At 39.5% G+C, this 72089-nt stretch overlaps 4 protein-coding genes across 4 annotated transcripts; 2 read left to right on the top strand and 2 right to left on the bottom strand.

Annotated features, from left to right (window-relative positions):
* The first annotated feature begins 3508 nt into the window (after nucleotides 1–3508).
* Nucleotides 3509–4450, top strand: LOC110727945 (LEAF RUST 10 DISEASE-RESISTANCE LOCUS RECEPTOR-LIKE PROTEIN KINASE-like 1.2). Its single transcript, XM_021907573.1, has 2 exons — nucleotides 3509–4252; nucleotides 4424–4450. The coding sequence occupies exons 1-2, from the start codon at nucleotides 3509–3511 to the stop codon at nucleotides 4448–4450; spliced, it is 771 nt and encodes a 256-aa protein (XP_021763265.1).
* Nucleotides 4451–5554: 1104 nt separating this feature from the next.
* On the top strand, nucleotides 5555–11181 carry LOC110718711 (LEAF RUST 10 DISEASE-RESISTANCE LOCUS RECEPTOR-LIKE PROTEIN KINASE-like 2.1). Its single transcript, XM_021897606.1, has 3 exons — nucleotides 5555–6017; nucleotides 9444–9476; nucleotides 9954–11181. The coding sequence occupies exons 1-3, from the start codon at nucleotides 5570–5572 to the stop codon at nucleotides 11084–11086; spliced, it is 1614 nt and encodes a 537-aa protein (XP_021753298.1). The 5' UTR covers nucleotides 5555–5569; the 3' UTR covers nucleotides 11087–11181.
* Nucleotides 11182–41757: 30576 nt separating this feature from the next.
* LOC110728034 lies at nucleotides 41758–42087 on the bottom strand. The gene has a single exon (XM_021907677.1). The coding sequence runs from the start codon at nucleotides 42085–42087 to the stop codon at nucleotides 41758–41760; it is 330 nt and encodes a 109-aa protein (XP_021763369.1).
* Nucleotides 42088–44832: 2745 nt separating this feature from the next.
* On the bottom strand, nucleotides 44833–45717 carry LOC110728205. Its single transcript, XM_021907903.1, has 2 exons — nucleotides 45352–45717; nucleotides 44833–45279 (listed from the first exon to the last, which is right to left on the bottom strand). Exons 1-2 carry the CDS (start codon nucleotides 45715–45717, stop codon nucleotides 44833–44835), a joined length of 813 nt encoding a protein of 270 aa, XP_021763595.1.
* Between the last annotated feature and the right edge of the window lie 26372 nt (nucleotides 45718–72089).

Below are 72089 nucleotides of genomic sequence, written 5' to 3' on the forward strand. Positions count from 1 at the left end.
TGAATTTATTGGACCTGAACTAAACTGAACTGAAAATTAGCTGAAGGGAACAAATCCTTAGTCCTATTGCAATGGGGCTACATTTTATTTAGGTAACTATGACATTCCCTTCCTCCTTATAGTTTCCGGACCTCTTAAAATATTAACTGATACGTAGAAATAAATAATCAGCTGCCAAAGTGTATATTTCATAACTGTTTTTAAGCTAATTTAAAAACGTTGGCTAAAGTGTGTATTTTCTAAGCAACTACTCTTGATGAATGTATCTCAGGTGGTGGATGCTCTATGAAACTTTTCACCTCAAAAATTTTCTTAGAACGAAATGTATAATTAAATTGAAGTATCAAAAGACATAATTTATACAGTTATTGCTAACATTCATGTCAAACAAATTAACCCAGAACAATATAAAACATGAGTTAAGATTGTCAAAACACTGTTGTTAAAACAATGTCAAAATAATTTAACATAGAAAAAGTCATATTGACTTGATACATGGTGATTATCCCTTCGTTATCTTCAACAAGTGTTAGATGTCAAATATCTAGCTAATACATAATACAAAGGAGAGAGAAAATACTAGGAGAGAGAGTTAGGTGTTTTGACAATTTGACTTATGTCAGAAGAAGAGTAAAGAGCAATAAACACTACCTAGCTAACGGCCGTCATATGGCGTTAGATCCTACGGGGCAATTGGTAAACTAACGTGGAAGCTTAGTCATTGTAGATTGCCAATTCATCACAAGGAAGTTACCATTACATCCTCATAATAAATGGTTGAAATACCGTAAATGCCCCTAGATTGAAATTTTTTTAATCATGAAGATCAATAGGGATTTCCCCTACTAAAAGATGTTTCTGAGTAGCTGGGGTTGTTTCAATTCGCTTCATAATCTATCGATACAGAACAATTTGATCAAGTTCTCGACGAGGCATGATTATGTATATGCATGTGTTTCCTGATTGTTCAGAGAAGATTTTGAAAGTATATAGGGATAAAAGATTGAAATGTAGGAGTTTGGCATTATATAAGAATAAGGAAATTTTGACATTTGCTACCACTAAAAATACCATGTTTCACATTTGTTATCGGTTTAATTTTTTTTTTTTTTTTTTACTTTACTACCAACTAAATCAGAGTTTGCTAAAAATCACTACCACTTAACGGAATCCGTTAGAGTTCCGTTAAGTTTATTCAAAAAAAAAAAATTAAATAAATTTTCTTTAAAAAATAAGGAAAAAAAAACCAGCCACCCTCAATGGCCAGGAATGATGTAGTCTTCCTTGAATCTAAAGTTATATCTTGGGTATATATGTGCGGTAATTATGCTATATTTGTCAATTTTTGATATTCTGTTTGTAGTCATTGTTTTTGGTGTTAATATTTCTTAGAAAGGTTACGAACTTACAACTTGTGAGAATACTTTGTGCAAAAGGAACAAAAACATAGAAAGTTACATTTTTATCCTTGTTTTATTAGTAAAAAAGACAAATTTAACCCTATGAAATACATTTCATGTTTATCAAGAAGAGAAACTTGGAATTAACCAATGTTTTTATTGCCTAGTTATCTCTAGATTTCTTGGTATAGTCTAATGAAGTTTCATCGTCCATTAAATATGGGGGTTACTAAATGCCACAATAGAATTACTTAGGGCGCGGTATTAAATGACTCATTTACCCTTATAAGTTCCATGTTTGACATCATTCAATTTTTCTCACCAACCATACTCCTTCCACCACCAACACCCTAAACACCATCACCACCACCACCCTAAGGTTGCCGGAATCACCATCACATTAAACACCATCACCACCACCACCCTAAGGTCGCCGGAATCATCCAATTTTCTCACTATCTATCACACCAAATCAACCACTTATCATACCATAGTCACGTGCTATATGCGACTCCACCATGGCATAGTCGCATATAGCATGCAATTACACCATGGTGGAGTCGCATATAGCGTGCGACTACGCCGCGGTACAGTCGCATATAGCGTGCGACTCTACCACGGTGTAGTCGCATGTTACATGCGACTATACCATGGCATAGTCGCATACTATATGCGATGGTGTAGTCGCATACTATATGCGATGGTGTAGTCGCATACTATATGCGACTATACCACGGTATAGTCGCATATAGCATGCGACTACACCGTGGTATAGTCGCATATAATAACATGCGACCGGGTACAACGAAAATTGAAAAAAAAAAAGTCCGACATATACTTGACTCAACGGTTCGTCGTCCCCACCAAGTGCCTCCGATATGAACGCCGACCATCGTCGACTCATTTTATATGTCGTGGGTAGTGGATCATTCAAGGTGGAGCCGTGGTGTATGATGGTCAAGGTGGAGTTGTGGTGGACCAGTCAAGGTGGAAGTCGTGGTGGACCGGTCAAGGTGGAGTCGTGGTGGTGGACCAGTCAAAGGTGAGTGGTGGTATGGGTGGTGGAGCTAATGGTCAAGTTGGAGCTAAGACAAATTTAGTAGTTAATAATGGTTGGATTGTTATGTAATTTTCAAAATTATAAGGGGCATTAAAGTCTTTTAATACTATAGCTTGAGTAATTTCATTGTGGCAAATAGCAATTCACTTAAATATGCTTAAAAACAAGCTTGTAACTCTTAATGGCAACCAACCCAATTGAATGAATTTCTTGAGCATATTGGTCAATTATAGGGATTTCGGTGGGGTGGGTCAAGTAGGAGACTCGCCCCATTCCCGCCCTATTAAGACGGGAATGGGTCCCGATTTATTTGGCAGGTAGTGGAGCGGGGATAGGGATAAAAAGTTAAAAATCATACCCGACATGGGTGATGGGGCGAGGATGGATTTAATTTTAGTATGTACCCGACCCATCCCCGACCACTTCGTACCCGCCTCAAACACACCCCATATCCACATCTATATATTTTAAAAAATGTTTTATAAACTTTTATACTATATTATAAAAAAAAAAATTAAGGAAAATAATATATTACTATATAATAGACTTTATTATACAAAAAAATAAAATAAAATTGTGTAATAGTAACAATGATTTATTTTTTATATATATAACATTATAGTATATTGTATTTGGGAGGCAAGTCTTAGGTGGGGATTAGGTGGATATCCAAGTGAGGCCGTGAGGGACCTGAGGGTGGGCAGGGATGGTTTTTAAATTGTACATGTTGGAATGGGGAAATAAAAGAATTTGTGATCCACCTTGAGCATGAGGATAAAAATGTTAGGTGGGAATAAGGATGAGAAAGCCAACATCCGCCCCGTCTCACCCCACCCCATTGACATTTTTAGTCAATTAGTTTTACTTTCTCAGTGCATATGAATTGACTTAGTCCAACTCCAATAATCAAGTCGACTACTATTAATGACTTCATAAAGTATTAATCCATCCTTGTTGACATTTCAATGGTGTTGAATACAAGAGATAACATAATGAAGAAAATACTAGTAATAGATCTAATCATGTCACTCGGATTTACTATCCAAAAATGAATCGATTCTACAAGCTGAGTAGCCTATTCATCTCAATCCTCTCCTTTCTAACATATCGTTCTTTGGCTTTAGATCATTATTATAAAGACTGTACGCCTAGAGTATGTGGAAGCATTTCCATCTCTTACCCTTTCTACATTTCAGGCCTACAGAAACCCATCTGTGGCCAACAGGGTTTCGAAGTCACTTGTAATAGCAAAACTCATCTAATCATTAATCTCTCCAATGATACATATGCTATTCAAGGAATTTTTTATGAATTTCAATCCATGCATATTCTGAACACTGCCTTCATCGATGCTACTTTCAATTGCACTCTCGGTCTTCATAGCTTCACCTTGGATGAGAATAGATTCAAGTTTGCTTGTACACATAGTGAGGTATTCTTGCTGCAAGATTGCAACAATAAAGTTAAAAACAGCATAGGAGAATATAAGGAGGAGTCATGCATCTTTAATAATAAAAGTAGGGGCAATCTTATTGGCATATATGCACAAGGTAGAAATTTGAGTCAATTTGCTGGCAAATGCAAAAAAGTAGTTTCAGTGCCATATGAAGGAAAGAATGTAACTGATATTGACGGTGCTTTAAGGATGGGGGTTCAGCTGAAATGGAATGCTACTAATTGTAGAGAGTGTGCTAAAAGCGGAGGTAGATGTGGATATCATAATGAAACTAGTTTACAGATGCAGTGTTTCTGTCCTTATGGTGTTCATTCTCTGATTCTCATAGATGTCCGAGTAAGTTTCTATCTTTATGTCTCTTACTATCTCCAAGTTTTCTCTACAGGAATATATTTCTATGGTCTATGGGTTGAATTTTAGCCTCGTTGCAGATATTTTAAATTGATACAAACATATGGTGTTGGTTGTCCTTGCTTTTATAAATTCATTTCTTAAAATTGTTTACAGTTTACTGAAGATATTGGTCACCCATAATTTAATGCTTGATTTGTGTTTCCTGCCTTTTTGTGTTTATTCTTGATGCTTGATTTGTATTTCCTGCCTTTTTGTGTTTATTCTTGATGCTTGATTTGTGTTTCCTGCCTTTTTGTGTTTATTCTTGATGCTTGATTTGTGTTTCCTGCCTTTTTGTGTTTATTCTTGATGCTTGATTTGTATTTCCTGCCTTTTTGTGTTTATTCTTGATGCTTGATTTGTGTTTCCTGCCTTTTTTTTTCTCATAACCTATACTATGACTACTCATTCTGAAATACATGGGCATTAGGATTAGATTGTATCAGTTTCTATAACTTTATGGAAATTTCTTGACGAAACAAAACTAACAATGCAGCTTCCTTACATTATACTAACTCTTGTTTCGTTACTCCATCTATGATATTCAATTGTTATATACAACTCATCTAGAATACGGAGTAGTAGAAAAGTAAAACTTGTGACATTGGTATTCATTTCATTTCATTTCACTTCAGCTCCTAATTTCCCCCTCTCATAAAATATTCATTTCAGCTCATTTCAGCTCCAATCAGTTAAGTTCAGTTCAGCTCAGTAAATATGAACATGCCCTAAGAGTTTAAGACAAACTTATAATGTTGGTTATCCTTGCACTTATTTATTCATTTCTTAAAATTGTTTACCCATCATTTTAGATTCTAGATGCTTGATTTATGTCTCCTGCCTTTCTTCTCACAACCTATAGTATGACTACTCATTCTGAAATAGTGAAACACATGGGCATTAGGATTCTTAAGATATGCGGTCTCTTGATACAAAGAGACCCAATATTTAATTAAGTGGTCTCTTATTCTATTTAAAAGAAAATAAGAAAATCATACTTTCTAGCGTTCTTTTTTTTATTGCACTATAAGAGGTTTCACGCTTGCCAATGCACTACTTTGACAATTAATATTTTTAATTATACTTTTGTAAAAATTATAAAAAAATTAATATTTGAAAAGTAGAGTCCAAGACGAATCTAACTAGATCTCACATGGTTATGTTCTTCCTAATAGATAAATCGCAAAAGATGGTCAAAGTAAATTAGGTGAAAAGTGTAAAAGTCGTTATGGTGCAATAAAAGAAAAACAGAGGAAGTATATGATTTGTGGTCAAAGTAGTCAGGGTTGTTTCCATCCTCTTCATAATCTGTCGATACAGAATGATCTGATGAAGTTCTCGACGAATCATGATTATGTATATGTGTTTCCTGATTGTCCTGAGAAGGTTTTGAAAGAATACAGGGAGAAAATAGTGGAATGTGGGAAGTTGGCAGTCTACAAAAATGACTCAAAATTGCAGGATTTGAAGAAAAAGTGTAATGGAGTTGTTATTGAAGTGCCTTACTATGATGAGGGTCAGACTAAAGGCAAAGTTATGGATATGCTTGAAAGGGGAGTGTTGTTGAACTGGAAAGCCTATAATTGTACTGCCTGCTTAGAAACTGGAGGGCATTGCGTGTTTGATGAGCCTAATAATCAATTCAATTGTTTCTGTCCTGATCGAACTCATTCTCTTTTTTGTACTTCATCGCAGCCTCCTATTCAAGGTAAGAGCCTATTTAGTTCACCATATTTTGCTTATATAATTTAGGAAAAATTCATTTTATAAATCCCAACTTTGGGCGTTTTACTTTTAAAAATCCCAATTACGCGTTTTTCCTAATAAATCCCAACTTTTAGGGGTATTTTCTTTCATAAGACCCAAATGACCTGTTACCTGAAGAAAAGGTTAACTTTTTAATTTTTTTTAAAAATTGTCAATGTGTCACACAGTTAGTGGCTCAAAAAATAAAAATTAGTAATTGTTTTTAAAAAATCTGATTTATTTTTTTTTAAAAAAAAAAAAAACCAACTACCCAGCCCCCTACCCAAACCAGCAGCCTCCATCTCGGTAAACAACCAAGACCCGACACCCGACCGGTAATTCGTCCCCCACCCCTGTAAACACCTCCCGTCACTCCGGAATTCGGCGCCCAGCCCTCCCCTGCCTCAAAACCCACCCCTATTCCTTCCCCCACCCTCGAAACCCTCCCCCCTCCCCATAAAACCACCCCTCCCCAAACTTCCACCCTCGAAAAACGCCCCCTCCCTCCCCGTGGGTCGATTTCAGGGGTGAGGGAAGGGAGGTGGGGCATTTTTGAGTGTGGGGGATTAGGGGAGAGTGGTTTTACGGGATAGATTTAGGGAGGGGGAGGGTTTTGCGACGGTGGGGGTTATTTTCCGGCAACTAAAAGAGGCGGAGGGTCGGGGAAGGTAGTATCGGGATGGGGGAATTCTGGCAGGGGACGGAGGGATTCTTCCCGGGGGAGGGGGGCTGGTGGTTTTGAGGGTGGGGGTTGCTGGTTGTTTATTTTATTTTATTTTATATTACATTTTTTCTGATTTTTTTTTAATTTTCAGATTTTTTTTTTAATTTCTGATTTTTTTTTATGTTGAATTTTCTGATTTTTTTTTAAAAAAAATTATGATTTTTTTAATTTTCTGATTTATTTTAATTTTCCGAATTTTTTAGACCAATTAAAGTGTGACACGTGGCCTAGAAACCTAAAGTAGTAGGTTTGGTGACCTGCTGGGTCCTCTAAAAGAAAATGGGTATGAAAGTTGGGATTTTTCCAAGATAACACATAGTTGGGATTTTTTTAAGTCAACCGCCCAAAGTTGGGATTTATAAAATGAATTTTTCCTATAATTTAATATAGACTAGTATTTTATAATCTGATCTAATCTAACCTATTTTTTCATATTTGATTTGATTTATTTGACTAAACTTTAACCTTAAATGTACATTAATTTTTTAGAAAAAAATATAGGAAAATTTGTAAATATTAATCCCAACTTTGTTCCATTTTCTTTTAATAATCCCAACTTTTGGGAGTTGTTTATTTTCTTCAATCCCAAACCGGTCAACAAAAGTCAATGACCTGCTATCACAAGTTACGTGACACAAGTCACATTGTGATTGGTCCAAAAAAGAAAAAAAATTAAAAAAAAAAGAAAAAAAAAATTAAAAATGAAATCCCCACCCATCCCCTCCACCACCGCCTACCGGTTTCCCAAACCCCAGCCGCCCCTATCCACCTTAACCCACCGGAAAACTTACCTAACCCCATTTACCCCACCGGCAAACCCAACCCAACCTTCCCGTCGGCCAGCCGCCACCACCTGCCATTCCGTTCACCCCCTCTCTCTCCTCGAAACAACTAATAAAAACCTCCCTTGCGGCTTCAAATAGTTCAAAAGCCCACGAAACCCTTTCCCCACCCACGAAACACCTGTCTCAAGAGATTCGAGGGTTGGGGGAGGGGTTTCGTGGGCTTTTGGAGCGGCGGGGGAGGTTTTAAATGCTTGCATCGAGGAGAGATAGGTGGTTTTCGGGGATGTGATTCAAGGGGAAGGAAGGGGAGGGGACGACGGGACAGGAGGAGTGGTGGCAAGGCGGCAGCGGGAGGAGGGGTACGGTGAGGTTTTCTGACGCGGGAAGGGATTGGGGCTGCTAGGGTTCCGGTGGGCGGTGGGGGCTGGGATTTTTATTTTTTTTTTAAATTTTTTTGCTTTATTTTGTTTTATTTTTTTGGCTAATTGGATCTCAACACGTGGCAATATAAAGAAAATAACCTTTTCAACCGGTAACCGGTAAAAGGGATTGAAGAAAATAAAAAACCCCCAAAGTTGGGATTATTCTAGAATAATTCAAAGTTGGGATTATTAAAAGAAAATGGAGCAAAGTTGGGATTAATATTTACAAATTTTCCAAAAATATATATATCAAATGAAATCTTGTTAAATTCGTTACAATTTGCCTTTCATAGCATTAAAGATATTTAAAACCGGATATAGAATAATTGTATGTCAAAACTTATTATTATTATTACTACTACTTCCATATAGATGATAAGGTATGTCAAAACTTATTTTTAAATAAGTCGGTACAATTATATGAATTATAGGCAACTCTAAACTTATTTTATAAGCTTATAATTATATGATCACATTGCACTGAAAAGCTTATAATTACATCAAAATGGAAAAAAATGATAATTCAAAGGGTACGTCTAAACTTATTTTTTCTGATATGATTTGTAATAAGTTTTTTTTTTTTTTTTTTTTTTTTTGGAGAATTGTAATAAGTAAAATCAGGTGAAGTAAACATAGTCTTTTGCATAGGAGTGTCTATGTACGCATGTGTGTGGAAGTGTGATGTGCTATGATGATTATGTAGCAAAGTAAATGTGGTTGGAAACGAGTTTAGAGAGTAATGCGAGTGAGGAATGATGTAGTCTGTTGGTTATGCTATCTTTGTTTTTTTGTCAAAGATGTGTCTATGTAGGCATGTGTGTGGAAGTGTAATGTGCTATGACGATTTTTATCCATTTTAATTGGTGCCAATGATTTCTTTATTAACTTAATTAGTTTGGAGGATTACATTTTGTAAGCTCGAGAAATAGTTATTCTTAATATCCCTAATGTTAGTAAATTTGGACTGCTTGATCAATTAGCATAACTGAAAAAAGCAGCTTATCGATGCAAATATGTACGTGCTGAGAGCTAATTAAGCATCAGAGTTGCTCTTTCTATATCACCATAAATTTCAATTTATTCAGACTGAAACAATCGTACAGCATTCATAGTGACCGTGACTTGTTATGATTACGCCATCATGAAATCCCATGATGATCAATCACTATATGTCATACCAATCTGCCTGACTGCTTTCTTGATTGTGTTATTAAAACATTCTCTTTATATTTCTAATTGCTAATGTATCATTTGCGTTTATAATGGAGAAGCCATGCCTTTATTTAACCAAGACTAGTAAAATATACCTTGATTAATTTTTCATTAACTGAGTGTCTGAGTTAAGTAATAAAACTATAGAATGCTGTAATAAGTTTGTGTTTAGTTGAGGCCGTTACAATACTCATATGTCATTTGAGCTGCATGATGGAGAAGCCATGCCTTTATTTTTCTTGCAGAACCTTGGATTGCAAGAGTCAGTTCACTCTCAGGTAATGAATTCTCGTTTGTTTTTACAGTACATATCCTTTACTAAGGTGACTTCTATGCTCTGCAAAACACTTGATACAAGTCATACAACAACAGCTTTTACTATGAAATACTTATCAGAGGGTGCCCCAGTTTCTCACGATAAGAAACAGATTTTGTTTCTCACATTACATTTTCGTAAATAAATCAACAACTTTATTCAACTGTGGAGCCCACAATAATGAAAGAGTTATTGATTTATTCACGAAATTGCCCCCATGAGAAACAAATTTCGTTTCTCACCAAAGAAACAGGGAATTTCTCATACTTATCATGAATTCCATCTTCCTTAGTAAAAATATATTATTTGTATAGTGTGCACTGGTGCAGTCATGCAGATGCTAACTGCAGGGTTGAAAGATAGAAAATGCTCTCTTTTATTGTGGATTTTAGATCTTGTATTATTGCTTACCAGAATTATAACTTGTTTTTCTCCATAGTTGTATTAGGTTCATCACTTGGGGCTGTGGTTTTGGTCACTTTAATCGTCATCATTATTTGTGGAAAACGAAGACAACGAACAAAAAGATTTACAGCTCTGTGGAATAAAGGGACTGCAATGAACCAAAATGTGGAAGCTTTTCTAAAAAGCTATGGATCTTTAGCCCCAAAAAGATACACCTATAGAGAGATAAGGAAAATGACCAGTAATTTCAAACACAAACTTGGTGAAGGAGGCTACGGTGCTGTTTACAAAGGAAACCAACATGACAGTCGTTTGGTGGCCGTAAAGAAGTTAAAGAAGTTGGAAGGTGATGGAGATGATTTTATCAACGAGGTTGTAAGCATGGGTAGAACTAATCATGTCAACATTGTGACCCTCTTAGGCTTTTGTTTTGAAGGAAACAAACGAGCTCTTGTCTTTGAGTTCTTGCCCAACGGATCTCTTGAAAAGTTTATATATAGTTCAGCAAGTGGTCAGTCGTTGCCATCAAATACATTATACAGCATTGCGGTTGGAATTGCCAAGGGACTTGACTACTTGCATAGAGGTTGTAATACGCGAATTTTACACTTTGACATTAAGCCTCATAATATACTTCTTGATGAAGAGCTCCGTCCAAAGATTTCAGACTTTGGTTTGGCTAGACTGTGTTGTCCAAAGGAAAGTTTGATATCAATGTCAGAAGCAAGAGGGACAATTGGTTACATTGCCCCAGAAGTTTTCTGCAGAAATTTTGGTGGCGTTTCTCATAAATCAGATGTTTATAGCTACGGAATGATGCTCCTAGACATGGTATGTGGTCGGAACAATGTAGTTGCTGAAGCACAGCGTACTAGTGATATGTATTTCCCTGATTGGATATACCGTCGATTGGAGCTCAGAGATGAAATTGAGAACGATGGGATAATAGAAGATGATGAAGCGAAGCAATTACAAAGAAAGATGATTTTGGTGGGCTTATGGTGTATACAATCATATCCTTCAAATCGACCACCAATGAACAGAGTTCTAGAAATGCTAGAAGGTCAACTTGAGTCACTACAAGTGCCACCAAAGCCACATCTATCATCTCCTTCGAATCCCATTTTCAATTCTTCCGAAAATTCTTTGTTAAGTATGGGAAACTAGATTCTACAAGGGTTGCAACCTTGAACTAAAACTTAATTTTACCAGCTGGGTGGTGTTGCTAAACTAGAAGCCAAGATTATCATGAATGCATTTTAAAGTTTGCTATATATCCTTTATGCTAAAATTTGAACTTTCTAATTTAATGAAAAGAGGTCTGCTAGACTCTGAAGAAAGAGTCAATGCTGAGACAAAGTACAATGTGAGCTCATTAACTTCCCTTTATATTTATTCTATTCTTTGCGTTTTTTGCATTTAGCGTGGGAAAATAGAGTACCCTAAAAAAGAACCAAATCTAAATTCAAGGGATAAAACAATACTGCAGGGTGTTAAACCATTTCCTCTTTTGAAATGATGCTTGGCTTAACTAAACCATCAGTTACCATTTGAGATAACCTAAACAACTAAACTAATATTGACAAATCAAAAACAATTGTGCCAAATCCGGAATTCTCCTTCCTCCTAATGGCAACATCCTATGCAAATCTAAACCAAAAGGATAGCAGAAAAATGGCACACAAAATCCAATTATTAAGAGCTTATGAACATATTCCATATCAAATCATTCTATGATATAGCTTCAAGAAATATTCAGAGAATAAAACATAAATAACATTACTCTGGTCAGACTAGGAAAATGTCAATAATGGTATCTAAATTGCAGTACCTTTCATTTATCTTGAACCGAAACAAGGCTGCCAATTAATAATTCCATTCCCCTTCTATTGCCTCCCTTTGGCAGCTCATGTGTCGCGATTCTTTTAACATCTTTGGACTCCAATCGTACCAACAATAATCCCCTTCATATAACTCTAACAAAATTCTTCTATCATCTTTCATGTAAACAAAAGGTCTAATCAAATTATAAGAATTCAGACTCCTAATCTCCGGCTCGCAAATACTAACCAACATAACCCAAGACTCTTTGTTTCCGTACTCCTTCATTACCCACAAATCAACCTTTCCAATTACCAAACCATCAAATCCACAAAATTTGAACGCACATAAACCTAAACACCCAGGTAACTCTGTCAATTTCACAGTAACAAACTTGGAACCATAATTCGGGTAATCGATATGATGCGAGAAGCTCTCAGTTTGAATATCAAAGATAACAATGAACTCCATAACCTGATAATGCAAAGCACCATTAACAAGAACACCATGACTACCACGATAACAATATTATGGAATCCCTTCAATACATCTCCATGAATTATCCTTCAAACTATACACTTGACCTTTAGTGTTATACTTATACAGTGCGAATTTGTGAGAGGATTGTATAGAAAGACATCGTTGTTGGAGAGTTGTGGTAAAATTTTGAAAAAAAACAACTCTTAAATCTATTATAACTTTACGTGATTAAAATTGTTATTATATTTGTTTTAAAATATTAGATAAAATTCATAATTTTTACAGATAATATTTTGTATTTAACTAATTTAAATTTTAAAATTTCATTCGCCAATTTTGCTTACGTGGTATTTGAATTCTTTAATTGTAAAAGAAATTAATAATCTTTTATTTAATTGGTCACCACTTAAATTTATAATCCTACATGACGCGCTAAGAAAATTTAATCCTACGTGGCTCTCTAAAAACTCGGGAAAAACCCCTTTATATATACTAGTTTTGTGCCCCGTGCGATGCTCGGGTTGTTTATGTAGTCAATTTAAATCTATACAACGTGGCGCGACACTCAAATTTTATTTTATTGAAAATAAAACTCTAAATTAACTATTTTATCCTAAAATTCTATCCAAATTTGATTCATAATAGAATTCTAAACTAATTTTTTTATCTTATGAAATGTATTTAAATCTATCCAACGTGGCGCTACACTTGGCATTGACACTTGGCGAAAAGTTAGAATGTCAAGTGTCGCTGCCTCGTGACCTGGCTAAAAGTTTAACGCTAGTTTTGTGCCCGTGCGATGCCCGGATTGTTTATTGAATTTTAAGATATATTTTTAATCTATATGTCAAATTTTAAAACGTATTATTGATACAAAATTAGTTAGCAATTGGTGTTTTTTTTGACGATTTAAACTTGTAGACATGTAATGACTAATAATGATAATATTGGTGAAAAATATTTCTTGACCCGTAACCTAAAATAATGACCCTACCTAAAATGACTGGTAACCCGACCTAATATACAAGTCTACACACAATAATAAAATTTTATTAGACTGTGAAGTATATTATTTTAATTGATTAGAATATATTATAAACAATAGATGTGCTACATTTTGAAATAATTCCTTCGCTCCATAAAAATATTATGATACAAAAAATAAATTTATATGATAATTTATGAGAGTTATAATCTAATTATTTTTTCAATAAAGATATAATTCAATGTGTACTTTCAATAAAGATATAATTCAATGTGTACTTTATTAAAAAATAAAATTCTATGATAAAAATATTGGTACTTTATAAAAATAAAACTCTAAATTAACAATTTTATCCTAAAATTCTATCCAAATTTGATTAAAATAAAATTCTAAACTAACTTTTTTATCCTACAAATTGAATTCCATAAAACTCTATCCTACGTGGCACGACACTTGGCGAAAAGTTGGAACGCCAAGTGTCGCTGCATCGTCGCCTAGATAAAAGTTTAGCTTTATATATTAGTTATATGATATGATATGATATATTAGATTGCAGAGTCACTTCACGATTTTTTTTTTTAATTTATTTTTTTAAGAACCAATAAATACCCAATACCCATCCCATTATATTATTTATTTTTTAACTTAAAAAAATCAATATGGATAATAACTACCCATCTCACTTTTTTTTTTCTTTTTTTTCTTCAAGGAATTGTCATTTTTTTTAAAAAAAAAAAAATTACTAGCATTTCACTTTATCTTATTTTCTTTCGCGTATAATACATATCGTGCATTAGCACGGATACACAATTCTTTTATCAACAATTACCATAGCACTCTAAATCCCCAACCCTTCAATTATATGCATATGTTTTGGGGATTGTCCTACAAACAATTTCCACTTCCCTAATCATCAAAATAAAAATAAAAAATACAAAATGTACAACACGTTACTTGCGCGACTGGCCTCACCGAATAGCTAATTAGCTCTGTTGTTATGAGTATTAATAATCGTATTAATAATGTGATTACACCTGCTGTGCTATGCTGAAATATGATATTATATGCTTTAATTGCTTAGAAGCTTAAAAAACAGGGTCTTACTCTTTTATGTCGGTGGTCACGCAATGCTATTATGAAGTTTACTTTTTCAAAGTTATAGAGGTTACCCGTTCAGTGTTATAGGGGTTACTCGTGTTACTCGGTTAGTGTCATATGAGTTACTATCTTGCTCTAGGAATTACATACTTCATTATGTTGCAAGTAGTTATTCGCTGAGGCCAGTTCCACAAAAACGTGTTGTACATTTTTTTTTCTTTTGATTATTAAAGAAGTGGAAAATGTTTGGAGGGTAGTCCCTAAAACAAAGCATATAATTGAAGGGTTGGGATTTACAGTACTATGGTGAATTGTTGATAACGAAACTGTATACTCGTGGTAATGCATGACATATATTATATTATGTACCAAAAAAATACTCGTAAAACAAAGAGAAATTTTAGTACGTAGTGTTTAAAAAAAAAGAGAAATGTTGGGGATTTTTGAGTGCTACAGTGAATTGTTGATAAAGGAACTGTATACTCGTGCTAATGCATGTCATATGCTATACTATGTACCAAAAAAACACAAAGTGAAATGTTAGTAGTAGTCCCTTGAAAAAAAACAAAAACAAAAACAAAAAGGAAATAGTGAATGAGTAGTTATGATTTATTTTTTTAAAATGATAAAAAAAAAAATTAAAAATAAAGTAGTGGGATTGGTAGTTAATTTTTTCTAAAAAAAAAAAAAAAAAATCTAATTGCATGAGAGTTGAGCATTGGGGATTTGGGGTTTTGGAGGCTTCTCATTAAAACGTCTCTTAAATTATATATAGGATTTTATTTTATATTTTTGTTGGGCCTAAGTCACCTAACTTATTGGGCCTCATGCACTTCTATAATAATAATAATAATAATAATAATAATAATTAATATTAATGTAGCAACCGCTGATATTATACTATTTTAAAATAAGACACATGTCATGTTGTCATTAAATATTTTCCCTCCAAAACAATAAATAATGTCATTATTTTGTATTTTTATTTTATTTTATTAAAAATTCTGGTCAATATCAAATTTTGAAAATTGGTCAATTCTATTTAATAATAATAATTTAATTTGTCTTCCTCAGATACTATTTCATCATTCATTTTTTCTATGAGCTTTATTTTTCTTTTTAATATTGGAAAAATTGACATAAATAATCTCAACTTTGCTCGATTCGCCTAAAATAATCCCAACTTTTGATTATTTTTTAATAATCTAAACTTTAATATGAATTTGCTTAAAATGGTCCCAACCGGTTATAAAACTTGTTATAAAAAGTCACTGACACGTGTCATAACGTGATTAGTCAAAAATATATATTAAAAAAATAATTAAAAATATAAACTAAAAAAAAATTAAAAAATAATTAATTAAGAAAATAAATTAATTTTTATAAAAAAAAACCTCCACTAGCCCAACATGGTAGTCGACAGCACCGCCGCCACTAGCACTGCCACCCCTAGCTGGCGGATACCGTTGGCGCGTTTCCCCAGTCAACGCTGCTAAAGACCACCTTACCAAACCTATCCCCTTCCCACGAACAACCCCTCCCCATGCAAATTGCCCTATCCCGATCCGCCATTGTCCTCACATTTCCTCCACCACGATCCACCATCCTCCCAAGTTCCCCCACCCTGACACACCACGATCCTCCCCACATTCCCCCACCCCGACGCACCACCATCCTCCCCAAATCCAGCTAAAATGTACGAAGTAAAAATTAACAAAAGTGATAAACCCAAAAAATCAAATAGGAAGTTAGGAAGAGAAGATGGGTAGGGACGGATTCGCTGGCGGGGGAGGGGTAAATGAATCGGCGGGACGGAAAGCAGCCAGCAAGGGAGTGGGCCAGCTAGGCGCTAGCGACAGTCGGGGGTAAGGTTTTGGCTAGCTGACGGCCTAGCGCCTGGCGGTGGCAGTGGTTGGGTTGGTGGTTTCATTTTTTTTTTGTTTTTTTTGTAATAATATTTTTAAGTTAATTAATAACATAATTAAACCAATAGTATAAATATAAATTAATTTGTAGCCAATCGCATTATGATACTTGTATATTAATTTTTTTTTTTAAAAAAATTATCTTTTCAACGGGTTATCGGTCACCCGAGACCATTGGAAGCAAAACCATATTAAAGTTGGGATTATTAAAAAATAATCGAAAGTATTGTTTTGGGCGAATCGAGCAAAGTTAGGATTATTCCTGTCAATTTTTCCTTTAATATATTATGTTTGATGTTTAAATAATAATTTTGTTTTTAATTTGGGTATGAAAAGATAATTAAATTTAGAAAATTTTATTTGATCAAATCATGCATCACACAAGACTAATCTAGTTATATTAATATGATAATTTCTATTTCAGACCTACAGTGTATGAATTTTTTTTAGGCATCTTTTTTAAAAAAAAAAAAAAAAACCTCATGCTAATTGGAGTGCGCACGTGGACTCCACGTGGCACGATTAAACTCTAATGACTAACGGAGTTGATGTCCGTTAATCATTCGTGCATTTGGAAAATTGCCGTTCAACTCGGAGGAATGTGGTAAATTTAAAAAGTTTCATGGGTATATGGTAGAAAATAAACGAATTACTCACGGGTATTTGGTGAAAAAAAAGGAAAATAATGTGTTCCAAGGGTTTAGCAAGGAAGCTGAAAAATGAAAAACCCTCTTTTGATATCAAATTCGTACTTTAATAAAGTTGTGATTGCAGAAAAACACCCAATCATCTTTTTGAAAACTTCACGTTTTTGTTGGGCCTAAGTCACCCAACTTGTTGGGCCTCATGCACTTCACATTAATCGTAAAGATCACAATCAAGCAACTTATAAGGATCTTGTTTTCTCCATTTTATTTTTGCTAAATAGAAATTAATTTAGTGATTAAAACTTATTTGTATAGATTTTTTTTAATCATATTTGTTCTTTAAAGTTATTAATTTTTACTATCTAATGTTTTTTTTTTTTTTAAGGAACTAACTAAAAATTACTTATTTTTACTTAATTGCATTTTTTTTTTGGGTAAAGTTATATGTAAGCGTAAGGGCTATATATATAAGCATTAATACACTCTCGGAAATTGTATAAAATTAAGAATTCATGACAAAAAGACGCGTAAATCAGTGTTTTTTTTTTTACAGACACTACGCAAATACCTAAGATCAACACTAATTAGTGTAATTAGTGTATACTTCATATTTTTATGATTACATTTTACGATTTTTAAGTGTAAATTTAATACTTTTATGTAGCCTTAGAAGCTATCTATAACATTTTTCTTTTTTTTACTGAAAATTTGAATAATAATGACCCTCTCTTTCTTATAAAAGGAAAAAATAAATAAATAATGACCGTCCAAGCTATTTATTGACTACAAAAGCTTACTTTGTTGAAAAAAAAGACTACAAAAGCTTGATTGCAGTTATTGACTAGTTGACTATAGTCCTCCAACCACTAAATTCTTTTCATCCCCTCTATTATCAATTTATCATCCATTTACTCTAACAATAAACAAAAGCTCCTATTTTCAATTTAGCAGTGACAAAATCCTCTGTAGTTTGATACTTGATGTGATGCCATCGACTTACGTTGGCCTGTTTTTCCTTGTTTCTCACCTTATACTACTCACTTGTTCAGCTAAAGAACCAAAGGGGCATTTGTGCCCATCTAGCTTTCAATGTGGAACACTTGGTACCTTCAGCTACCCCTTCACCACCGCCTTCAACCCCGACTGTGGGATATGTGTCATCAACTGTACTGATACGATTCCGACGATTGGTTTATCATCTTCAGGACCTTGGTATAAGATTATGAATAATTTTTCAAGTAAAAGAAGTTTCGTTGTCAGTGATGAAGACTTTCTATACATCACGGCCTCTAACGCATGCAATCACTTTGAAAGGAAAACCATTACACTTCCGAAATCTAGCACTCTCATCTTCACAAACTTATCCAATGAAACATTCTGGAAGTGTCGGAAGGCCTTCAATATTAGTAGAAGTAGAAATTTTCGTCGTATACTTGATTGTCGAGATTATAATATTTATCATAGCAATAACTCAGAAGATGGAATCAGATTTTCTGACTGCATGAGCTTTCTGTATCCCCAAAAGCTGTTGGTAGAATTGTCAAACAAATGTTCACAGTGTATTGGTGAAGGAGGTCGTTGTGAGAAACTCATGAATGGTGAATCCCAGTGCATCAACAAACAACAAGGTAACATCATATAGGAACTTATTAGTCAGTTGCTTATAATTTTATATTTTATTATTTGTTTTTATTAGAATGTATACTCTTTCCGTCCCAAATTACTCGCTAAGGTTTGACTTATTAAACTATTCACATATCTCTCTTTAACCATCTTTTTTAATTATTTTATAAAAACTAATATAATCATGTAAGATATTGTTGGGTCTATTTTAATATATAGTTTTTTAATATAAACTTTTTATAACTTCTATAAATATATAATAAAACTAGTTTTGTGCCCATGCGATGTCCGGGTTGTTTATTGAATTTAAAGATAAAATTTTTAATCTATACGTCAAATTTTAAAATATACCATTGGTACAAAATTATTATTATTATTTTTTTTTTTTTTGAAAACTGGTACAAAATTAGCTTATTGATGTGCTTTGTGACGATTTGCTATCTAGTAGGCATGTAATGACTAATACTAATATTGGTGGAAATGTTCGATTTAGTACATAAAAAATAACAAATAATAAATTAAATAAGATAAATGTTCAAAGCCTGTTGAGTTGACCCGAACCCAAAACTTTGGGTAAGGGTTGAACATTTCTTGAATCGTAACCTAAAGTGACCCAATCCCAGATGACTCATGACTCAACCCTAATTGACGAGTCTATGTAGTAATAAAATTCTATAAGTTGTGAAGTATAGTATTTTAACCGATTAGTATATATTATAAATAGATGTTTTACACTTTAAACTAATTCCTTCGCTCCAAAAAAAATATTATGACATAAAAAAATTAAATTTACATGATAATTTTTAAGGATTATAATCTAATAATCTTTTTGAATAAAATTATAATTCAATTTGTATCTCATAAATATTGGTCTTTTATCGAAAATAAAATTCTAAACTTAAAATTTTATCCTAAAATTCTTTTTTTTTTTAATCTTATGAAGTCTATTTAAATTGCTCCAACGTGACACGACACTTGGCAAAAAGTTGGAACGTCAAGTGTCGCAATGTCGTGATCTGGCTAAAAGTTTAGCATTAAATATTAGTTATATGATATATCAATGATCAAACATATGTGTCGACAAGCGTGTTTATTTAAAATGTGGCAAGTAAATTGGGATAGATGGAATTTTTTTTTTCCTATAAGCAAACGCCAAACGCTTACAAGTCTATGGTTTGTTGCAGAAAAGAGGTCGTCACAACTTATCATGGGATTAGGTAATTGAAAATTAAAAAGCGTACTTCCTTTGTTTTTAATATTGCATCACTCGTTTCAATTGAAAGTTAACTCTATATTTTTTTTACCATTTGGAATGCCTATGTTATTGTGTAAAATTACTTTATTTTTTTTTCTTTTGATAAATTTTATTAATCAAACATTCATAAACAACAAATAAAAAATTGTTAAAGAATGTTGGGGGTTATTTGGTCAGGGGTTACTCATTTGGGGAAGGGTTAGACCCTATTCTTTAGAGCTGCTCTGCTCTACCCGACTCTCTACTTAGTAAATAATAATAATAATAATTAATATTTAATTAAAATAAAAATTTATTAATAATAACTAATATTTATAGATAATAAAAATTAATACTTGTATATAATAGGAAAAGCTGTCAAAAATAATAGTAGGCCTTTTTTTTTTTTAATGATACAACATTTTGATTATTTTTATTATTAAAACCTTTAGAGGGTATCAATTTTTAACCTGACAAAAAAATTATAACTTGCTAAACCGATTTTCTATGACACTTGTCATCATGTAATTGGTGTATATATTAATTTATTTTACAAAAAATAAAATAATTTTAGATTAAAAAAAAAAACCTAGCCCTTAATCCCAACGACTAGGGCTGAGCAAAAATTTAGGGTACCCTGACTTGGAACCGGAACCTGTTCGGAACCGTAGGTTCCAAAACTGAAACCTGTTCTACAGGTTCCGATTCTGGGTAATAAAATTAGGAACCTGTTGCAACCGGTTCCGGGTAGTAAAATTTTGGACCCGGATCCTGTAGGGTACCCTGTTAGTATAGGTTCTCTATAGGGTGCATGAAACCAGACCTTATAATTTAAGCCGAAGTGTAAAAGCCCTATATTAAAATTATATAAGACTTCACCTACCTCTCTCCCCCTTATTCATTTTAAATCTTACTCTTAAAGGTTTAATTAATGGTATTAATATAAGTATTTGTAATTTTATACGGAATATTAAATATTCTAGACAAACAAGTAACTATTAAGCTTACTTTGAAAGACAGGGTACCCTGTTTAGGAACCAGAACCTGCAGGTTCCGGTTCCGATTCCTAATTTTTAAGAAACTGTTGAACAGGTTCCGGTTCCGGGTTTTTAGATTTTTATAGGGTACCCTGCTACGCTCACCCCTACCAACGACCACCACACGCATCCCCTTCTCAAACCTCTTCTCTAGCCAACAACCCTTCCCCCCGTCAACCCCCCATCCCTCGCTAGCCGCCGGTGACCAGCCCACCTCCCTCACCCCGAACCGCCGACCACCCCGACCCTACTATCCTCCACGACCCTAGCTACTCTCTTCTTCGCCAATCACAAATTCCAAAGTATGTAATCGATCAACGGTGGTGTAATCAAAAGTGGAGGGCGAAAGTGTTGAAATTGGTGGCAAATTGATGATGGGGTGTGGATTGGTAGTAATTGGTGGCGTTGGCTGTGATTTGGTGTGCGATTGGGGAATGGTGATGCGGGATTGTTATTGTTGGTGCTAGGAGAGGGAATAGCTGCTAGTGGCCTTAGTTCGTGAGGGAGAAGGGAGTTGTGGTTGGGTGAGGTGGGGAATTCCGGCTCGTTGGTGGAGTGTGTGGGAGTTTTAGGCTGCGGTGGTTGGCTGTGGTAGAATCGAGGCTGGTTCGTGGGTAAGTGGGAATTTCGGCTTGGTGGTAGGGGTTGGAAAGTGGTGGTCGGGAAAGGGTGGAGGCGGTTCTGGTGGTGGGGATGAGACCGAGTGGTGCACTGGTGGTGGAGATGGAGAGAAGGGGTAGAGCAGTGGTGGTGCTTGGGGAAGGAGAGAGTAAAAAAAAATTAAAAAAAAAAACTTATTTAAGCTAATCATATACCGACATGTGGTATTGTTAACTTGAGACTCCTAAAGGTTGTAATATTATAAAAATTAAAAGGTTGTATTTTTTTAAAAAAAAATTAAAATTAAAAAAAAATGGCACAAAGGTTGTATTAATGACAATTTTTCCTATATAATATTAATTGATAATAATAACTAATATTTAATGATGATAATAATATTTTATACTATTTAGCACATTTTCTAACGTTATATAAAGAGTAAAAAATCTTTAAACAATCAATAATAATAATAATAATAATAAAATAATAATAATAAATAATAATAATAATAATAATAATAATAATAATAATAATAATAATAATAATAATAATAATAATAATAATAATAATAATAATAATAATAATAATAATAAGGTGTCTATTCAACGAGTGATGTTCGACACTATGCTTTCCTTGCGTTGCGTCTGCAATCTTCTGGTCATCAGACTACGCTTCTTCGCAATTTTGGTATTGTTGGTTTAGGACCAGCCTTCGATGGTGCTCTTAGTCTTTTTAATAGGATTGTGGAGACTGACCTTATGAGTAACCGTAGTGAAATCGATGCCCCCAAGCTCATGAAGAAATTGGCATATACATTTCACGAAGGTCAATGTATCTGCAGATTCCACTTTCTCCTTATCTCCGTGTCAGGTTACCTTATGGAAGTCCCTAGCAGGGGGATATACTTCGACCTGGTTACGAGCCGTCCCGATATCATGTTTGTGTCAGAGTATGAATGGTAAGACTTACCGTTGTGTTCTTTGCTACCGGTTGGGTGTTCCTTTATTCTCCATTTTGATGTCGTGTTCCGCTTTTTCAAGGGTTTTTGATGGGGATATTTATGGGGATCATGCAGTGTCTTGTGCTCGGATGGTGGGTATTAAACATCGATACAATGTTTTTCGTGACACCCTTGTTGATATTTGATTTCGGTCTGGGATTTCAGCAAGAAAGGAGGTTAACGTTGGATTGAATGGAGAGAACGATGGGGCTCTTTGACCAGCAAATTTGTTGTATTATTCTTGGGATAATGGCCTTGATGTATGTGCTGACTTGACAAGGTCTACACCTTTAACACAATCTGGGTTGTCTGACTTCGTGCTCAACAGATGTGGGACAAGTATGGGGCGCGTTGTAGGGCTATAAGCTATGGTTTTCTTCCCTTCTCCTTTATTTCGTTGGGGGAATTAGAGAAGAATGATATTGCAATGGTGAAGCGGGTTCAAGAGTTTGCTAAAACTCAGGATATTGATGCTCGTGTAGCTGCTCACATCTTCAACAAGATCGAGTTCACTATAGGAAAAGGGGTGGAGGCCCATATTGTATCCCGGCTCCCCACCAATTTGTTGTAAATAAATTGATTTTGTAGATTTTCAACAACAACATCAACGATAATAATACTACTACTAAAATAACAATTTTAATAATATAAATAATAATAATAATAATAATAAAATAAATAATAATAATAATAATAATAATAATAAAATAAATAGTAATAATATAATAATAATAATAATAATAATAATAATAATAAAAATTGGAACGATACAGAGAGATTAGCATGGCCCCTGCGCAAGGATGACACGCACAAATCGAGAAATGGTCCCAAATTTTCAGTCAGGGCTATCTAACTTTATTCCTGGGCGGGTTGTGGCTGATGCTGCTCATCGGAAGCGGGTTAAGCATGAAGCTCGATGTCAGGAGATTGGATATTGTTTCATTCCCTTCTCCTTTTCTTCGCTTGGGGAATTAGAGAAGGAGGCTGTTGCGTGACTGAAGCGGATTAAGAGGTTCTCGACGACGCAAGACATTAGGGCTCATGGTGCAGCTCATATCTTCACTAGGGTAGGATTCGCTATAGCTAGAGGAGTGGGGGCCCATATTGTATCTCGGCTTCCCACTAATTTATTGTAGGTTGTATGACTTTTGTTTTTGAGATATAATAATAATAATAATAATAATAATAATAATAATAATAATAATAATAATAATAATAAAATAATAATGGTTTTCTTCCTTTCTCCTTTTCTTCGTTGGGGGAATTAGAGAAGGATGTTATTGCGTTGCTGAAGCGGGTTCAGGCGTTTTCTAAGACTCGGGGTATTGGTGCTCGTGCAGGTTCTCACATGTTCAACAGGTTCGGGTTCGCTATTGCTAAAGGGGTGTAGGCCTAGATTGTATCTCAGCTCCCCACCAATTTCTTATAAATTGATTGACTTTGTAGGTTTTTTGTTATAATAATAATAATAATAATAATCTCTCTAGGTTAGAGGCGATTAGGGCAGGTTCCACATTCATCTTAAAGCAACTTTCCCGGCGGATTTCGGCAACTTTATCGCTGCTCATACAGTTCCGGCGAAGGCATCTTAGAGGCGGTTCAGTTTGCTATCGGTTTTAGGCGGAATTTTGGGTTAGTTCTCTTGATTTGGGGTGCGTTTTAAGGTGTTAATCAGGCGGTTTCAGGCTACTTTTTGGGCAGCGACTACGTCCAGTTCTCGCCTTCCTTCCGGGCGCAAGTTGTAGGTGTTTCCGGAATTGTGTGGTGGCGGTTACACACTTAATTGGGGTATGTTTTTCTAGCGAAATTCTCAGCCTTTTTTCAAGATTTTTTGGTGCAGTTTTAGTGTAGGTTCGGGTCCATTTTCAGTGTTTTTTTGGTGCTGTTTTCTAGGGTTGCAGAGGTTTTCCGGTGCTGATTACATGCAATTTAAGGGCTGATTTCTTGCAGTTTCCATCATGAGTCTCTTTTGGGTTAATTTTCCTCCATATTTGTGGCAGTTGCTGGGCGTTTTTGCTTTGGTTAAGGTTCGATTTTGATCTGGTTTTTTAGTCATTTTTTGGCTCATTTTTCTGGTATTTTAAGTTCAGTTTTCAGGCAACATTTAAGTGGTTCATGTGGTAGATATAGCGGGTGGTATCGTGTCAGCTTGGGTGCTTTTATCCTGGATCAATTTATTTTGTCTGTTTGGGTTCTTTTTTTAGCAAAAGCTTGTTCCTATTCATGCGGCTTGAGTAGCTATGTCGACTGTAAGGGTGCAGTTTCATTGCCCTTTTGTGGGTCTTAGTGGTTGTCAAGATGGAAGGGGCAATGGCCTTACTAAAAGTTCCCTTATCAAGCATCTTTTTTATAGTCATTTTGTATTACTGCGCGAGATATCACACGACATTCTCTTTCTTCTAATTTAGCTGTTTATAATGAGGCTGAAGTACCTTTTTCGAGTATGGGAATTTGGTTACCTGGGGTTTCCTTTAGAACGCATATGCATTGTACTAAGTGTCGACATAGTGTGATTGAGTTTGTGTCGCCCCCGGATGGAGGATGTGGCATTGTTCGTTTTGTGCTTCATGGTTTATCCAAGCCGCAACCTCCTTCTTCTCCGGCTCAGCTTGATTGCATGGGTGGTTTGGTGCAAGATCAACATTGTGGTTTTGATGTGGCTCTTCTTGATTGTTTGTTCTCCAAGGGGTTTCGTACTGTGAAGTTTATACCTCCCAAGTGTCGCTTGGGGTTTTCTCGGGTTCTGAAAGGTGCCCTTGATAAGGTGATCTCTAGGCCTGAGGATATTTCTAGTTGGGTCTCTTTGTTAGTGTTACCTCTTTGCACCCTTAAAACCTTTCGCCTGCGGAGCAGCTCTAAGTTTAGGTCTTTGGTAAGGCGCCGACATCAAAAAGAGAGTATTTCCCGAGCTATTTGTTCTTGGAGTGCACCAGGTGGTAATTTGCAGGTTGTGAGGGATACTTTGGAAGAGGATTCTCCTACTTAATCTGTGGTTGGTGATGAGGACCTTGATTTGGAGGAGCGCAATATCAAGCAATGTCGTAGGAAGATTTGTGATGGCCATTACACTGCTGCAGTCCGAGTTCTTTCTTCTTCAAGCGTTGCTCCATATAATGACGCCACTCTCGCAGATTTACAGTCTAAACACCCTACTTCTCCAGCTCCATCCTTGCCTGATATACCTGTTGATGGCCTTCATCTCGTTACTACTCCTGTTGTTGTTTTTTATCGGATTAAGAGTTTTCCACGTGACACATCATGTGGTAGGGACGGTTTACTTGCTCAGCACCTTATGGATTGCTTGAGTGGTACTGCTGTGGATGTATCAGATGAGTTAGTTGACTATAATTCTGGGGTGGTTAATCGCTTTTTAGCTGGAAGGTGTCCTATGGAACAAGGAGAGTATATTGCAAGTGCTCCTCTTACACCACTTGTCAAGCCTGGTGGAGGTATTCGTCCTATAGTTATGGGTACTATTTGGCGGCGTCTGGTTTCGAAGGTGGGTGATGTTATGGTTGACCAGTCTTTAGGTAGTTACTTTGATGGTCTTCAATTTGGCGTTGGGGTTTCTTCAGGGGGTGAGGCAATTCTTCATGCTTTGAATCGGTTGATTGAGGATCGTGGTTCTAAGGTTGGTCTTTCTATGTTATTGGTGGATTTTCAAAATGCCTTCAATCTTGTTGATCGTAAGGTCATGTTGCGTGAATTCCGTCGTCGTTGTCCGGGCATTTCACGTTGGGTTGACTTCTGCTATTCAAATCCAGCCAAATTGTATTATGGGGACCAATCCTTATGGTCGTGTCAAGGAGTGTAGTAGGGTGATCCCCTTGGTCCTCTACTTTTTTCTTCAGTTTTACATCCCATGGTTTGTAAAATTAGAGATACTTTTGACTTATGTCTTCAAGCGTGGTATTTAGATGACGGCATTGTTATTGGTGACACTTTGGTGGTGGGGAAGGCTTTGCAGTTGATTATGGAGGAAGGGCCTCGTTTTGGGTTACATCTCAATGTGGAAAAAACTGAAGTTTTTTGGCCTTTAGAGGACCCTCGTAGCAGGCTTATGGGTGTATTTCCGCCTAATATTGCTCGACCTTCTCATGGTGTCAAGTTGCTAGGTGATCCCCCTAGTTCCGATCTCAGTTTTTGAGGTGATTGTTTTGGGTAAAATTACCCCGCCACGTGGTCCAATCAGAGTAGGACACGTGTCCACCCTATATTGGCCTAAATTGCGCCACTTACGAAATGACACATGGAACCCATTGTCATCAAAAGAAATGACGACCTTAAAAGGCCCAATTTCCAAAAAGCCGCCAAAAGTGCAGGCAGCCCACCAAATCTAGGTCAAATGACCTACGTAAGGGCACACTTATCTAGAATGACCCTATAAATAGGGAGATTTCCCCCATTTGTGGGACAGATTGAATTTATTACAATATCACTAACATTCTCTTACATCAGAGAAATCTCCTGATCTTGGAATCCGAGAAGATCTCGCCTTTATCTTTTTCCCCACCCTTTACTCACTCCAACACGTTTTAACTTGATCGTCGGAGGCGGAGCTCCAACCACCCGGAGTCTCCGTTGTTTTGCAGGTACAGGCGCTTCTCAACAAGACTTGGAGTTGTAACTCTCCCGAGGATGGTACAGGCGCCGTTTGTGGGGAGAGTACCTCAAGGATGGTTCAAGACTCTGTACCACCTCCTTACCGCCCGGTTGACCAGCCGGAGGTCTTTACTGACCAAGAGGATGATGATCCTCAAGTCGAAACCTACATAGCTAAAGATGGCTCCCTAATCACCAAATGCATCCGTCCCAGAGACACTCTGGAACGGGGCGAGAGCCAAGCGGGTATAAGCCAACCCCCTGGTCAGCCGAAACGGGAAACCCATACGGCATGCAGATCCGCCCCAGTAACCCCAGACAAACTCATGAAATTTATGACTAGTTTCAAGGTTGAAATCAAGGATCTGATCACCAATAGTAAGGCTGGCCCAAGAAAGGGTCAATCGGCAAAGAAGACTCCCTAAGTGAGGAAAAATTCAGTCAGGGACAAGCAGCCGACTCCGCATCCAAAGGACAAGGCAGTCAGGACCCTCAACTGGTCCAAGATTCTTCTTCCCCAGAAGAACACAAGAAATCCCCGCCGGATTGAATAGCCGGAGGGAAACAAAAAATCAACTCCTGACGCTCGGGAAATCATTACCCGTAGAAGGAGTCAACAGCTGTTTAAGTCAGCCTTTACATCGAGCTTTCTAGACAGCTTCACGAATACATCTGCAGGGATTATTCAATCCTTGCATGAGAGCTATAAAAGCGATATTACCATCCACTCTAGCCCTCAGATGATTAGGAATGCTCCGTATGTACCTTGTGTAGTATACGGCCCGTATTCTCCTCACTTTATGCAGCCGACCCACTTCGGGGGACAGGCGACATTTAAAGTCCAACCTTTGGACTGGAAACTTCGACTGCTCAAGCTTGGTGATTAAACTTCTGCGTTCACCAAGGAGATAACCGAAGTCGCACAACCGGCCAAGGTTAAAAATGTGTTGGTAGGTGCTTATGATGGCACCACCAACCCCGAGGATCACCTCATGACCTACTCTAATCTTCTGCACATGTAGGGGTTGGAGGATGCTATGTTGTGCCAGTGCTTCCCAGCTACATTGAAGGGCATTGCCCAACAATGGTTTGGCAACTTGCCATCTGGTTGCATTGACAGTTTTAGGAAGCTTGCCTTCCTATTTGATTCCAACTTCTCAATGAACATCCCTGCCAAGAAAACCAATCTCGATCTGAGCACCATCTGGCAGGGAGATAAGGAGGGGCTTCGCTCCTACATTAGGTTGTTCAACCTGGTAAGCATCCAAATCCAGGGGCTGTTTGATGAGGTAGCATACACAGAATTCTTTAAGGGTCTGAAGGACGGGTCGACCTTTAAGTTTGACATTGTCTGAAAGAGGGTTTTTACCCTTCAAGAGGCGTTGATAGAGGCGGAAAGCTTTATTCAAGCCACTGACCTCTGCTCGTCCAACCATCAGTCAGACTCCAAGAGGTCCGACAAACAAAAAGAGAGTCGGTCTGCTCAGCCGGCTCTGAAAGATGAAGAGAGCAAAAAGAGAAAAGAAGTCGTCAAAAACTGTCCAACCTATTAGTAGCTCGGATACCGACAATGATCCGGTCTACACCATAGCAAGTGGATTCGCGAGTGGTGGCCTTACCATCCGGGGCAACAAGGATCATCTAAAAAGGATGATCCATTCAGTCGATGATGGATAGGCGTTTTCCAGTGTAACATTCCAAAACGTCCTCATCACTGAAAAGGATTGGGGTAAAGTTTGCCGACCTCATGATGACCCAGTCGTCATCGAATGCAAGGTCGTCAACCATCTAGTTGGCCGAATCCTCATTAACACGAGTAGCTCCTCTGATCTTATTAGCAACAAGTGGCTATCCCAACTTAATTACAAGCGGGATGGCTTGCGCGACGTCTCACATCAAGTAGTTGGCTTTGGGAGCAGGGTCGTGCATCCAGTCGGATAAATTAACATACCCATCCAGTTGGGAGAAAAGGGCCAAGGGCGACACATGGTCGTCAGTTTTTTGGTGGTTAAAGAGTTAACTTCCTACAACATCATTCTTGGCCGACCCACTCTCAACAAGTGCAAGGCCATCGTCATCCAAGGCCTCATGCTTCTCAAGTACGAAAGGGATGATGGCACTGTTGGCTCCCTCAATGGGGACCAAAAGACGGCCAGGGAGTGTTATCTCTCATACGTCAAACCGACTGATGTTGTAGCTGGTCAGCTGAAGGAGCCAATAGACCTTGACGATGTGAAGGATCCAGATTCACACCCTCCAGCAACCGCAAAGGAAAAAAAATGAAAAGCTGGTGGAGATGAATAAGGAGAAGAAATAACAATCACCGACCGAGGAACGGTCAGATAATCTCCATCCCCGGCCGGCTGGAGAGCACGTTGATATTCCTATGGACAATAGCCGTTCAGAGCAAACTGTTAAGGTGGGGATGGATGCTTTTAAAAGGTTAGGTGCAGACTTGCACAACCTGCTGAAAGAATTCAAAGACGTCTTTGCCTTTGAAGTGGAAGAGATGTCAGGCATCAGCCCAGATCTTTCCGTCCACAAACTCTCCGTGGATAAAAAAAAGAAGCGCATTCGGCAAAAGAAAATAAACCACGATGAGGAAAGAAGTCATGCGGCATCTAGGGAAGTTAAAAAGCTGCTAGACGCTGGGTTCATTCGGCAATGTAACTTCCCTGATTGGGTGGCGAATGTTGTGCTTATAAAGAAGCCGAATGGAACCTGGCGTATGTGTGTCGACTACACCAATCTCAATAAGGCATGTCCAAAGGATAGTTATCCGCTCCCAAATATCGACACTCTGGTCGACTCTATAGCCAGTCATGCCCTAATGAGTTTTATGGATGCGTACTCTAGCTTCCATCAGATACCCTAGTGGAAAAAAGATCAAGAGAAGACGACCTTCGTCACTGATGAGGGGCTATTCTGATATACTGTGATGTTGTTTAGGTTGAAAAATACGCTTGCTACTTTCCAGCAAATGATTAATACAGTCTTCATTAATCAAATTGGAAGGAACGTTGAGGCATAAATTGATGATATGATAGTCAAATCTAAACTCCAGACGGATCATCTTGCTGATCTCCGAGAAACATTCACCACACTCAGGCAACATTAGGTGATGTTAAATCCCAAGAAATGTGTCTTTGGTGTTGAGTCTGGGAAGTTTCTCGGATTCCTGATTGATCAAAGGAGGATAGTGGCTAACACTAAAAAGATAAAGGCGGTCATTGACATGAAGTCACCCCGCTACGTCAAGGAAGTTCAGAAGCTCACTGGTTGTCTGGCGGCATTGGGAAGATTTCTCAGCCGGTTAGGTGACAAAGGCTTATACTTCTTCCAAGCAATCAGGAAAAAGACTAGGTTTAAATGAGGGAATGATGCTGAGGCGGCCTTTCAGATATTGAAAGAACATTTACACTCCTTGCTAAGGCTTGTTAGCCCTTTGCCAAAGGAGACACTCTTCATGTAATTAGCCGTCTCAGACCATGCCCTCAGTGTCGTCCTCCTTGCTGAAAGAGACGGCATCCAGCTCCCGGTCTATTTCATAAGACATGTGCTACGAAATGCTGAACTTCGGTACCCCATGGTTGAAAATTTTGGCCTTGCCCTTTACATGGCTGTTAAGAAGTTGAAACCATACTTATTGGCTCATCCGGTGGTGATCTATACAGATTAACCCCTCAAGAGGCCAATGATAACCCTGGACTCATCCGGCCGAATGCTTAAATGGGCTATTGAAATGCAGAGTCTTGAAATCTCCTACGAACCGAGAAAGGCAGTGAAGGGTCAGGCGTTTGCCGACTTCATTGTCGAAATGACAAGTCCGGTTACTCCGGATAACCTTAATCAGGTTTGGAAGGTGCATGTAGATGGGAGCTCTACTATGAACGGCTGTGGTGTAGGCATAATCTGTGAATCCCTAGAAGGGGACTAATACGAGTATGCACTACGTTTCAAGTTCCAGACCTCAAACAATGAGGCGGAATACGAAGCCCTGCTAGCCGGTATCCGCATGTGTAAGGCGGTAGAGGCAAAAAAAATTGACGCCTGTTCAGACTCTCATTTGGTCGTTAGCCAATACCATGGTGAGTTTGAAGCCACCCATCAAGCTATGATCAAGTATATGGTGGAAGTAAAGGTTGAAGCGGGGACACTTGAAGAATTCCATCTAAGCCAAGTGCCCCGGTCCAAAAATAATCAGGCGCATGCTCTGTCAAAGTTTACATCCTCCGCCTCCTATGATACGCCTCGGTCAGTCTTCTGGGAAATAATGGAAAAGCGAAGTGTATCTGATGACGACCCCATTGGAATTTTGGACCGAAGCTTTACTTGGATGGATGGCATCCGGGCATATCTAACAGACTGCACGCTCCCTGATTCACATTAGGAGGCAGCCAAGCTGAAAAGGCGTGCAACAAACTTCGAGATCAGAGAAGGAGAGGAGAACTCTTCAAGGCGGGTTTTTTGAAGCCCTTATTAAAGTGTGTTACCCTAGAAAAAGGGAAAGAGTTTCTCGAAGAGCTGCATACGGGATACTGCGCCTCCCACTCATGCGGTAGATCCCTAGCCGTCAGACCAAGGCGCAGTATCTTTTTTGAAGCCCTTTTTGATGCAATGGAAATGGTAAAAAAATGCGACAAGTGTCAAAAATTTAGCAAGCTAATTCATCGTCTGGGTACTGACTTGACGACAATCCACAGCCCAGTCCCGTTTGCTAAGTGGGGCATGGACATTCTAGGTCCATATACGCCTGCACCAGGCAGAAAACGCTATATCTTGGTGGATGTGGATTATTTCACCAAGTGGGTGGAATAAGAGGCGGTTAAAGGCATCAAGATAAAAGATGTCATCTCCTTCATCTGGAAGAACATTATCACCTGGTTCGGGGTACCTATGTTTATGGTATTTAATAATAGACCTCAATTTGAGACGCCTCAGCTCAAGACTTGGTTGGGAGATCAAGGAATCTCAAATTATTTTGCATCTGTCGGCCGACCCTAAGCAAACGGCCAGGTTGAAGGTTTCAACAAACTCATCTCTGACGGCATTAAAAAGTAAATTGAAAGAGTCGGAGGTTTATGGGCTGAGGAATTGATTCATGTCCTATGGGCCATCCAGACAACTACAAAGGGGCAACAGGTGAAACCCCATTTCTCATGGTTTATGGTGCTGAAGCCGTCTTGCCCATCGAGCATTTTGAGCCGACTCTTCGAGTCATTCTTTACGATGAAAAGGCAAACTGGGAGGCCATGCGCCTAGCATTGGACTCACTCCCAGAACGCAGGGGCAATTCCGCCTTGGGTCATGAGATTTACCGTCTGAGAAACACTCGTGCCTACAACAACAAAGTACACAAGTGCCCTTTGAAAAATTGAGGACTTTGTGTAACGCAAAATGGAGGCAACCAGTAGGGCGAATGAACTGGGGAAGTTGACTCCTAAGAAGGAAGTCCCCTACCGGATCTATGAAGAAGTAAGAAACGACACCTACCGCTTGGAGACCCTAGACGGTAGGCGGCTGCCCAGAACTTGGAATGTAGACAATCTTAAAAAGTAATACTTCTAAGTGTTGTAAATATTTGTAAATGGAAAGCTGTAGGGAATATTTCAAGCGTTAATTCCCTAGCTTGAACCCCACTGTGATCATACACTAAAGTACGGTGGCGTCTAAAAGGGAAGAATATAGAACAAAAGAGCCGCCAACAAGTTTTTTAGGAACTGGTAAATCGTTCATAGGGTGAAGGTTACACCCCTTAACGATCCAAGAGATCGTCAACTCCATAAGGTCTTGAACCAAATAGGGTTCGGGGATGAAGGTACAAATCCAACCTAAAAGAGATTGAACCTTCCCTAATAATAGGCCTCTACTTTATTCTGATCGTATTCATGTGCGCTTTCTGATTAACATACAATCAATAGGATTAACCCTAAACCTGTTTATCTATGTTGGTTAAATTTAATGAACAAATAAAACTATTATTGGAGATCAATTGAATTATAATCATATTAACCCTAAACAAGATTATTAATTATCTTGTTAAGCGTGATTACTAGTACCAATTCCCTTTAAACATGAAATTAAAGGGTGTGATCAAGCAATAACAATATATATCAAGCAACATAATATAATCATCATAACAATTATAATCATAAATCATGTTAAATCATAAAAAATAGCAAGATCCTAGGCATGATACTAACAAGATTAATAACAAACCCTAGCTTGTAACTAAGCAATAAAGATCAAAGCTTTAGCCCTAACATGATACTAACAAACATAAATATTAGGAAGAACATAAAAGGCATCATACTTTTAATCATACTTAGTATTAAAGTTACCCTAGACATGATGCTAGGAAGTATAATAACAACCTAAGCATGAACTCTATATCATAATATCAATAAAAACCATTAAAGTACTTACTTTGACGCTTCGTATCTCTTTCTAATAACAAAATACACACGTTAGTAACTTCAAGGAAAATAATAAACAATTAAATTAAATTAAATAATGGAAAGAGATATTTGGGACCAAACCCTCAGAAATTAAACCTTTCACGTCTAGGGAGAAGGCAACTTCAAATATGGCTAGGTGTATCTAAGTCTTGTGAATGCGAAATTTTGTATTTAAGAGAACCTAGTTTAGAAAAAGAGAGGGAGAGAATTGGTATATTCTGCGATTCTAAATCAATCTTGTAACGCCGATACCTGCAAACTAGCGTTAGTTAAACAGATAAAAGAGTTAAGAAACGCGTATCTTGCACCGTCGAGCACACGTCTCTGAAGGTAACCGATTTTTTGTCGCATTGCTGTTGTTTTATCGACCTCCTGCCAAGAGAATGTCATCCCGCTTGAAAACCGCTATGCTTGTAACTGCTTCCAATATTGAAGATTGCTTCGCTTGAAATAATCCTCTTTCGCTTTGATAATATTCCACGTCCAAGGGAATACTATTAAAGATTACTTCACTTGAAACAATCCTCTTCCGCTTTGATAATATTCCACGTCCAAGAGAATACTATCGAAGATTGCGTCACTTGAAACAATCCTCTTCCTCTTTATGACCATCTTCCACGTCTAAGGGAACATGATCGAAGACAACTTCGCTTGAAATCACCTTCAGTTGTTTGTGACAACTATCAACATTCTAGGGAACACCATCTTACTGTTTTGATGTTCACTTGTCTCTGAACAAAAAGCTTCCTTTTTTTGGATATGTCCACACGTCTCTAAATAATAGAGCTAACTTATTTTTTAATATGAACTTCTGAATGATGTGTCCACTCGTCTCTGAAAAAAGAGCTTGATAATAGGATGCCCACGCGTCTCTGAGCAATAGAGCTTGAAGGAAATGTCCACGCGTCTCTGAACAAAAGAGCTTGAAAGAAGTGTCCACGTGTCTCTGAACAAAAGAGCTTGAAAGAAGTGTCCACACGTCTCTGAACAAAAGAGCTTGAAAGAAATGTCCACGCATCTCTGAACAAAAGAGCTTAAAAATAGGATGCCCACTCGTCTCTGAGCAAAAGAGCTTGAAAGAAATGTCCACGCGTCTCTGAACAAAAGAGCTTGAAAGAAATGTCCACGCGTCTCTGAACAAAAGAGCTTGAAAGAAATGTCCACACGTCTATGAACAAAAGAGCTTAAAAATAGGATGCCCACTCGTCTCTGAGCAAAAGAGCTTGAAAGAAATGTCCACGCGTCTCTGAACAAAAGAGCTTTGATGGAAATGTGCACGCGTCTTTGAACAATATAGCATTTGAATGATATGTCCACGCGTCTCTGAACAAAGGAGCTTGATTAATATGCCCACGCGCCTCTGGAGCAAAGAGCTTCGATGATTGAATGTTTGTTGCAATAATATTCCGAAGAAAAAATTTCCGAAGACCAACGCTTGCGGATCTCTAAAACTTGCTTGAACTTTGCTTCCGCTATGCCAGTACGTTGGTGTCTCCGTGATGAGGCAATTCTTAGGCACTTTAAGCTAAGTGAGACGATCTTTCATCAGGTCGATCACTTATTGTAATTGTAATCAAATCGACTACTTAATCATGTCAAATTGCTCATAGAGGCTAACTGGCGCACCAAGGAACCCGAAATTGTTGTATGAGGTCAAAATCACCCTTCTGAGAGGCTTCGAGCTCTGTCGCTGATGAAATATCTCTGCCATCAAGAATTGACTCTGCCGCCAGACGTTGTGATCTAGCGCAAGGCGCTGAAATCTATTTCCAGACACTAGATGTTGTCATCTGGCGCTGGAGTAGGGTCTTCCCTATTCCGCTGCACCTATATTTATTTTTTACTATAGAACTTTGCCAATCTCTTTAATTATCTTAGGGTTGACCTAAGGTTTAACGTCGCTTGACTCATTGACTTGACACAACTCAAGGTATAAACTTGACTTTCTGTGATTGACTCGAGGTTGACTCGACTCGAAGTGAAATGACACGTGTGACTCATGACTCGTGTGTGCATAGTGCTATGATTGTGCGACTCGAAAATGCAAAACACAAAAATTTTCCATAATTTTTGTGGAGGGTACAGACTTTCTCCCGAAAAAGAAAGACACGAAAAAAGAATTGAAGGTTTTGAAGGTGCATGTTGAATGAGCTTAGTCAAATGTTGTTTGATACTATCTCTCAAGGTGCAAGAATTAATCCATCCTAGGCTATCTCAATGGTTGACTCAATGATGAAAGTATTTGGGTAACTTAGTGATAGGCCGTCGTCGATCCTACCAAAGATAAAATCCTAATAGCAAGGGTAAGAAAGGGTCAAACCCAAGAGAGGCGTTGAATCAACCACCGAAATACTACCGCATAAATAAGCTAAATGAAGTCCAAATTGGTTTGGTTTTATGTAACAAGTGCTAGTTCAAGTCAACTAAAGCTAGGGGGAGATTAACAATATTTAGAGAGTTCTAGGGATTGGGATATACCACTCAATTTCGTCACAAATCACAATTAGCAAGTAGCAAACTATGGTAATTTGAGGGGATAATATAGGGGAAGTCATTTAAAGCACCCAACTACTCTCTCAAGCTAGAGGGATTACTCGAATTGTGAAAATACAACCTACTCTCATGGTTACAAAGCATAAAACAAGTATTAAAGCATAATCACGATGACAAAAACATTCCCTTGACTGGAAATTCCTATTCTCATGGCATTTCAAGTCAATTAAGCATAAGGGAGCTAACTCAAGTTCATCTCTCGATCCTTCGTTGAGAAAGCTTAGATAATAGTTCTAGCAATGGCCATATACAAGAACTAAGCAATTAAACCCCTTAAGCTCAACTAATTAACACCCAACAATTACCAAAATAACACATGCAACAAGTAATTAATGACTACATTGAGGGTTTTACCCAAACCCTAGAAAATTAGATTACTCACAATCCATGGAGATTAAAGCAATTAAGGATTTCAAGTAACTCATGAACAAGAATTAACTAAAGATTAAGCTAAATAACAATCTAAGCATACAAGAATTAAGCAAGATAATTAACAATCAAAGCAATTAAAATGGAAGAGAAGAGTGAGAAAATGTTACTAGAAGCTTCAACTTGAATATCAATGGTGGAACTTGTCTTCTACAATGATTGAGAATGAAATTTCCAAGCTAATAATTATAATCTAACTAATGATTTGAGAATATTTGTGTTCTACAATTGCAAACTAAGAGGAAGCACTTAAAACTTGGATGCCGTACAAATGAGCTCAAAGGGTTATTTATAAAGACTGCCAAATAAAAAGGACGGAGAAAACAAGAGTCGGGCACGGCTACAGGTCAGCACGGACATGCTGAGGTTGGCACGGACGTGCAGCTATACCTGCACGGACGTGCTGAGGTTGGCACGGGCGTGCACCTGGGAGGCAGAAGGTACTGTTTTTTTTAGGGCATCCTTTACGGACGTGCCAAATATGGCACGGACGTGCAGACCTCGTTCAGAAGAATCAGTATTGAAACTGATTTGGGCTGAGCAACCTGCACGGACGTGCAGTATCAGGCACGGACGTGCTGAATGTCCTGCACGGACGTGCTGAGTTCTGCACGACGTGCATGCCTTGAAAGCTATAGGCAGTAGCTTCAGGTCGTGCTGGAACACTTCAGCACGGACGTGCCATACTTTGCACGTCCGTGCAGACTCTCTAAGGCCTTTATCTTCACTTTTCTTCGGTTTTGCTCCATTGTTTCGGCTTCTAACCACGGTTTATCATCCAAATGCCTCAAATGGTCGTCTTTGAATCTAAAAACCCGACAAAAACACTAACAACCCGTGAAGAAAGGGATACACAAAAATTGAACAAAAATAGAGTATTAGTGAACCAAAATGCCAATACACCAAGTAAACATGGCTCACTCTAAAATCGTATCAAACAACAAGTTATCAAATCCCCCCAAGCTAAGCTTTTGCTAGTCCTCGAGCAAAACAAACATGTCAAATCAAGAATGAAGATTACTTGCTAATGATCAAACCAAGAAAAGATACTTAAAGAGAAAACACAAACACAAATCCGCATGGCAAGAACCATAAACACTTTTAGCACAAGTGAAAAGCAATTTAAACCCCTAAGTCGCCTAAGAGGACGAGTTTTTATCTCGTGAGGGTTTCCCTTGAGCTTAACCCACAACTCACACAAACCATGCCAAAATTGTCATAACACATCATCATCATCAAGGTGATCAATACACACCAAAACCAATGTTTTTATTGCCCAAGTCAACTCATCGGGATATAAATCACAAGCAAGACAAGTGAGCGACTTTCAAGAATTACCGATCATACAAATGTGCACATGAATTGGGGGTAGAGAGGAGAATTAATCAAGGTTGCACTAGGATACTTTCTTATACCTTTTACTAGTTCATTAAAGCACGTCTAGATATTCCAAAGTTGCAAAAATCCCTCTTTCGGTTATAAAATCTCAAAATGCAAGTCCACCTCCGAAAATGCACTCCCAATCCCCTTTAACTACACTCTAACTCGGAAATTTACACAAGAAACATCAAAATAGACAATGTGTGGGAGGCATCCACAATTTGACCTCTAGAGAAGAAAAAGTGAAAACTTTGAGAAATTTGGAGGAGTTTTTGATCTCCTTTTCTTTTTCTATTTTTTTTTTTCTTTTTTTTTTTAACATTCATTGCCCTCACCTCTTTTAACTGTAAGCGGCTCTTTCTTTTATTCGATACATGTGGCTTATTATGCCACTTATTACACAAGATACAAATAGAACCAATTTCCTAATAGAGTTTCATTTAGGGGGAGGAGGGGAGGAACATCAAGGGCACAAGGGACCGCAATTCGATTCAAACATATCCTACTTTGGGTAAATTTGACAATATCCTATACTAGACGTGCAATTGAGCATTCATCGGTTTTCATTTCATATACTCTAATGCAATCAAGATTAATAAGCCTCTAAATGACCCCAACTCTTGCACACACCCTTTTAAAAGAACTTTTACTCATCACTCAAGAGTCAAGCAAGCAAATCATATAAGCATCGTCATTTGAGTCTCATCCAAGGGCCATTTTTCCATTTTTTTTTTGTTTTTTTTAATTAGAGGTTACTAGAAAGCAAGAATAGATAAAAAAAAGTTAAGAAAACTAAGCTAATCATAAAAAAGAAAAAATTTGAAGCACAACTATACATCTGAATAAATAAAGAGAGAAGAGAAGAGAAGTATTCACATATTAAGAGATTTGGATTTAGGGTGTTGGATTTCAAAAGGAGAAAATTTGGATGTTTAGGGGTTTGGATGCTAGGGGAAGGAACAAACAACATGCAAAGTTTATACCAACAAGGACATACAAGAACCAACATATGAACCAAAGATAAAGACTCCCCCCAAGCTATCATAAACATTGTCCCCAATGTTAAAACAATTAAAGCACAAGAAGGGGAAGAAAGAGAACTAACTCATTAGCTCGGGCCTCCTTGGGAGCTTGAGCCCCCGGGGTACCAATGTCGGTAGACGTTCCGGAATTCACCCAATTCCGATTGAAGATCCTTAAAGCTTGTCCTCATATTGTCGTAGGAGGACCTCATGTCTTCGTGAGACTTTCTCATAGTCTCGAACTCGGTGGACATGCAGTTGAACCTGACATTCATCATCTGCATTTGTTGCTCAAAGGAAAGGGGTGGGTTGCCCTCACCCATGCCTTGACCTTTGTACCCTTCTTGGTACCCTTGTTGGTGCTCATATTGTTGTTGTTGTTGGAATTGTTGTTGGAAATGTTGTTGTTGCGGTTGTTGTTGTGGTTGTTCTTGCTCTTGCTCTTCTTCATCATCACCGGCAATCCAAGGGTGGTCCCTCTCGAAGACCCTGTTTCTCTCGTCGTAGATGAAGGTCCGCTCCGGATCGGGGAGGTAGGCATAGGGGCGGCCACTCACGTGCCACAAGTAAGGATGCGACCCTTCCACGTCCGCAACCCATCTCATGGTCCTAAGCGACTGCATGTCTAGCTGCATCGGCCCTGGGCAAACCTGCTCATCTGCAAAATCAAGGTTAAGAGCAGAAGCAATAATAGCGATCATGCCAACTATGGTGATGTTGCCGGACCCAGTGGCAACATCCTCTAGGTGATCAACAAACCAGGCCCCTACATCTAGGGTCGTACTACCCTTGCTCAAGTGCCATAGGAAGTGAAGCTCCCTAGTGGACACTACACCCGAACTATCACCTCTAGCGAACGTCGTGTTCGCTATGGTGCGCTGTGACATCCTAAAGGTGGGGTGGATTATGGCCGTAGCTTTATCAGTCCTAGGGTTGTAGTCGAAAAGGCCGGTGATCTTCCTCCAAAACTCACCCGCACAATAGTTACGAGGGAGCCTATCCTTTGGTCCTATGGTGCCGTTAATTGGCCACCCAAAAGCTTGGTTCACCCTCTTTATGTTCAAATTGTGTTGGGTGTTCATGAGTTGGAAGGTAAGGCGGCGGGAAGATCTATTGTTGTCTCGTTGCACTTGAAGGGTGGCGAGGAATTCAAGTGTCAACCTTTTTTAGGTCAAGGCGCTTAAATCTAGCAAATTTCCTAATTCACAACCCTCGAAAAGCATCCTAACATCGTCCCCTACCCCTAAAGCCTCGGCAACACTCTTGTCATAGAACTTTGTAGGTCGAAATCTCCTCCTACTTATTCTTATATAGTTATTCAAGAATGTTGGTTCATTGAACACGATTCCCATAGTGTCCACTTGTGGTGGATCAACAGGAGGAGGAGGAGAGGGGTTGCGGTACCTAGTATCCATGTTTCTAGGTCGATTCTTCTAGACATGGTCGGTCTTAATGCAATGCAATCAAACAAACCAAGACAAAATAATCACCTCGCAACCACACAAAGAGACTAAGTCCGCAAATCGACCAACCAAAGCTCAAACAAGGCCAATGAACACAACACAATCAAGTCAAGTTCTAAGTCTCCCACCTAAAACAAATCACCAAGCAACAAAGACCACTTCAATAATGCATCTACAACAATTCCACATCGATTTCATGCAATATTATCAAACAAACCAACACAACATTCAACCTAAACAAGCATGTTCTTCCTTCATGAAAATCAATTTTTCAACCTCACTTACAAAAAATCCAATTCTCAAAACAGACCAAAATTCATTCAAACTCAATAGTGCTTTTCAATTATCAACTATAAATCACTCACAACCAATTCAAACAAACTTTCTCAAGCAATTTCATGCAAAAATTCAAGAAATTAAACATGAAATTAGTGAAAGGGAGGAACGATTATACTGAGCTTATCGTGGGTGTAAAACCCGCAAATGAACCTTTCTAACCTTCCTTTTGCTTACTTGAACTTACTCCTTCAACTAATTGTCTTGAACTTTAACTCCAAAGAAACCTCCAAATTGATTTTTCAAGGTTAGGGTTAGAGTATTTTGGGTGATTTTTGGGTTTGAATGTGAGAAAAAGAGTAGTAGATTGTGAAAATGTTGAAATGGAGTGAAGATTTTGGAGAAAATTGTTGAATTTGGGTGAGAATGGAGAATTGAGTGGATTTTGAAGGAGGAAGTAAGAGTTTTAGAGAGGGGAGGAGTGAGAATCGTGAGAATGGAGAATTGTTGAATTTGGGTGAGAATGGAGAATTGAGTGGGTTTCGTTATAACCGTGCTGCTGCCAGCTATTTTCGGGGCGGCACGGACGTGCAGCTATTGGCACGGACGTTCAGCCTCAGACAGAAGCGTGAGTAAGGTCTGACTTATTTGGCACGGACGTGCAACATGCGGCACGGACGTGCTAAGTTGCAAGGACGTGCACCCTCAGACAGAAACTAAGATAACATACTGACTTGTTCAGCACGGACGTGCAGGACTTGGCACGGACGTGCTTAGCCACCCTGAACGGACGTGCTTAATTTGGCACGTCCGTGCCAATCTAGAGAAATTTAATTCAAAGTTTTTGATTGCTTCTGACTGCCTATGCACGGACGTGCTATTCTCTGCACGTCCGTGCAGACCTGCTGTTGCACGATCCTTTCCTTTTTTTTTTTTTTGAATAATAGTAATAGTAAGGCATAATAATAATAAAATTATTATCATTACCCTTATTATTATTATTATCTACTACTTCACTTCCACGAAAACCTTTCCTTACTTTTCTTTTCATCAACACCTAGAAAAAGACATTTGAGAGAAAAGTTAGTAATAGTAAGAGTGATGGAAATTAAATAATAGTTTGTGAGAGAGAGAGAGAGTTGAGAAACTCGGGTTGCCTCCCGGAAGCGCTCTTTTAACGTCACTAGCTTGACGACATTGTGAGATCAATGAGAGTAGGGAACATCAAACTCATCAAGGTGAACAACCTTGGCTTCCTCAGGCACAAAACCGTCAAAGTATGCCTTAAGCCTTTGGCCATTCACTTTAAACGGTTCACCATTGTTATTTGAGATTTCTATCGCTCCATATGGAAACACCTTCTTAACGGTGAAAGGTCCACTCCATCTTGACTTTAGCTTACCCGGAAACAACTTCAACCGGGAATTGAAAAGTAGGACCTTATCACCTTCCTTAAACTCCCTTTTGCTAATATGCTTGTCATGCCAAGCCTTGGTCTTTTCTTTGTAAATCCTTGCACTCTCATATGCATCCATTCTTAATTCTTCCAAGGCGTGGAGGTCAAGCAACCTCTTCTCACCGGCGCTTTGAAGGTCGAAATTCAATGTTTTGATAGCCCAATGAGCCCGATACTCAAGTTCTACCGGCAAGTGGCATGACTTCCCATAAACAAGCTTTTATGGTGTGGTGCCAATAGGAGTTTTGAACGCGGTGCGATAGGCCCATAGAGCATAATCAAGCTTTGTAGACCAATCTTTTCTAGACCTATCCACCGTTTTCTCAAGGATCATTTTTACCTCCCGGTTTGAAATTTCAGCTTGACCACTTCTTTGGGGGTGGTAAGCTAAAGACACCTTGTGCCTTACACCATATTTCTCAAGGAGAGCTTGAAAGGATCGCTTTGTAAAGTGTGAACCTCCATCACTAATCACAACCCGGGGCACTCCAAACCTTGGGAAAATTACTCTTTTGAAGAGCTTGACCACAACCTTAGCATCATTAGTAGGAGATGCAACCGCTTCCACCCACTTTGATACGTAATCGACGGCCACTAGAATGAACTTGTTTCTAAAAGAGCTCGGGAAAGACCCCATAAAATCAATGCCCCATACATAAAAAATTTCAAGTTCAAGGATGTTGTTCAAAGGCATTTCATTTCTTTTTGAAATATTACCGGTTCTTTGACACCGATTACAAGCTTTCACCACACCCCACACATCTTTGAACATTGTTGGCCAAAAGAAACTGCATTGCAATATTTTCGCCAAGGTCTTGTTGGCACTCATATGTCCTCCACAAGGTGAGGAGTGACACATTGTGATAACATCTTCAATTTCATTATCCGGGACACACCTTCTAAAAAGGCCATCAACACCTTGTTTGAAGAGCAAGGGGTCGTCCCAAAAGTATTGGCGAACATCATGAAAAAACTTCCTTTTTTGTTGATAGGAGAGGTCGGAAGGGAGAATAGAGCAAGACAAGTAGTTTGCAATGTCCGAAAACCATGTTGCTGGTGCTTAGAGAATAGCAAATAGTTGATCATCCGGGAATGAATCGTCGATTGGCAAGTTATCAAGATCGCCTACAAGGATAGGCAACCGTGAAAGATGACCGACCACCACATTTTTGGCACCCTTCTTGTCCCTAATCTCAATGTCATAGTCTTGTAAGAGCAAGACCCACCGTATCAATCTTGGCTTTGGTTCCTTCTTGGACAAGAGGTACTTCAAGGCCGCATGGTCGGTGAAGACTATCACTTTAGATCCCAACAAGTATGACCTAAACTTCTCCATTGCATGAACAATGGCTAGAAAATCCTTTTTCGTGGTTGTGTAATTCCTTTGTGCATCATCCAAAGTTTTGCTAGTGTAGTAGATAGTATGGAGCTTCTTATCCTTCCTTTGTCCAAGAACGGACCCAATGGCAAAATCCAATGCATCACACATAAGCTCAAAAGGAAGCTCCCAATTAGGGGGTTGAATGATAGGAGCCGAAATCAATGCCTCCTTCAACCTATCAAATGCTAGCAAACAATCATTAGTAAACACAAAAGGGGCATCCTTTACCAACAATTGAGTGAGCGGCTTTGCGATTTTTGAAAAATCCTTTATGAACCGGCGGTAAAAACCCGCGTGTCTAAGAAAGCTCCTTATCCCCTTCACATTTGTAGGGGGTGGGAGGCGCTCAATGACCTCAATTTTGGCACGATTTACTTCAATGCCCCTACTAGAAATTACATGACCAAGAACAATTCCTTCTTCTACCATGAAATGACATTTTTCCCAATTCAAAACCAAGTTCACCTCTTGACATCTTTTCAATACTTTAATCAAATTTGAAAGGCAAATGTCAAAAGATGAACCAAAAACAGAAAAGTCATCCATGAATACTTCAATTGATGATTCAAGCATGTCGGAAAAAATAGACATCATACACCTTTGAAATGTGGAAGGTGGATTACAAAGCCCAAATGGCATCCTTCGATAAGCAAAGGTGCCAAAAGGGCATGTGAATGTAGTCTTCTCTTGATCCTCGGGTTGGATTGGGATTTGGAAGAATCCCGAGTATCCATCCAAGAAACAATAGTGACTATGTGATGCTAGTCTTTCCAATATTTGATCGATGAAGGGGAGTGGGAAGTGGTCTTTCCGGGTGGACTTATTCAATTTTCGATAATCAATACTCATCCTCCACCTGGTGACCGACCTCGTAGAAATGGTCTCACCCTTATCATTCTTAATGATGGTCATGCCTCCTTTTTTAGGCACAACTTGAACCGAGCTAACCCACTTACTATCGGAGATAGGGTAGATTATTCCCGCTTCAAGAAGTTTTAAAACTTCTTTTTTCACAACTTCCTTCATGTTTGGATTGAGCCTTCTTTGGTGCTCAATCGAGGAAGCATGATCATCATCAAGTAAAATCTTATGCATGCATATAGTAGGACTTATCCCATTAATGTCATCAATTTTGTACCCAATGACACCTCTATACTCCCTTAAAACAGCTAGGAGTTTCCCAAGAGAGGTATCATCAATTTTAGCATTGACAATAATGGGATAATTCTCACTATCATCAAGAAAAGCATATTTAAGTAAAGGAGGAAGGGGTTTAAGTTCAACCATGTGAGGAGGCGTAATCCTCTCCTCTTTTACCTCCACATTAAGCACTTCCACTTTCTTTTCGTTGTGGACTAAAGGTTGGTTGAGCAAAAGATCATACCCCCTCGTTTCTTCACCTTCCTCAACTAAGCCTCCCGTTAGGATAGCTTGTAAAGGATCTCATTCAAACAAATTTTCTTGGAACTTCTCTAAGTCCCTTTCCAATGTATCAACTCTATGAACTTCATCATACAATGGCTTTTTCAATGTTTGTGGGAATGAAAATGATATTTTCTCATATCCCACATTCAAGGTCAATCTTCCTTGCTTCATATCAATTACAACACCCGCGGTGTTCAAAAACGGTATTCCCAATATTAGGGGCACCGTAGTATCTTCTTCCATTTCCATTACCACAAAATCGCATGGCACAAATACTCTTCCAACTTGAACCGGTACATCTTCAAGAATTCCCAAAGGTAGCCTAACCGTGCGGTCGGCCAATTGTAAGGACATTCTTGTTGGCTTCAAGTCTCCCACTTTCAAACTCTTAGCAATAGAATAGGGCATCAAACTCACACTTGCCCCAAGATCACATAAAGCATCCATAGCCTCTAAGTCTCTAATCTTCACCGGTATTGCATAGCTACCGGGGTCACCAAGCTTTTAAGGGAGCTTGTTTTGAATGATTACACTCACCTCCTTAGGAAGGGATATGGTTGCAATCTCTTCAAGCCTACTCTTGTTGGATAAAAGATCCTTCAAAAATTTTACATATGTAGGCATTTGTGACATAGCATGAAGAAAGGGGATATTTACTTGAAGTCCTCTCATGATTTCAAGAAAGTTTGAAAACTTTTCATTCAATTTCTTTTCAACAATCCTATGAGGGAATGGAATGGGAGGCTTGTATACTTTCATGGGGGGCTTTTCTACCTTTTCCTCATCTCTCTCATTCTTACTTTGTGGCTCCTTTCTCTCAACATCAACTATCTCATTTTCAAACTCATCCTCATTTCTCACCACAAATCCCTCATCTCTCTTTTGTGGCTCCTCTTCACTCATAACCGGCCCTTCATAACCTCTCCCCGATCTCAAAGTAATGGCCTTAGCTTTCTCTTTTGGGTTCACAACCGTTGAGCTTGGGAAGTGACCACTAGGATTGGAGGATGAACTTCCAACTTGTTGCGCAATTTGAGCCAATTGATTCTCAATTATCTTGTTGTGTTATTGAAGTTGTTGGATGTTCGCTTGCATATCCGCATTGCTTCATCCTTGTTGTGTAATGAAGGTCTCAAGTGCGGCTTCAAGGCTAGATTTTTGAGGAGGTGGAGGAGCGGGTTGGTTATATTGTTGCCTTTATTGGTTTTGGTCCCTTTGGTTAGGGTGATGGTAAGGAGCTTGTTGGTTTTGTGGATGAGATTGATTATATTGGTTTTGAGGGGGGCCTTGATTTTGTTGTTTCCAACCCGTGTTTTGTTAGGGTTTCCAACCTTGATTGTAGGGTTGAGAGTATTGATCGTTTCTTTGCCCAATAGCCGCATCTTGTTCTTGGTTAGTTGAGTTGCAATATGAGGACAAGTGATCATTTCCCCCACAAGTTTCACAAGACATGACTTGTTGTGAAGAAGAGCTTGGAGATGTAAGCGTGGCTTGATCTAGCTTGTGAGCTAGCATGTCAAACTTTGATGCAATAAGGTCTATTTCACTAAGGTCGTGGATTCCGCCCTTCTTTGCTTGAGGTTGCCGTCTATCACCTCCATATGCATAGTGCTTTGCCACTTCTTCAATCATCTTGTATGCATCATCCACCGATAGCTTTTTAAGGCTACCACCGGCCCCGTTATCAAGGTTGGCCCTTGAAGTAGGAGTAAGACCATCATAAAAGATTTGAACAATGATCCATGATGTGAAACCATGGTGTGGGCATTTCCTAGTGTAGTCCTTAAAACGCTCCCAAGCTTCACTTAAGGTTTCATCAATCTCTTGGTTGAAATTGGTGATTTTCCTTCTTAGTTCGGCGGTCTTTTCGGGTGGACAATACTTTCCAAGGAAAGCTCTAGTGACTTCGTCCCATGTGGTCAATGATCCCTCTTCTACCTTTCTCAACCAATGCTTTGCTTTGTCAAGGAGGGAAAATTGAAACACGTGCATACGGATGAACTCTTCTGTAATGTTGTTTTGCTTGATGGTTGTGCACAATTCGATAAAGTTGTCCAAATGAGCAAAAGGACACTCATGAGAACTCCCACCAAATTGATCACTTTGTATCATACGGATGAGTTGAGGTGAAAGCTCAAAATTATTTGCATTCGTAGTAGGGAGACGTATGCCACTCCGAAGTGTGAAGGCGGTTGGGTGGTCATAATCTCGTAACAATGGTGGAGGAGGATTGTTATCACCCATGGTATCTTCTTCGTTGGTTGCAAAGATTTTCTTCAAATCGGAATCCGAATATACAACAGAGAACTCGGGTGTGCCTTGCAAAAGCCTCCTCACGTTTCTCAAAGTCCTATTTAACAATGGATCAACGGGAATAAGCGGTGATTGCTTACTCTTCCGTGTCATGAAAGGTCAAACAAAGCTAAGAAAAACGTTAGCAATGACTATCACAAGTTGAAAACACAAATATAAAAAAATAAATAAGAAAAATTATGATACAAATATACACACTTAGACTCATTCAACAATAATACATTCAATGTGACTTTGCCTCCCCGGCAACGGCGCCAAAATTTGATAGGCCGTCGTTGAGCCTACCAAAGATAAAATCCTATCTTGGTCTTACTATCTAATAGTAAGGGTAAGAAAGGGTCGAACCCAAGAGAGGCGTTGAATTAACCACCGAAATACTACCGCGTAAATAAGCTAAATGAAGTTGAAATTGGTTTGGTTTTATGTAACAAGTGCTAGTTCAAGTCAACTAAAGCTAGGGGGAGATTAACAATATTAAGAGAGTTCTAGGGCTTGGGATATACCACTCAATTTCGTCACAAATCACAATTAGCAAGTAGCAAACATGGTAATTTGAGGGGATAGTATAGGGGAAGTCATCTAAAGCACCCAACTACTCTCTCAAGCTAGAGGGATTACTCGAATTGTGAATACAACCTACTCTCGTGGTTACAAAGCATAAAACAAGTATTAAAGCATAATCACGATGACAAAAACATTCCCTTGACTGGAAATTCCTATTCTCATGGAATTTCAAGTCAATTAAGCATAAGGGAGCTAACTCAAGTTCATCTCTCGATCCTTCGCTGAGAAAGCTTAGATAATAGTTCTAGCAATGGCCATATACAAGAACTAAGCAATCAAACCACTTAAGCTCAAGTAATTAACACCCAACAATTACCAAATTAACACATGCAACAAGTAATTAGTGACTACATTGAGGGTTTTACCAGAACCCTTGAAAATTAGACTACTCACAATCCATGGAGATTTAAGCAATTAAGGATTTCAAGAACTCATGAACAAGAATTAACTAAAGATTAAGCTAAATAACAATCTAAGCATACAAGAATTAAGCAAGATAATTAACAATCAAAGCAATTAAAATGGAAGAGAAGAGTAAGAAAATGTTACTAGGAGCTTCAACTAGAATATCAATGGTGGAACTTGTCTTTTACAATGATTGAGAATGAAATTTCCAAGCTAATAATTATAATCTAACTAATGATTTGAGAATATTTGTGTTCTACAATTGCAAACTAAGAGGAAGCACTAAAAACTTGGATGCCGTACAAATGAGCTCAAAGGGTTATTTATAAAGACTGCCAAATAAAAAGGACGGAGAAAACAAGAGTCGGGCACGGCTGCAGGTCAGCACGGACGTGCTGAGGTTGGCACGGACGTGCAACTATACCTGCACGGACGTGCTGAGGTTGGCACGGGCGTGCACCTGGGAGGCAAAAGGTACTGTTTTAGTCAGGGCATTCTGCACAGACGTGCCAAATATGGCACGGACGTGCAGGCCTCGTTCAGAAGAATCAGTTTTAAAACTAATTTGGGCTGAGCAACCTGCACGGACGTGCAGGATCAGGTACGGACGTGCTGAATTATGCACGGACGTGCAGGCCTTGAAAGCAGTAGGCAGTAGCTTCTGGTCGTGCTGGAACACTTCTGCACGGACGTGCCATACTTTGCATGTCCGTGCAGACTCTCTAAGGCCTTTATCTTCACTTTTCTTCGATTTTGCTCCATTGTTTCGGCTTCTAACCTCGATTTATCATCCAAATGCCTCAAATGGTCGTTTTTGAACCTAAAAACCCGACAAAAACACTAACAACCCGTGAAGCAATGGATACACAAAAGTTGAACAAAAAATAGAGTAAAAGTGAACCAAAATGCCAATATACCAAGTAAACAAGGCTCGAAATCACTCTAAAATCGTATCAAAACAACAAGTTATCACTTAGGCACGGAGGCTAAGCACTTCATACTTCGATATGCAATGATGATTATGAGTGATTTGACGAAGCATGCTTCAGCGTTGTGTTAAGATTTCATGACAAAGGGTTCCCAAGGGAAGTATATTTGGTCATGTGTCTGTGCGGTGTGTGATAGTGATTCTAAATTTAGGCCGCAAGAGCTAAGTATGTGGAAATATATTATTTGTTAAAAGAGTCAAATGGTGGTGACTCTTAGGCTAGGTAAGCTAATAATATAGGGATCAAGCCCCCAAGTCTAGCTCTAAGTAAATCGGGATGAACATAGGGAATCCCTTGATATGATCATGGTGTGGGTGTGTGAATGTGAATGTGAATATGAATGCATGTTTATTACGGCCGCACCTCGATGTGAGGTTGCCTACGTATCCGTTAGGAATCAGGCCGAACGTAGCTCTAGCCGAACCTCGCACAAGTATGTGTATACCTCAAAAAGGTCTTTTTAAGGGTTGTAACGTGGTTAGGCTAAAGGTTAAAGAAGAAGGGGATAAAAGGCTCAAGACCCTAGATAAGCCCCTAAGGTGTGCAACTTTGCTTTTAAATATTTGTATTTTCATGCTTGAGGTTTTCTACTCTTTTTTAGCTATTTTTTTTTTTTTTGCTTTAGCATTTATTTAATTTTTATAAGTGTGGGCAATCCCGATCATGCGGTCTATCACTCACTTGGAATTCATGTTTCTCAAGCACGGTACCGAGCACTCGATAAGAGGCGCAATCTGAGACGTGTCCATATCAAAGACATGTTTATGTCAATGACATTGGAACACTTGCCCTTTTGTACACTTGTATTATTATATTTTGCTTATTATTTTTTATTTTGATCTTCTGAAATCACTCAAGCTTTGTTCTTTGAAAATTGCATAAGTTGCACACCATCCCATCCCAAGGTTAGGTAGATGTAGGTTGAAGAAAGAAAGGTCTATTGTTAGACGAGGCTCAAAGTGGTTTATCAAGAAAAAAGGATTGTATATTTGAAGGGTGAAAGGTGATATGATGTGGCTACAAGGGGTGCCTCAAATCATTGGTATACCTTGTGCTTAGTTTGACATGGATTTTTTTTTAATGCAATGATCATATGCAAGGAAATAAATGCTCATTTTATTTAAAAAAAAGGGAAAATAAAGAATCTACAAAATTAATCTAAGGGAAAAGAAAAGGTCCCTATGCTAGACTTATTGGGGAAAGGATAAATAAAGAAAAAGAAAAAGGATGTCATGGAATCTCGTCGTTGAAGCTCGCCTCTTGTCTTGTGTTGTTTGCTTTATCATCACTCGCTCTTCTTGTTAACTGGAGGTGTGGGAAGCTTGTTATTATCAATAAAATGTTAGATATCCTCCTTGAGCTTCCAACAGCTCTCAGTGGCATGACCCCTACCTTGATGGTACTTACAGCGCACATTTGGATTCCAACTAGGCACTCTCTTCTCAAGCGGGGGATCTTGAAGTGGTCCAATAGGAGTAATGAGTCCCTTGGTATGGATTCGATCGAAAGCATCATCGTAGCTAATTCTAATAGGGGTAAAATCCCTTTTTTGTTGCTTTCTAAATCCTAAGATCTCATTAAGGTCGAAAGTACCAACACTGTTGCTAGAGTAGGTGTTTTCGGAAGGAGAAGGATATTCATTCTTCTTTCTTTTACAGCCACTGTTGTTATTGTTACTGATCTTAGCCTTCTTGTCGCGCGGAGGAACATGAAGGAGATTAGAATCAATGAAGTCTTGAACACGATCCTTGAGGGCGAGACACTTTTTGGTAGTGTGACCGCGACCTCTATGGTATCAACAATAGGAATTTGGATCCCAATTGGGAAAACGTTTTTCAGGTGGAGAGTCTTGACTGGGACCAATGGAGTGAATAAGACCTTGATCGTGAAGACAGTCAAAAGATTCATTGTAAGTCATTCCTATTGGTGTGTATTCTTCAATGGTCTGTTTTATCCGTGGCTTAGGAGCATTGAGTTCTTCATTAAACTCTTGGCGAGGATTTTGTTTGATAACCGTCACCCGATTTTCTAGTCCTTCTACCACATTCAAGAGCATGGCAACGACATCTTGCAGTTTTCGAACATCCTCTTTTAGACTTGACGAGTCTTCCCTGGTATTATCTAAGAAAAGACTTTCATCCTCCCCAATCATGGTCACTTCATCGAGAGAGGTTATATAAGCTGTCTTGATCATGGGCTCTCCTACAGGTGTCATATGAAGCAATGGATCGAAGGATGCTTGATCTTCTTCGATGGCTAGAATTTCGGAAGTTTCATTGTTATCGATCAGATCTTGAATAGCTTCTTTGAGTTTCCAACACTCCTCAGTGTCATGACCCTTTCCTTGGTGATATTTGCAGTGCTTATTAGGGTCCCACTTAGGTGGCCTGGCTTCGAGAACTGGATCTTTGATAGGCCCTATGGGCATGACTAGTCCTTTGTGATGTAGCTTCTCGAAAGCAGTTTCATAACTCATACCAAGTGGGGTGAACACTCTTTTAGACCTTTGGATTCGCGACTTAGAGGCGTTCGCGGCATGCACCTCATTAATGGGAGAGGAAGAAGAAGGATGGTTGTTCTTCTTCCCTCTCGCACTACTATCTTTCAGAAGGTCATCTTCGATGTCAATGCCTATATTATAGACAGCCTTGAAAGTATTCAAGTTGTGTTGGTACTTTAAGTGCGTTGAATACCTCCCCTGGAGATTCTTGATAAACGTCCTCACGGATTCTTTTTTGGTAGGAGCCTTGACCATATTAGCGGAAGTTTCCCTCCATTTATTGAAGAAAGACGTGAACCCTTCGTTTTCTTTTTGTTTTAACATCTCGAGTTGTCTATGGTTCGTATCGTCTTGGATGTTGCACTTATATCTATCTATGAAAGCGTTTGCTATGGACTCTCAGGTGGAGGTTTTTTCTTTCTCGAGAGAAAAGAACCATTGCTGGCAAACAGTCTCGAGAGATAGTGGGAACAGAGAGGGGAAAACCTTCTTATCGATATCCTTAATGCTCATTATAGTTTCAAAAGCTCTTAGATGAAAGTAAGGGTTATCTGTTGCCTTGAATTTAGGGATGTCAGTGGCGTTGAACTTATGCGGAAGAAGTTCCTTGTCCAGCGAGACCCCTTGTGAACTAATGCCCTAAAATTTATAGTCACTAGATAGCTTGCTCAAACTTTCTTGCATAAGGTTCATTTGTTGTTGCTTCACAGGGCCATCAATTTTGAGGTTTAAAGCCTTTAACACCTCAGTCACATCATTCAATTGATTCCTAAGTTCATTGACCTCTTCTTGACTTGCCATTATCTTTTTAGCCTTCCTCTCTTGACGAATCGGTTTATCAAAAAGTGAGACTTGAATAAAGAGGTTGTCCTTGATTAATCGCCCTTCTCTCCTCGACCAAGTACTGTGGAAAAGGAATTTGGGGATATTCATTGTTAATTGTTTGACTCAAACTCTATTCAACATGCAATGGATGGAAGAAGATAGGAAGAATGAAATAGAATGTGAAGAAAAATAATGTAGATGGAGGGATATGGAAAATTAGGAATAGAATGTACCCCCAACTCAAATGACGGAAAAAATCGACGCATGCATGAACCTAAGACATGGCCATGGTGATGTATACTGAAAGTGTGTGCTAAGACTAGTAAGTGTAGGTGATATGTTGAGACTTGTGTCATGACCATGTGGCTAGACTATGTGACCAGACTCAATCAATGACTTAACAAAGTGTTATTAACAGCGAAATTTAACCAAATTAATTAGTAAACTGGTTAATTAGACACTAGGTGATGACTCGATCAATAATCCGAATCGTAGGCAAAACGACAGCACTGGCGTCGCACTGTGTAGTGTAGCGCTAGACGACAGAGCTGTTGCCAGGCGCCACACTCCACAGAGTGGCGCTACAGCTCATATTTTGGCGCCAATGCAGGAACTTCAATCAGAGACTGTTTTTGGTGTTATTAATCAACAGGGGTATACCTAAAGTCGTACTAGGTCAATTCTGATTAAAAAAATAGACTTTATTGACTCTAATTAATTAATTAATTAATTAATTAGGCAAAGTTCTTTAAGTCATTAATTTATTTAATCTCAACACAAGTCAAACAAACTGTTAAGAAAACGTAGTATATGCACAACAAATAATGCACAATTAGTCAAGTAGGCACAATATGATGCAATGAGTTTGCAACCTAACCACGGCTCTAGTTCTCTAAAGTTCGGGATATGATTTAGTCAATAGAGAGTCCATGGTTAATTGTCCAGATGCTCCGCGCGGAAGCCTAACCGTAAAGGGTTGGCGCGAGTGGATTGGACACCGCGAGTTTTAGAAAAACTCTCTTCCATGGTTTGGTGAATTCGACAATCTCGGATGTACCCTTTGTTGCTCAGAGCGTTCAATCAGGTAGATGGAGCATGAATTTCCAGAGGGTTATGTCCATATGTAGAACACATATGGGTTTCAAAAAAGTGAGAAAAAATTCAATCAGGAAGTAGGATCGATCAAACAATACGAAAAACTGGTCAAAATTAGAACGCATAATTCTGGCTCGGTAATAGAAGAATTTGGCGCCAGCAAACAGAGATTGGCGCCAGGTTTTAGCTGTAGTTCCTGGCGACAAGCCTGTCGTCTGGCGCTACAGTTAAATTTCTAGCGCCAATGCTCTGGACGCTGACGCTAATTCCTACATGCCTCTGAAGATTTCTGTGCTCGATAAAATTTTTCAGTTTCGCATAGTGTTATTTCAGTCCTAGTTGTGAAAGATATTTCTCAAATTTCCTACGTGTAAAATCCTATGTTTTAACTCATTACGGATGGTCTTTCCAATGAGATCTTTTTTATGCATATGACAATAATGTTAATAAAAATTACGCACATGAAATACTTAGAACGTTTCGAGTCTCATCCAATCATTCTAAATCATTGCCTAAACAAATTCAGGAATTAAAATAGAAATCCTCCCTAGTGGAGTCGCCAAAAACTGTAGGGAATATTTCAAGAGTTAATCCCCTAGCTTGAACCCCACTATGATCATACACTAAAGTACGGTGGCGTCCAAAAGGGAAGAAGATAGAACAAAAGAGTCGCCAACAAGTTTTTTAGGAACTTTTAAACCGTTCATAGGGTGAAGGTTACACCCCTTAACGATCCAAGAGATCGTCAACTCCATAAGGTATTGAACCAAATAGGGTTCGGGGATGAAGGTACAAATCCAACCTAAAAGAGATTGAACCTGCCCTAATAATAGGCCTCTACTTTATTCTGATCGTATTCATGTGCGCTTTCTAATTAACATACAATCAATAGGATTAACCCTAAACCTGTTTATCTATGTTGGTTGAATTTAATGTACAAATAAAACTATTATTGGCGATCACTTGAATTATAATCATATTAACCCTAAACAAGATTATTAATTATCTTATTAAGCGTGATTACAAGTACCAATTCCCTTTAAACATGCAATTAAAGGGTGTGATCAAGCAATAACAATATATATCAAGCAACATAATATAATCATCATAACAATTATAATCATAAATCATGTTAAAGCATAAAAAAAAGCAAGATCCTAGGCATGATACTAACAAGATTAATAACAAACCCTAGCATGTCACTAAGCAATAAAGATCAAAGCTTTAGCCCTAACATGATAATAACAAACATAAATATTAGGAAGAACATAAAAGGCATCATACTTTTAATCATACTTAGTATTAAAGTTACCCTAGACATGATGCTAGGAATTATAATAACAACCTAAGCATGAACTCTATATCATAACATCAATAAAAACCATTAAAGTACTTACTTTGATGCTTCGTATCTCTTTCTAATAACAAAATACACACGTTAGTAACTTAAAGGAAAATAATAAACAAAACAATTAAATTAAATAATGGAAAGAGATATTTGGGACCAAACCCTCATAAATTAAACCTTTCACGTCTAGGGCGAAGGCAACTTCAAATATGGCTAGGTGTATCGAAGTCTTGTGAATGCGGAATTTTGTATTTTGAGATAAGCTAGTTTAGAAAAAGAGAGAGAGAGAATTGGTAGATTGTAGATGAAAACTGGTTATTATTGATGAATGAAGGTACAAATCCAATCTAAAAGAGAAAGAACCTGCCCTAATAATAGACCTCTACTTTATTCTTCTTGTATTCATGTGCGCTTTCTGACTAACATGCAATAATTAGGTTTAACCCTAAACTTGTTTAATCTATGTTGGTTGAATATTAATGCACAAATAAATCTATTATTGGCGATCACTTGAATTATAATCATATTAACCCTAAACAAGATTATTAATTATCTTATTAAGCGTGATTACAAGTACAAATTCCCTTTAAACATTCATATAAGGTGTGATCAAGCAATGACAATAAATATAATATCAAGCAACATAATTGTAATTGAAATATTAATAATCATAATCATATTCATGTGAATAATAAAGCATAATAATAGCAAGATCCTAGGCATGATACTAACGAGATTAATAACAAACCCTAGCAAGTCATTAAACAATAAAGATCAAAATCAAAGCTTTAGCTCTAACATGATATTAGGAAAGAAAATAGGAAGCATTCTTTTAATCATACTTGATATTAGGAATTTTTAGTTATTACCCTAAACATGATACTAGGAAACAATAAAACATCCTAAACATGATACTAGAAAAAACATCCTAAACATGATAATAGGAGTCAAAATAACAATCTAAACATGATTTCTATATCATAATATCAATTAAACAATTAAAGTACTTACTTAGATGACTCATATCTCTTCCTAATAACAAAATACACACGTTAATAACTTCAAGGAAAATCAAAAAATCAAAAAATTAAATTAAATAAATGAAATTGAGATTTGGGACCAAACCCTCATAAATTAAACCTTTCACGTGTAGGGCGAAGGCAACTTAGAATTTGGCTAGGTGTGTCTAGTTCTAATGTATAAGGAATTGTGTTTGTAAAAGACTAGGCTAGAAAGAGGGAGAGAATCAAGAAATTCTTTATGAGAGTTGGTGAATTGATAGTTGTTGATGATTGTTGATGAAAATTGATTGCTGAATTCATGATTGAAAACAGAATTTTAGGAGGCTATTTATAGAGAAAATCAGTCGGATATGATAAAAAACGAATCAGAGTTTCGAAAAGAATAAAACACGACGCTGTCGCCAAACATTTGCCTGTCGCCAAACACCAGGGCTGTCGCCAGGCAACAGACGTGTCGTATGGCGCTGCAAATAGTTTTCCACGCGTTTTATTATTTTGATAAAATTTAAGCGTACAAGAGGGTAAAATTGTATTTTCCTTAAAAATACTTCTTTTATTCTAAATAAAACTCTTAAAAGTCAATTTATCAATGCTAATCAAATTAGGATTCAAAAGAACCTTCTAGAAGATTCTAGAAGACTATAATCAATCCTAATCGCATTAGGAATGATAAATCAATATTAGGCCCTCCTCTAGATCATTGGGCCGCTTATAAATATCAAACTGGGCCCAGTTTAGTAATTTGGCCATAACTTCCTCATTATTCATCGGAATTAGGCTTCTAATATATGGTTGGAAAGCTCTTTTTGAACCCGACCCAACTACATTATTATTGGAACCTTGCCATGGACCAAACAAAACTGGATTGTCTGTTTTCTTAAAATAGGTTTTCAAAAACTGAGAGAAGAGAAGAAATAAAAATAACCGCAACACTAGACTTTCCACACTTTCACTTCATTCGATTATGATTCGACATGAAAGGTACTCATCACTGGGTTTGGTTTTGGGGAGACATATTTGGGTGTCTACATATATTCCTATACATACATACGACTTATCTTATACGCCGCCTGTTTGAATTACAGGAGGTACCCTTTCTTTGACTAACTTGAAAAAATAATTAGAAATTAACAACAAACATCAAAGTAATGTGAGGCCAATGGCTGGATAATAAGCTAAACATAAAAAGGTTTAGTGGCTATACAACCGTCTTCCAAAAAATAAGACATGAGGCCAATGGCTGGATGGTTACCCCTTTTATAAATTCGCCTGCTCCAATGTGAAATATGGCTCCGGATGTTATCGTCGCAGAGGGCATTCTATCGTCTGCTCTATAATCGCATATAGGCGGCAGAAATTGAACATTCTAATTGGTCAACTCGTAGATACCTGACCATGGCAATCTAAAGAATTTCGAAGTCTGCAGTGGCCGGATGTTAAATACATCAATCGGTTGCCGACTGAAATTTTAACTTAGATTACTTCGCGAAATTATACAAGTCCTCCCAACAGGGACATGCGAACATTGAGTATAATTGGATTATGGCCACCTAAATAGTCGGCTAGTTTGAGAATTAGCCTAAGTAGGATGAAACTCACTCGAGACAGGGTGAGCACATAAGGCTTATAGAACCTCCTGCTATTGTGATAGAAAATTAACAGGCGGACAATTGCAAACTTCCTATTTCATGCAATTTGTAACATTTGTAGCATGATCACTCATCCGGACCCGTTGAATATGGGTAGGCACAAAGGGCCGCCTGGAAAATATGAGACGCCTGTAAAGGATGCTAACTTAACACTAAAGTTCATTCAACTTGTAATACTTGTTGTATGAACAATCATTCGACCATGGCATAAAGGTCTAGTGACCGCCTGCAACAAGAGCCGGATTGATTGACTTGAAAATCAGTCATACCCCCATCCTGCATCACCCATTTTCAACCCAATCAACCAACTTGTAAACCTAAGCGCACAACCGCCTAGGGGTAAAACCATCCGGTATACCATTCAAATTCAAAATTCAGAGAATAAAACACAAGTGTTAGAAACCAAACACAAACATTAAAAACCGACCTATTGGGCGGATGATTCATCATAAAAAGCTGACCCCTTGGCTAGCAAAATTAAAAATTCAAATTGTTAACCGTACCGGCTAAACAGCCGGTGAGAAAAAGAGAAATTGTTTATTAACCCGACTCCTCAGTCGGTAAAAAAACAAGAGATACTCGGCACGTAGGCCGGAAATGTATTTGAAATGGCCATCCGGCCACAAAAACAACATTTAAATTAATCAGTTTCAGGAGAGGACTCGGCTTCATTTTTATCTGCCACTTCTTCATTGGTCGGATGATCTCCATCGCCTTCCTTGGCCTCGTCCTCAAGCTGGTCCCCCTCGTCGCCATCATCTCCCTAGCCTACCTGAGCATCCAGATCCTATGTATCTTGCTCATAATGATACTCCTAAATGGAGTAGTTGTCATTGGGAAAGAGAACCTTCCACGCCATCTTCATTCGAGTGACGCAGTCGGCCTCGTTTTCCTCAACGAGCAAGCTTTTCTCCTCTTCCACCATGGCAGACCATTTAGAGGCGAGCTGCTTTTCTTGGTTGGCAAGCTTGTGTTGAATTTTATCATTTTGGCGCTTGAGACTATCCTTTTCTTTGCCAGCATCTTGAAGCTCTTCAACCTTCACTTTAGCCGCCTTCAGCCCGGTCACCTTCTCTAGGCCGCCTCCAAATCTTTCTTCACTTGCAAATTTGCAGTCGCCTGTGAGTATAGGATATCTTGAGTCAAGAACTCAGTCATATTTACATCAAACATGGCTTTGTCAAGATTGGAAGCGGCCTTTAAGTTGGCAGCCCTTACCTCTTTTTGCTTATCAACAAATGGTTTTTTAAGACCATTAACTCGTAGCATGGCCTGCATCCGGCAAAAAGAAAAGGAAGGTTAGTATAAAGTCGACAAAGGCAAGATTTAGAAAATAACTTAAAAAATAACTCCACCAAATTTGCAAGGATAACATCAAAGTTCAGGGAGCCGACTCCTTTAATAGAGTCGCGCTGTTAGCAGAGACGGCGGCAATCATGTCCTTGGTGATTCGCTTAACATCTGGTGCCTGGGGAACATCTGCACAATCAATTCTTGGTGAGAGGCTGGCATAGATCCGACCAAAAGACCGGCTGGTTTCAGAGTGGTTTGGCGAATGACTGTAAGTCTTAACCCTACAAGGGTAAGGCAAGGGATTAAAGGCGGAGGTACCTGTGATGATGACCAGATCTTGAGCATTTTTGTCCCTCCGCCTGCTTGAATGGCCGCCTGGAGAGTCGGTGGCCCCAGTTGGAGTTTTGTCCTTAGTTAATTTGGGCTCCTCCGCCTACTTTAAGGCAGCCATGACAACCGGCGACTTGCCGCCAATAGAGGGGTGGGACTCAGATTTGATGTCCAACGGTTTGTGAGCAACCGTCTTCCTCTTTTAGTCAAAGTTTGGCCCTCATCCAAAGCCAGCTGCTTCGGGGGCCTCACCCCAAGTGTTAGCAGTACAGGCGGCTTCACCGACCCTTCTTGAAAAAGAATCAACTTTGAAATAAGAAGTTTGAAAAAAGGCCAATGACAAGAGGACGGATGTAGAAAAGCTTACATGCTCAAGCTATTCTTTCTTGAACACTTGGTTTTTGTGCTTCATTATTTGGCGGTAAGCAGAGGCGCCGCCTCCTGGTTTTTTGTTCGGATCAAGCTGAGACATGGCTTCTTCTGCAAAAGGCCGAATGAGATATTAGTAAAAAAAAAAAAGAAAAGAAAAATAAATAATAGCTATGCAAAGACTCAGGCGGTTGCCTACCTCTTCCCCTCTCACTTCTAAGGCCACAGGCGGCCAAATAAAAAGGATTAGTTAGCCAATTGAACTCCGGGATATAGTTTTTAGGGGTAATCTCTTTCTCGGTTCCCCTTAACCATTTTCACGTCAACTTTAAAAAGACCAGGCATCAAAATCTGGTCCCAGCCTTCAATAGACACGGGCGGGAGAATATCTTTCTAACCTAAGAGGTAGGGATTTTGGTTCTAGGAATTATACTTCCGGTTTCGAATGGTATCAAGGGAAGAAATAATATAAAATTTGTTTCTCCAATCCTTCAATTTGTTTTCTTTCCCCAAAGTCATCATGTAACCTTTGTTACGTGACAAGGTGAACCACCCGGGGCCGGCTAATGCGGGAGCTTTGCTTAGGTAATGCGTATGAGCGAAGGCCTCAAAGCTAGGCTCAACGTCCTGCATCCTATAGGCGGCTACAAATCCTAGAATATTAACCCAAGAATTGGGTGCTAGTATCCATATCCCCAGCCGGTACCCGTCAAGGATCTTTTCAATTGACGGATCCAACGGAAACCTAAGGATCGCCTGTATTGTGGCCGCATAGCACCCAAAGCACCTATCTCCATAGCTCTGGTCAAGCGGCCAGACGACTTAATCGTCCAGGGCTGGAACATTTATCTGATAGCCGGCACCCATGACATAGGTGTCCCTGAATTCACCCAAGTGTTTTCGCATGGTTCTCTGGGTAGATGAAGATATATGGGTGAAGTAAGGAGTAAATTTTTCTTGAAGGGAGGAAGAAGTTTCTTCCTGACCTCGCTCGACAGAGGCGGCCCCTTCCTCAGAGCCTTTCTCAACATTCACAAGCGGCTCCTCCTCACTTCTGAGGCCGCCAAAGCTAGCATCCGACTGAGACAAATCTTCTCCAGAGCCGGATGCCTCTTTGCTAGGAGCATTTTCTGGTTCACTCAGAATCGAGTCATTCAACGTCATTGGGAAGATGGATGAGTAATAAGATACCTCGCTTCTAGGCACCCTAATAGGACTCTCGTCCTCTTCATCACTAGGCGGCCGGGTTGTCCTTTTTGTTCTAGCCATAGTATCCTGCACAAACACACACGGATTTGTTGACGAGAGCAGTTCAAGACAGGCGGCACCCCTAGTTCTAGATTCAGCCGTCCCAGGTGACCGACTGACATCTACCTTAGGTCGTACCGTGTGTGTTTGTGATACCATTTTTTTTTAAAAAAAAAAAAGGAAACAAACACAGGCGATTTGAAAGGAAACTGAAAAGAGGGAGAAAAAAGTAGGCGGTTACCTAAAAGAGGTAGTGCTAAAGTTGAACAAGCCGACCGGGTCAGGCGGTAAATAGCAAGCGACAGACGGAAGTGCTTTTTCAAAGAAAAGTCAAAGATTCTCTTAGATTCTCTCAAGACTTTTTTTTATAAATGAGCGAAAATGTGAGGGCAAAGTTTCTATTTATAGAGGGGTAACTCCAGGGGCATCCTGGTCAATCCCCCAAAAAGTGAATTGTAACTCCTGTTCCACCGCTGTGTGAGTGACACGTGTCACGGATGCCACGTGGCTAGCCACGTCACATCTGTGATGGGCAAATGTTTTGGGTAAAATTACCCCGCCACGTGGTCCAATGAGAGAAGGACATGTGTCTACCCTATGGCCTAAATTGGGCCACTTACAAAATGACACGTGGAACCCACTGTCATCAAAAGGAATGATGTCCTTAAAAGGCCCAATTTCCAAAAAGCCGCCAAAAGTGCGGGCAGCCTACCAAATCTAGGTCAAATGACCTACATAAGGCCACACTTATCCAGAATGACCCTATAATAGGGAGATTTCCCCCATTTGTGGGACAAATTGAATTTATTTCAATATCACTGACATTCTCTTACATTAGAGAAATCTCCTGATCTCAGATTCCGAGAAGATCTCACCTTTATCTTTTTCCGCACCCTTTACTCACTCCAACACATTCTAACTTGATCGTCGGAGGCGGAGCTCCAACCACCCGGAGTCTCCGTTGTTTTACAGGTTCAGGCGCTCCTTAACCAGACTTCGAGTTGTAATTCTCCCGAGGGACAAAAACACCCAAAATAGTGACCTTGTGCTGCAAAGGTGTCCAAGACCATTGCTCTATTGGATAAGGTTGCTAAGCTCGATGATCCCCAGTGTGAGTTTTTGTTGCTTAGGGCATGTACTGGAGTTTCTAAATTCTACTTTTCCTTGCGTAGTTGTCCTCCTAGTACTTTTGAGGTGGCCCAGCGCACTTTTGATGAGGCTTTTCGATCTTCCTTGAGCATATAGTTACTGCTTCGGGACCTAGGTTTGGCGATTGGTAGTGGCAGCTTTCCACCTTACCATTTGCGTTTGGCCGACTTGGTGTTTATTCCGCAGGTGATGTTCATCATTATGCTTTTCTTGCCTCTCGGTTACAGTTTGCTGGGTTGCAGACAAAGCTTCTCCGGCATGATAGCGTTGATGGCCTTGGTCAAGCCTTTGCGGATGCGTTGCTTCTATTTAATAGAACGATTGGGTCTGACATTTTGAGTAACTCTAGTGAGGTCGCTGCCCATAAACTCATGAAAAATTTGGCAGATATATATTTCACAAAGGTTACCTCATCTTCAGGATTCACCTTCTCTTTATCTTCACGTCAATCAGCATTGTGGAAATCGTAGCAGGGAGATCACGCCTCTACTTGTCTTCAGGCGGTTCCTATTTTAGGGTTGGGTCAGACGATGAATGCAAAGACTTATCGATGTGTATTGTGTTACCGCTTGGGTGTTCCTTTTATTCTCTGTTTCGACGCCGTGCGCTGCTTGTTCAAGGGTTTTTACTGGGGATATTTTTGGTGATCACGCGGTATCGTGTGCTGGTATGGTTTGTATTAAACATCGGCATAATGTTGTTCACGTTACTCTTGTTGATATCTGTTATAGATCTAGGATTTCAGCGCGAAAGGAGGTTGACATTGGGTTATTAGGAGGGAACGACGGGGCCCTCAGACATGCAGATGTGTTACTTTATTCCTAGGATCGTGTTCGTGATGTCTGAGTTGATTTGACAGGGTCTTCTCCTTTGACACAGTCAAGGCTATCTTATTTTGTTCCTGGATAAGTTGTGGTCGATGTAGCTTATCGGAAGCGGGTCAAGTATGAGTCTAGTTGGCGAGCTATTTGATATGGATTCCTTCCCTTCTCATTTTCTTCGCTTGGGGAATTAGACAAGGATGTTGTTGCGTTGCTAAAACGGGTTCAGAAATTCTCAACAACTCAGAATATCGGGGCTCGTGCTGCTGCTCATATTTTTACTAGGATAGGCTTTTCTATAGCTAGAGGAGTGGGGGCCTAGATTGTATCTCGGCTTCCCACTAATTTTTTTGTAGGTTGTATGACTTTACCTGTTTTTGAGATATAATAATAATAATAATAATAATAATAATAATAATAATAATAATAATAATAATAATAATAATAATAATAATAATAATTTCTTGTATCTCCGATCCCTGTTTTGGAGGTGACCTTGTGCTGCAGAGGGTGTCCAAGACTATTTCTCTAAAGGATAGGGTTTCTAAGCTCGATAATCCCTAGTGTGAGTTATTTTTGCTTAAGGCATGTACCGCAGTTTCTAAACTCTACTTTGCCTTGCGTACTTGTTCTCCTAGTACTTTTGAGGTGACTTAGCGCACATACTTTCGACAAGGCCTCTTCGATCTTCCTTAGCTTGGAGTGTATCGTTACTGCTTCGGGACCTGGGTTAGTTTGGCGATTGGAAGTGGCGGCCTGCCACCTTACTTTTTGCATTTGGTGGACTTGATGTTTATTCTGCTAGTGATGTTCTTCATTCATTATGCATTTATTGCCTCTCGGTTAAGTCTGCTGGGTTGCAAACAAAGCTTCTCCGGCATGCTGGCGTTGATGTCCTTGGTCGAGCTTTCGCGGATGCATTTCTTGTGTTTAATGGAACAGTTGGGTCTGACATTTTGAATAATCCTAGTGAGGTCGCTGCCCCTAAACTCATGAAGAAATTGGCAGATATATATTTCACAAAGGTTATCGCATCTACAGAATCCACCTTCACTTTATCTCCTTGTCAATCAGCATTGTTTAAATTGCAGTAGGGAGATCACTCCTCTGCTTGGCTTCGGGCGGTTCCAATTTCAGTGTTGGGTAAGACGATTAACGGAAGGACTTATCGATGTGTATTGTGCTACCTCTTGGGTGTTCCTTTATTATCTATTTCGACGTCATGAGTTGCTTGTTCAAGGGTTTTCACTAGGGATATTTTCGGTGATCACGCAATATCGAGTGCTAGTTTTGTTGGTATTGTCGGCATAATGTTGTTCGGGATACTCTTATCGATGTTTGTTATCGATCTGGGATTTCGGCTAGAAAGGAGGTTTACATTGGGTTGTCTAGAGGGAACGACGGGGCCCTTAGACCTGCAGATGTGTTACATTATTCCTGGAACCGTGGTTGGGATGTCTAAGTTGATTTGACAGGGTCTTCTCCTTTAACACAGTCGAGGCTATCTGACTTTGTCCCTAGACGGGCTGTGGTTGATGCAGCTCATCAGAAGCAAATCAAGTATGAATATAGTTGTCGAGCAATTAGATATGTATTCCTTCCCTTCTCATTTCCTTCGCTTGGGGAATTATACAAGGAGGCTGTTGCGTTGCTGAAGCGGGTTCAGAAATTCTCTACGACTCTGGACATCGGGGCTCGTGCTGCTGCTCATATTTTTACTAGGATGGGCTTTTCTATAGCTAGAGGAGAGGGGGCCCAGATTGTATCTCACCTTCCCACTAATTTTTGTAGGTTGTATGACTTTATCTGTTTTTGAGATATAATAATAATAATAATAATAATAATAATAATAATAATAATAATAATAATAATAATAATAATAATAATAATAATAATAATAATAATAATAATAATAATAATAATAATGCCTAATAATAAAAATAATAGTAACAATAATAATAATAATTGTTAACAAAAATAATAATGATAATGATAATTTTAATGATAATAACAATAACAAAAACAACAACAATAATTAATAATAATAATGATAATAATAATAATAATAATAATAATAATAATAATAATAATAATAATAATAAAATCTACTCTGTTTTGCTGAAATCTGCTCTGATCTTCCTAAAATTTTAAAAGAACAGGGTCTTACTTGGTCGGTCAAGGGTTACTCAGTCAATTAAGGATTATTCGGTTGATCATGGGTTACTCGATCAGTCAAAAGTTACTTGGTCAGGGGTTACTCGGTTGATAAGAAGTTACTCATGTGTTAGGTGGCCACACGATGTGGCCAACCAAACACAAAAGTTGTTGATTTTATAGTTACAAATGATTAGTTTTAGTAGTACTAAAAATCTTTTATTGCTATTTACTAGTATAATCTAAGACAATGTAGTTATTTTCCATAAATATATTCAACATAATTTTTTTTTCGGTCTGTCTTGTGTGTAGCTAACCACACCGTATGACCAATTATAAAATACATAGTAACTCTTATAACACTGATTGAGTAACCTCTGTACCAAGTAACTCCATAACACTGACCGAGTAACATATATAACATTGACAAAGTAACTGATTAGGGGATTTTGCTCCCACCAGTCGGAATGCGCCACGTGGGCTAATCAGGTCCTGCCAAGTGTCCCCAGTTGGAACTGTCAGGGCTTGCCACGTGGCATGCGCTTATTTGTCCACCTTGGACCTATTATGTCATGACATGTGGCATACTCCATGCCTAATGGAGAACCCAGCCACCCAGGCCCAACTTCCGAGGGAAGCCCAATCGGCCCTAGGTTAACCTAAACCTAGGATGGGCACGTTTCCCAAGGTTATAAATACCTCCCTTAATCCTCATTAAGGAAAAAAAGACGAAAAACACATTAATTACACACAGTAATAACCGGCTGATCTCGCTAACAAAGCAGATTACCTACATTAAACACTCTCACCTAGAGAGACCCAATCACTTTAATTTCCGCATTAATTACTCCTTAATCAAGTACTAACTTGACCGTTGGAGGCGGAGCTCCCAAGAGTCTCCGTTATTTTGCAGGTACAGGCGTCCGGTTCCAGTCTCAGAATTGTAACTCTCCCGCAGGACATCAGAAAACCCCGAAACATTTGGCGCCGTCTGTGGGGAGAGTACTTCCGAGATGGCATCCAAGTCTGTACCGACTCCTGAAGAGAGGCGTCCCCTAGACGACCCTCAAGTTCAGTCGGACCATGATACCGAGAGTGAATTTGAAGTTGAAGCTCACACAGCTTCAGACGGGACCCTAAGGGCCCGACGTACCCGTCATACCGAAAGGAGGGAACGGGAACCTCTTCAAACTGGAAGTGAGCCAGCAGGCGCACCGCCTGTTCGGCAACAGCCGACTGATGGGTCTGCTCCCATCACAAGGAACGAACTCATGACCTTCATGAGGAACTTCAAGGGAGAGATTCAAGAGTTGATCAACAAGAAGCCGCCTGCTCCAGTCAAGGAGCAGTCGGCTAAGAAACCCTCCACTTCACTGAAGAGGAAGCCAGTTCAAGGGCGAGAGGCGACTCCTCATCCTAAATCTAGGAAGCGGGAGCCACCTGCCCTTGATTTCACAAAATTCCGTTTTCCTACAGGAAATAGGAAACCTGTTCGTCATATTCAGGCGGACGGGTCGAAGCAAACATTCACAAACGCTCGGCTACTGCTAGAGCAGAAGAAGAGTGACCGATTGTCAGAGTCGGCCTCTACTTCAAACTTTCAAGACAGTCTGCGAAATGCCTCGATGAGGCATACTCAGTCGTATCATGAGAGTCAGTCAGGCGGCACCTCCCGTCAGTCCGGCTTTCATAGCGACCAGGCGGTACCAAACTTACCATTTGTGCCGCAACAACAGTATTTTTTGCAGCCACCTCTGTTTGGTGGACCTGCAGCAAAAAACGTCCAACCTATGGACTGGCAGCTACGGTTGCTTAGACTTGGTGAACAGCCGTCGGCCTTCTCCAAGGAAATTACTGAAGCCGCTTAGCCGACCAAAGTGAAAAATGTACTAGTAGGCGCCTATGACGGCACTACTAACCCAGAAGACCATCTGATGGCATTCACCAACCTGATGTACCTTCAAGGGTTGGATGATCCCACTTGGTGCAAGTGTTTCCCAGCGACTCTCAAAGGAATCACACAACAATGGTTCGGCAACCTGCCGACTGGTTGTGTAAATAGTTTCAGGACGCTTGCTTACTTATTCACCTCCAACTTCGCCATGAACATCCCTGCGAAGAAAACGACCCTTGATTTAGGAACAATTCAGCAGGGCGAGAAGGAGGGGCTTCGTTCTTACATCAGGCGGTTTAACCTGATGAGAATACAGATTCAAGGGTTATCGGATGAGGTAGCCTATACTGACTTTTTCAGAGGTCTCAAAGACGGGTCTACCTTCAAATTTGATTTGGTTCGAAAGAGGGTGGCGACTCTTCAAGAGGCCTTGATTGAAGCAGAAGCCTATATACAGGCGACTGATCTTTGCACGGTAAAACAGTCGGACGGAAAAAGGTTCGACAAAAGAGAAGGACGACAGAAACAGTCGTCAAACAAAGATGAGAAGAGAAAAGAGGTCTGGGCGGCTGATTCCTCTAAACAGCTGGCCCAGAAAAAGAAAAAAGAATTCAAACCATACTCCCCAAAGTATGCGTTTAACAAGGATAACCAGTTTATCCTAAAAGAAATCAAGGGACGGATCTCAATTGAGAAGCCGGTCCCCATGAAGGGTTCTGCAAACAACCGGAACCAAGATAAATTCTGTGCTTATCATGATGATGTTGGTCATCACACCAATGACTGCATCAGTCTCATGCGGTATCTGGACCGCCTGGCGGAGCAAGGTGATCTTGACACTTATGTCAAGAAATCTACGGGGAACACTTCCTCAAAAAAGCAGTCGGCCAAAAAGAATCAACAGGCTGACAGCTCCGATACAGATGATGCAGTCGTCTACACCATTGCAGGCGGCTTCTCAGGAGGCGGCCCCACTATTAGGGGCAAAAAAGACAATATCAGGCGGTTAGATGTAAATTCCGTTCACCAAGAACGGCCGTCCAAAACTTCATTTCCTGAGATTGTCATCACTGAAGAAGATCTAGGAGGGGTAAGAGGGCCGCATGACGACCCTATCGTTATTGAATGTAAAGTGGCCAACCAGAGAGTTGGTCGAATCCTCATAGATACCGGAAGCTCCTCTGATCTCATCAGTAGCAAATGTCTGTCGAAACTAAAATATCAGACTGATTGCATACATCCGGCCTCCCACCCTTTAGTAGTGTTTGGAGGAGGAGTCGTCCACCCGCTGGGACGAGTGGATTTACCCATCCGCCTGGGCGAAAAAGGGGAAGGACGACACATGGTAGTCCGGTTCTTGGTAGTAGAAGAACTCTCGGCCTACAACATGATTCTGGGTCGACCAACCCTGAATAATTCCAAGGCTGTTATAATCCCATCTCTTATGTTGCTCAAGTTTGAGAGGGATAATGGAACAGTCGGCTCCCTAAGGGGAGATCAGAGGATGGCCCGAGAGTGCTACCTCTCGGATGTCAAGCCCACTGTTATGGCCACTAGGTCAAGCGGTGAAAAAACAGACCTTGACAATGTCAAGGACAGTGCGCCTGTTCAAGAAGCAGGCGGCAAGAAGAGAAAGGCATCCCAAACAAGGGCCGCAAGAAAAGAAAGAAAATAGCAATCATTGGCAGAGGAGCGGTCGGATGAGTTCCGCCCTCAACCGGCTGGTGAGCATGCGGACCTGATCTTAGACGACTCACGTCCTGACCGAACAGTCAAGGTTGGGACGACTGCTCTGAGAAACCTTGGTGACGACTTTCACAAACTATTGAAATAATACAAGGACATCTTTGCATTCGAAGTCCATGAAATGCCAGGCATTAGTCCTGATCTGGCGGTACATAAACTGGCCGTGGATCCGAAAAAGAAGCCGGTACGGCAAAAGAAGCGGAACCATGGCGAAGAAAGAAGTCAGGCGGCAGCCGCCGAAATTAAAAAATTACTTGATGTAGGGTTCATTCGGCAATGTTACTTCCCAGACTGGGTTGCAAATGTGGTGCTTGTTAAAAAGCCGAATGGCACCTGGCGAATGTGTGTAGACTACACAGACTTAAACAAGGCGTGCCCCAAAGACAGTTACCCTCTGCCTAAAATTGATAACCTGGTCGACTCAACAGCCGGCCATGCTTTGATGAGCTTTATGGACGCCTATTCTGGTTTCCATCAAATTCCTTTATGGAAGAAAGATCAGGAGAAGACGGCCTTCGTCACTGATCAGGGGTTATACTGTTACACGGTCATGCCGTTTGGTCTTAAGAATGCCCCGGCTACCTTCCAGCGAATGATAAACACTGTGTTCTTTGATCAGATTGGGAGAAACGTCGAGGCATACATTGATGATATGATTGTCAAGACTAAACTTCAGAAAGATCATCTGTCGGACCTCCGAGAAACTTTCGCCACACTCAGGCGGCACCATGTCATGCTCAATCCCAAGAAATGTGTATTTGGATTTGAGTCTGGGAAATTTCTCGGATTCCTTATCAATCAGAGAGGAATAGAGGCGAACTCTGAGAAGGTGCAGGCGGTCATTGACATGCAGTCGCCTCGTACCATCCGAGAGGTTCAGAAGTTAACAGGTCGTCTGGCGGCCTTGGGAAGATTTCTAAGCCAATCAGGCGACAAATGCCTATACTTTTTCCAGGCAATTAAGAAAAAGGCAAGGTTTGAATGGGGGCCGGATGCTGAGGCCGCCTTCCAGAAATTGAAAGTTCACTTGCATTCCTTGCCGAGGCTGGTCAGCCCTTTGCCCAAAGAAGTACTCTACATGTACCTGGCCGTCTCTGATCATGCGTTAAGCGCTGTTCTCCTTGCTGAAAGAGACGGATGTCAGCTACCGGTCTACTTTGTCAGTCACGTACTGAAAAATGCCGAGTTGAGGTATCCCCTAGTGGAGAAATTTGGTCTTGCACTCTTCATGGCTGTTAAAAAATTGAAGCCCTACTTTTTGGCACATGCAGTCGTCGTGTATACAGACCAACCTATCAAGCGGCCATTTACCATCATGGAGTCGTCAGGCCGAATGATCAAATGGGCTATAGAAATACAAAGCCTCGAAGTTACTTTCGAGCCTAGAAAAGCAGTGAAGGGGCAAGCCTTTGCTGACTTTATTGTAGAGATGACTCGTCCTCCTGACTCTCAAGTTCCAGACCAAGTATGGAAGGTATATGTGGACGGAAGCTCTACTTCAAATGGTTGTGGATCAGGCGTCATATGTCAGTCGCCAGAGGGCGACAGGTACGAGTATGCTCTATGCTTCAGTTTTCAGGCTTCAAACAATGAGGCAGAATATGAAGCTTTACCAGCCGGGATCCGCATGTGCAAGGCGGCAGGGGCAACAAAAATAGACGCCTGTTCCGATTCACAATTGATAGTGAGTCAGTACAATGGCGAATACGAAGCAACCCATCCGGCCATGATCAAGTATTTACAGGCGGTCCGACAAGCAGTCGGCTCCCTTGAGGATTTCCATCTGATCCAAGTGCCGAGATCAGAAAACAACCAGGCGGATGCACTGTCAAAATTAGCATCATCCGCCTCCTCTGATATTCCTCGAACTGTTTTTTGGGAAGTAATGGAGAAGAGAAGCATCGAGGAAAACCCTATTGGAATCCTAGACAGAAGCTCAACCTGGATGGATTCAATCAGGGCATATCTGACAAACGGTACACTGCCGGATGATCCTCAACAGGCGGCAGCACTGAAAAAACGAGCCACCTGTTTTGAAATGATAAAGGGAGAACTTCACAAAAGGGGGTACCTTCAACCCTTCTTAAAGTGTGTTACTCCAGAAAAGGGACGAGAGATACTAGACGATCTTCACTCTGGTTACTGTGCTTCTCATATAGGCGGTAGGACGCTTGCTCAAAGGGCAAGGCGGCAGGGCTACTTTTGGCCTACTTTGGAAGCAGATGCAATGGAGATGGTGAAAAAATGTGACAAGTGCCAAAGGTTTGGCAAACTAATTCACCGTCCGGCTACTGACCTCACTACCATTCATAGCCCACTACCGTTTGCTAAGTGGGGCATGGACATTCTGGGTCCATATACGCCTGCTACAGGCGGAAGGAGGTACATACTTGTTGCCGTCGACTACTTCACTAAATGGGTAGAGGCGGAGGCTGTAAAGGGAATCAAGACGAAGGATGTAATTTCATTCATCTGGAAAAATGTCATCACTCGGTTCGGGGTTCCCATGTCTATGGTTTTTGATAATGGTCCCCAATTTGAGACGCCTGTTCTCAAAAGCTGGTTGGGTGACCAAGGAATTGCAAACTACTTTGCATCTGTCGGCCGTCCACAAGCAAACGGCCAGGTAGAAGCCTTTAATAAAATCATCTCGGACGGTCTCAAGAAAAAGGTTGAACGAGCAGGCGGCCTATGGGCGGATGAACTACCACATGTTCTCTGGGCCATTAGGACGACTGAAAAAGGGGCGACTGGAGAAACTCCATTCCTCCTAACTTACGGTGCGGAAGCTGTTCTTCCAATAGAACACTACGAGCCGACTCTTCGAGTAATGCTATATGACGAAGAGGCAAACTGGGAAGCCATGCGCCTGGCATTAGACTCACTTCCTGAAAAGAGGGGAAATGCTGTCTTGCGCCATGAAATCTATCGCCTGAGAATGACTAGATCATACAACAAAAAAGTACACAGGCGTCCACTCAAAGTAGGGGACTTTGTACTTAGAAAAATGGAAGTAGTTGGTAGGGCTAATGAGTCTGGCAAACTAACTCCCAACTGGGAAGGACCCAACCGAATCTGTGAGGAAGTCAGGGACGGTACCTACCGTCTGGAAACACCAGACGGACAACCGTTGCCTCGAACTTGGAATGTAGATAATCTTAAGAAATATTTCTTTTGAATGATGTAAATAGTCAAGAGCTACTTAATAAAAGTTTGCACTTACTATTCAATTTTGTACTAAGAGGGGCACGCCTACTAATAAATATTCGGCTACTCTCCATGTTTAATTTTTATTCTTACTTAAGAGGGGCATGCCGTCTGTACCTTTACAGTTGGCTACTCTCCATTGAGTATTTTACTCTATTTTCAGAGGGGCATGCCGTCTGTACCTTTACAGTCGGCTACTCTCCATTGAGTTTTTCACTCTATCTTCAGAGGGGCATGCCGTCTGTACCTTTAGAGTCGGCTACTCTCCATTGAGTATTTTACTCGCAATAGGGGCATGTCGTCTGGACATATAGTCGGCTACTCTCCATAAGAAGATGGCCGACTGGTTCCAAA

The sequence above is a fragment of the Chenopodium quinoa genome, unplaced genomic scaffold, assembly GCF_001683475.1.
Source record: "Chenopodium quinoa cultivar QQ74 unplaced genomic scaffold, ASM168347v1, whole genome shotgun sequence".
NCBI classification, from domain to species: domain Eukaryota; kingdom Viridiplantae; phylum Streptophyta; class Magnoliopsida; order Caryophyllales; family Amaranthaceae; genus Chenopodium; species Chenopodium quinoa.

What these genes read in the sequence shown, in the direction of transcription:
- LOC110727945 (XM_021907573.1), top strand. Translation starts at nt 3,509, where the DNA reads ATGAATCGATTCTACAAGCTGAGTAGCCTATTCATCTCAATCCTCTCC. An exon ending in TGATTCTCATAGATGTCCGA is followed by an intron (nt 4,253 to 4,423) that starts GTAAGTTTCTAT and finishes AATTGTTTACAG; the next exon opens with TTTACTGAAGATATTGGTCA.
- LOC110718711 (XM_021897606.1), top strand. Translation starts at nt 5,570, where the DNA reads ATGATTTGTGGTCAAAGTAGTCAGGGTTGTTTCCATCCTCTTCATAAT. An exon ending in ATCGCAGCCTCCTATTCAAG is followed by an intron (nt 6,018 to 9,443) that starts GTAAGAGCCTAT and finishes TTTTTCTTGCAG; the next exon opens with AACCTTGGATTGCAAGAGTC. An exon ending in AAGAGTCAGTTCACTCTCAG is followed by an intron (nt 9,477 to 9,953) that starts GTAATGAATTCT and finishes TTTTCTCCATAG; the next exon opens with TTGTATTAGGTTCATCACTT.
- LOC110728034 (XM_021907677.1), bottom strand. Translation starts at nt 42,087, where the DNA reads ATGGATGCATATGAGAGTGCAAGGATTTACAAAGAAAAGACCAAGGCT.
- LOC110728205 (XM_021907903.1), bottom strand. Translation starts at nt 45,717, where the DNA reads ATGAGTGAAGAGGAGCCACAAAAGAGAGATGAGGGATTTGTGGTGAGA. An exon ending in CCATATCCCTTCCTAAGGAG is followed by an intron (nt 45,280 to 45,351) that starts GTGAGTGTAATC and finishes ATACCGGTGAAG; the next exon opens with ATTAGAGACTTAGAGGCTAT.